This window comes from Sciurus vulgaris (genome assembly GCF_902686455.1).
Source record: "Sciurus vulgaris genome assembly, chromosome: 11".
Classification (NCBI taxonomy): domain Eukaryota; kingdom Metazoa; phylum Chordata; class Mammalia; order Rodentia; family Sciuridae; genus Sciurus; species Sciurus vulgaris.
In genome coordinates, this window is record NC_136472.1 from 17,833,803 (window position 1) to 17,905,891 (window position 72,089).

The window sequence follows — 72,089 nt, forward strand, 5'->3', positions numbered from 1 at the left end:
CTTTAGACACGCATCACTTATCCTTAGTTGTATAAATATAAAATTTCATCAAGATCATATTTATATGTATCAATGACTCAATTCCCAATTTGAATTAATTAAAAAGTGTATCATATTAACTAATGTAAAAATTTTGTCTAATGAGATAATTTAAATAAGCATCATACTGGCTAAAAGTAAAATGTCAACTTCCAATATTATGTGTCATAATAATACTTCATGAGCATTTAGTATATGTCAGACACTCCACTTATAGTTGTAAAGGTCTCCTCTCATTGAGCCTTCAAATAATCTTGTAAAGTAACTGTGATTATTCTGATTTACAAATGAGTTTTCTGAAACACAGAAGTAGTTGTATATGCCTTGTTCAAAGTGACAGTTGACAGTTGGCAAAGATGTGATTCAAAACCAGTTCTCCCAGGGGTCCTCATCGGTACCAGACCTGCATATCTGCCTAGAATTACTGTTTTCTAGACACTCTGTTAGAACTAAGACATATGGAAAGCAGTATGGAGATTCCTCAAAAAAACTAGGAACAGAACCACCATATGACCCAGCTATCCCACTCATCAGTTATAGATGCAAAAGAGTTAAAATTGGCAAATTTCAGTGATGCAGCCACATCAATGTTTGCAGCAGCACAATTCACAATAGCCAAGCTATGGATCAACCTAGGTGCCTTTCAACAGATGAACAGGATAAAGAAAATGTGACATATATACACAATGGAGTATTACTCCACCATAAAGAAGAATGAAATTATGGCATTTTCCAATAAATGGATGAAACTAGAGTCTATCATACTAAGTGAAATAAGCCAGTCTCAAAAAGTCAAAGGTTCAATGTTTTCTCTGGCAGAATGAATTATATTAGTCACGTATGACTAAAAAGAACCAATAGAATAAATATTTTTTTAAAAGAACTAAGGCATGTGACCGGATGTAAAGGGGTGTTTATTTTATGTGAGAAATCAAATGCTTGTACATAAGTACATGTGATAGAAAATGATGGAATCAACTACCATGATCTGATAGTGGGAGGCAGGGTCAAATCAGAGACCCTGCTCAGGGCAGTAAAGATAGCATTGTGTGTTCAATGAAGAGGAGGAGGATGTGGGCCTCTGCACACTATCTCTTCAAATCTTCCTACATGACTGCCAAGGAAAACTGTCCAGCACATTCCCCAGAAGAGGGAAATGTAATGTCAGCAATTTGGCAGATCCACCTGCTGTGTTTGAGGAATAACAGGAATGAAAAAACAAAAAAGGTGATGATTAGTTAACATGATACAATTAAGATCATAAGCTCACAATAGACTTTGAAGGCCACATGGAGGACATTTGAATTTTTAGAAATTTTCCTTATGATCCTTTAGCACCTTAGACTCCATTCTAATCCTCAAGACAATCACTCCCAGGACTAGTTAACTCCAAAATATGAAAATCAGACTTCTAGCAAGCATGTGAACACCTGTCATGCAAACCGTCTAAACTGATGCCCATGTCCCAACCCTCTCCTTTATCTCTCATTCATTTTGAGGCAGTATTTACCCTGTACTCATTACCCTAGGGCCTGATATATTCTCCCAAACAGAGCATTTAAGTGTTCCTTTTCCCCCTACATCCTCACCTACATTTTGTCTATCAAAAAGCAGAATGTATTTTTATAAAAGTCTCCAAGTTTCTGGAACCCATAAAAGTTGATTATCTATGCTAACATAAGAGCAAAAAACTTGAATGGATGTTTGAGGGAACAAAAAGGAAGAAACATCACCCTGGGCTCTGTGATGGTGGGGAGGTCACTGAGAGGACTAAGAGAATGCTGGTGAGAGAGAGGGGACTATCAAGAGGTCAGCAGCCCAGTACTAAGGTCAAAATTTTGATTATTCTCATATTTTACCTAAAAATGGAATACCACTATTTTCCAATCAGGCAACATTGCCACTTACATGTGAAATATTTTATATGAAAAAGAATTAAGCACTTTACATACATTATCTCTTTAAATCTACCTACAAACATATGAGGAGTTTAGCTATCTCCTTGAACGCATATGTAAAATCGGATTAGAGAAATTTAAATAAAATTACCAAGGGCCCAATTATAGAAATTTTAGCAATAGAATTGAGACATAGATCTAGTTTTAGATTGTCTTTTAATGTGTACAACATTTTGCAACATTGCTTTGCATTTGTAAAACTGTACATTCTTCACAATGTTGGAATGCAGACAAGATTCTTGAGAGGTGTAACAGTGCTACCAATAAAACTGATACTTAATTCAGTATTTTGCAGACATGATCTACAGAAAACCTGCCTTATAGGAAAGCAGTACTGCCTTCAGGAAAGCAGGCTCCTGATCCCCAATCACAACCTCCCAAGTTAGAAATACTGGGGTGGAACCAAGTGATTCTCATGCAAAAAGTTTGAGAGCCACTAGTTAATTGAGTGATTATCACAAGTCCGGCACTATACTTGGGTCTTACTTGAGTTCTCTACAAAAACCTAAAGAGAGAAATCATCCTTATTTTATACATGAAGAAGTCAAGGCTTTACACTGTTGAACACTGAGAGAAAACTTCCATCTTTATTAATTGCCTCAAATTCAAATGCTTTTTTTTTCTTTCTGTTTTTGCTTTGAGAAGTCAGCATTGATTCCTAAGGACTACTTCTTATCCTTCACAGCACATAAGGACAATCTGTTGCAGAAATCTTGGCAGACACAAGATATTTTAGAAACAACTATTTTGTGCACTGGTTTCTTATTTTTTTCCTACCACTGTCTGCAAAGAACACAAATGACCGGTGGTTTCTTGTGTCAAGAAGTGTATATGGAATATTAAATGAAATTCTGTAGTGGTTTGAGGGTAAAACACCACCATTAGAGTCCATCCAGAGAATCTGTCCTGTTGACTCCTTTCTTTCCTGATGCAGGGCTGCTCATTGATTCATATATAAGTAAAGATTTATTGTGTCCCTTATGTCCCAAGAACCGTCCTTAGCACTGGATATGGGAAAAAACAAAACAGACAACCCCCCTGACCTCCTGGCATTTATATCTTGGTGGGTTACTATCTCTGTTTAACCCTGGTGTCCAGTGAGCCGTGGAAAGCTGGATGGAGTGGCTTATCACCACAGGTAGTATGGCCAGTTGGGCCTATTCTCCAGTTGCTTTCTATTTCTATTTCCATTTCAATACCTAGAACAATCCTATGAAGAGTCACAAGGTAAAATGTAGACTGTGGGGTAAAGTTCCTTAACACAGGGCAACAACCTCAAGAGTTGGTATCACTTTTTAACTGTGTGGTTGTGTTTTTATTTTCATGAAGGTCCTGGATTACCTACTATTTCATATGTAGTAAAATAGGATGTAAATATCCTGCACCCATGGGAGAATTTTGTCTAACGAAAAATGTTCTCCCTAAATTCCCCTATATTGAGAAAGCTTTCTGTTTGATTTGGTTTGGTTATTGTTGCTGTTTTTGTTGTCATTGCTGGTGTGCAGAGTTGGGGATCAAACACAAGGCTTCCTACATGTTAGCTAAATGTCCTACCACTGAGTTACCAAGTAAGGCCTATGTGCAGAGTCTTATAGCCATTATACATTGAAAAGGATTCTTGAAATTATACCAATCATAATATTAATTTTTATTTTATATTTATAAATAAAAGTGAAATTATGTACTCCCTCTGCTTTAAATATTTGAATTATATGCCATAACTATTATATATCATATATAAATATGAATTTATATATTCTAAATTATTTCTTGGAAATTCTATTCTGCATTATAATCAAAATTTCTTCCTGTGAGGTCAACACTGTGATTACTCTGGCATGGTGGACACCACCATTGCCCTGTTTGGTTTGGTCCTATGGATTATTTGCTGTTCTCCACCCAGAGTTCCCTATGACTCACACTTTGCTTCTCTCCCTGGTGGTAAGACACAGGTGACAGATGACCCTGAAGAGCACCTGAGGGACACTTTCTATAACTATGGAAGAACCTTCGAACCCATGGGGACCTTACATTTTCTCATGTGTGCTGAACAACTTGGTCTTTCCTACCTTAGAAATGGAGCAGGGTTTTTATTCTCCGCTTCTAAATTTTTAATTTCATTTTTTTTGTTCTAATTAGTTATACATGACAGTAGAATGCATTTATACATTTTGATAAATCATACAGAAATAGCTCCTCTACCAACTTTAATTCTATCTCAATATCCAATTTTATTGTTAATAGATACTACAACTGCATAAATATCTAGCAGTATTTTTTTGTATTTCTCCCTTCTAGAATAAACCTTTGTAATATTTTGGTCATCCCTATCACTCTCACTGATAAATCTTCATGTCTAAAACAGACTTTGGGATCTGAGAATACTTAATAAAACATGAATAAACATCCTTGCAGCTTCATAATTTCTATTATCATATGGAATTAATAAAATAAATATATTGAACTCAGAAAACTCCTATCATTTGCAGAAGGGAGACAAGGTTCCTGTTAAGTGTTGATCAAAGCTCAGGGGCTTAGCACAGAGAATGCCCTTATTTGATTTTGGTGGTGGCAATTAAATCTTCTCTGTTCCTTGTGAAAGCTCTCTAAGCCATGGAGACGGGCAATCACACGGTGACTGAGTTCATCTTTCTGGGTTTCAGAGGAGAACCCTGTGATGCACCCGGCTGATCCTTTTTGGCAGGTTCCTTAGAGTATACTCTGTAACCTTGGTAGGAAACACCACTCTTATAGTTTTGTCCTGGAATAAACATTACTTTTATATTATATTACAAACTGATCACTATATTTTAGTACCAAAGTTCTTACATTTAAAATAGAAAGAGGGAAATTAAACCTCAACTGGTATATATGATATAGTACAAAAAATGAAATGGCCACAATCCTTTACTGATTTCCTAAATTCGAGAATGGATTCTGTTTTTTCCACCCGTTGGGTCTAGCGTGGCCTGTGATTCACTTTAATGAACAGGTGCAGTAGAGGCAGCCCCATGGGGGTTCAAAGCCTGGGTCTCAAGAGGCTTTTCACATTTCCCTTCTCACTTTTGGAATCCTGCCATCACCCTGTAAATCAGTCTAGGTAGCTGGCTGGATAATGAGAAAGCCAGGTGGATTCTCCCTGTTGCTCAGCTGGTGATAGGCTGCCCCAAAGATGTGGGCCCATTCTGTATGTTCAGCCCCCACCTGAGCTTGGAGCTAAACACAGACTGTCAGCAAGCCCAGCCAAGAGTAAACGGGTCAGGCACACACAGAATCAACAACTGAAATGCATTGTACTTCCAATGCTGGTTCTGTTACATGCAAGTTTTGTTATCTTGGGAAAAATCTCTTAACAAGCCCTCAACCTAAAACTTCACCTCTAAAAATGTTTAATTGCCAAGGTTTTATAGAAAAAAAAAATGCATAGGCTAGTTTCTGGAAAGAAAATATGTCTTTCAAGCAGGACTTTCTAAGAATAGGAGTCTCAGACCTATCATATTAAACAGTTTTCTTCATAACCTTTATCAAGTAAAATTACACAGTGTTAGTCATCAGAAAACTTGCCACAGAAAAGACCAGGCCCAGATGACTTTCCTGGTGAAATCTATGAAATGTTTAAGGGAGAAATAACATTCCTCCTTCACAAGTTCTCCAGAAAAAGTAATATAAGAGGGAATTCTTTCTAACTCATTCTATAAGACCAATATTATCTCAAAACCAAAATGAGACATAAGCATCATAAGAAAAATATAGATGAATATCCCTTATGAATATATACACAAAAAGTCCTCAACAACATACTAGCAATAGTCAGTTACTAAGTAGAATTTATTCTGGGGATGCAACTTTGGTCTGATATCCAAAAATCAATCCATTTAACACACTATGTTAACAGAATAATGGGAACTAGTTACATAACCATCCAGTAGATGCAGAAAAAGCTTTAGGCAAAAACTTATAAATACCCTTTCATAATAAAAAACACTCAACAAACTAGAGGTATAATGGAATTCCCTCAACCTGATAAACTCTCTGTGAAAAATTCACAGCTAGGCTGGGAGCCGTGACACATGCCTGTAATCCCCGCCGCTTGGGAGACTGAGGCAGGAGGATCGAGAGTTCAAAGCCAACCTCAACAAAAGTGAGTCACTGAGCAACTCAGTGAGATTCTGTTTCTAAATAAAATACAAAATAGGGCTGGGGATGTGACTCAATGGTCAAGTGCATTCCCCTGAGTTCCATCTCCAGTACCCAAAAAACAAACAAACAAAAAAAACCCTCACAGCTAACCTTGCATGTAGTAGTGAAAGATAGAATGCTTTGCCTCTTAGAGCAAAGCAAGACAAAGATGTCTGCTTTTGCCACATCTATACCACAAATGTACTGCAGGTATGCTGGCTACCAGAGGGTCATTTCTCACTTTTCCTGGGCTGTGTTAGGCCCCTAGGATTCTGGATATGACCCTCGCAGGAAAGGCATCCATAAGGATATTGAGCGTGTCAATATCCTGGCACTTAGGAACAAAAAAGAAAATAAATTTAACAAATTGTAGTTATTTTCATTTTATGTGAGAAGAATAATGCCCGTCTGGTTATAAAGTTGAGTTTTTTGGTGGGGAAAACAATTCTAAGCTTATGCAAAGAGACAGTTTAGGCTAGAGTGTTGGCGTCATTCAGAATCTTGCCAAAATCTAGAAGTTTAACACCTTTGTCACTATTCCCATGCAATTTTGGAAACATTAACACAGTTTGTTATTTTGATCATTTTCACAGTTAAAACAGGTTAAAATCTACTTTCTTACCAAATTTCAAGTATGCGGTACAAGATGATGTTATTCAGTATGATCACTCCAATTGATCTTCAAAACTTACTCAACTTTGATTTAAAGTGGGTACTCTTTTGCCCTCCCCAGTGTCTCCATTCCCCATCCCTTGGTAACACCCTTCTTCTCTGTATTTCTATGAATTCAATCTTCTCATGTCATTTATAGGGAGGCCACAAAGTATTTCTGTGACTGTGGTTGACTGGTTACACTTAGCACAATGCTCCCCCAGATGTACCCATGCTGCTACAAGGCATCATTCACAGAAATGGAAAAAAATGATTCCACATCTGTTAGAATGCAAAAGACCCTGAATGGCCAAAGTCACTTTGAGAAGGAAATAAACATGAGAACCCAGAACCCAGACTTTCTGATTTTGAACTATATCGGGAGGTGTGGCAATCAAACTAGTATGTCACTGGCATAAAAAACACACATAGACCAGTACCATAAAATCAGGAGTACTGACACAAATACAAGTAAGCAATCTTTGGAAGAAATACATAAAGGGGAAATGATAGTGTCTTCAGTGAATGGTGTCGGGAAATATGAACATCCCCATGAAAATTAAATTGGATCTTTTCTTCATACCACAATCAAAAATTAACTTGAAATGGATTACGACCTAAGACCTAAAACTATAAAACCCCTAGAATAAAACATTGATAGGGCTCCTTGACCTTTGTGTGGCAACGATTTTTTGGATAGGTCATCAAAATCACACACAATAAAAGCAAAAGTAAAGACCTAGTGGGTCTTCATCTCACCCTCCTGCAGTATGACAGGGGCCTTGGACCAAGGAATCCTGTAAATAGTTTATACCTCTAAAGCTACTTTTTATAATGAGAACACCTAAAATCTCCTCTTAATAATTTTCCAGAATATACTATACTGTTATTAACCATGGTCATCATATTATCCATTTCTCAAAATAACTCTCAAAGAATAATTGGAGATCTAAAAGATAATCTTTATATTTCTATCTCAATTTTAAGATAAAGCCTTAGCACAATGACCAAGTTTAAATTCATGTTTTTGCTTTTCCTAGCATGAGATGTTAAAGCCTTGGAAGTAGTAACAGAGATTTTACTTCTTCTGACAATCCAGAATCCTAACTAATTTAGCCCATCTTTAGTTGTCGCTGGTTGTAACATGGGCCTTTGATGTGTAATACGGACAAGCAGAAAGGGTGTTTGTCCTACTTTCTGACAACAGTTCAGTCTCTTCTTCCAAACTTTGAGGGAAAGAGGTCTCTGAGGTTGTGTTCCATGACTCCCTGTGTTAGTTTCCTTCTACACTTCTAACTAAATGTCATCAGCTTGGCGACTTAACCAGAAATTTAACCTGTTGAATTTCTGACAGTCAGACATCTTTTAAAGTTAGCATTGCTGAAACAAAACCAAGGAAGGCAGGGCCATCCTTCATCCAGAGGGTGGTAGAGAATTCATTTCTTCTTATTCTACTGTTTCTACATCTGCTTTCTTTCGTGACACCTGTACTATTTTACATTCCCCTCAAATACTGCCAACACTTGTGTTATTCATGATTTTGATAAGAACCATTTTAGCAGATGTACTATGACACCTCATTGTAGTTTTGATTTGCATTTTCCTATTTATTAATAATGCTAAGCATTTTTTCATAAATGTGTTGACCATTTATATGACTTATTTTGAAAAATATCAATTTAGATTGTGGTTAGTTTTTTTTTTTTTTTTTTTTTTTTTTTTTTTTTTTGTCATTGTGACCAATTTCCTGACAAAAATAATTTGGAGGAGGATAGTTTTATTTTAGCTCATGATTTCAGTACTTTGAGTTCTTCATCAGTGGCCTTCATTGCCCTGGACCTGAGAAGAGGCAGAACATCATGGCAGAAGTGTATGCTGGAGAAAAGATGCTCAGCTCATGGAAGACAGCAAGCAGAGAGACAGAGAAAGAAATGGTCAGGGACAAGATATAGTCCCCAAGAGCACACTATCCCACACTCCCTGTGACCTACTTCCCCAAACATTGTCCCACCTCCCAATAATCCATCCAAAACTTTAAACCACAAAATGGTTTAATCCTCTGACAAAGTTGGAGCCTTCATGATTTAATATCTCCTAAGAACCTCTCCTCTGAACGTGGATGCACTGGGGACCAAGCCTTTAAGTACATGAGCCTTTGAGGGACATTCCAGACCCAAACCACAATAAGGTCCTTTGCTTATTTTGTACTCAGATGAGTTATTATGACTGAGTAATTTGTTTTACTTTTGGTATTTTAGTGTGCTATTGAGTTGTTCCCATTCTTTACATTTTGGATTTCCCAAATATTTTCTTTCATTCCTTATCTGTTCATTAGCTGTGAACTACCTTAGAAGAACAGAGACTATAACATAACTGGGATTTTTTGAAACTTTAAAAATACACATAGTTACAATTTTCACTTGATTGTATATATGTTTCAGGTGTCCATACTATTTTAACCTATAAATGGGAATCATTGCCACAATTCAGTGAATTAAAAAAATTGTTCAAATTGTGTAATTTGTAGGTGAGGAAATAGCAATATAAGCCCAGAAATTTCAACTTTAAAAATGCTCATCTAATTCCATAGTTCAATTAAATCAACCAAATTCAGCTATGTGCATGTATGAATATACCACAATGAAGTTCAATTTACATAAAACTATTATGTGCAATAAAAAGAAATAAATGGAAGACCAGTAGAGTAGAGGACAGGGATCAGAGGAGTTGAAAAGAAGGGAAAAGGAAGTCCTGGGGATTGAAATGGAGTAAATAATACTACATATATACATATATGTGTATATATATACACACACACACGTATGTATATATTTATGAATATATTTAAATGAACTCCACTATTATTAATAACTACAACACTAATAAAAGAAAAGTTGCTACCAAGCCTACTTTGCTCAAACCACAATTAGCAGATTATTCTTTCCTATAATGTCCCTTTGAAGCTCTCTATTGAGAAAACTTAGCTTCAAAGGAGAAATGTTTAAAGGAATTCTCTCACTTATCACAGAGTATTTATTTTAGGATACGTTCAGAGCTGAGAGGTCATTGACAAAAGATAACAGGATTTTCAAGAAGAGCTCAACTCACTTGTAAATAGAGAATTATTAAGTCGAACACAAAATATGCATAGCATGACAAGACTGTTCTGAGGGTGGCATTGGGCCTCCCAAGCCCCCCAAGTTCTTCCCTTTACATTGCTTACAGTTCTTGAGGATGACTGTAGATAACTGTGCAATATAACATGCTAAGATAAGAAGGGCTGAACAAAACAGTCCAGGCTCTTCTGGTCACTAGCAAGATGTCCCTGAATATCAAACTGTCCCTCCCTGCTTTAGCCCAGTGGGTTGTGTAGGGATGAGGTATAAAACCCAAGATTGGCTGCTTTCAAGGGTTCTCTCATTTGCTGTGCAAGGGGTACATGCAATATTATCTCCATGGGCCCTGTGCAGATTTCCTGGGCCATGGGATATTGGCTTACAAGGAACTCTTGGTTTTTCTTGTCCCATTTGACCATGTGTAAGGAATAAGCCATTTCATGTAACCTGCAGAGTGTGTATGTGTGTGTGCGTTCTGTCTCACTGAACTCATACAAATTGGCAACAAGTTCATGGTGGACATGCTTCACAAAATTGGCCCTAGAAACAAGTGTATTTTTTCCTTTTTGGTCCTCATTTCTTTACTTGCTGTGATTCAAAAATAATAGATTTCCATGAAAATGGATGAAGAGTAGAGTACATATTTTTGCTCATAGTCACTGTGAGCTTCCAGAGAAAGAATATTTCTCCCAACAATTTAACAAGGGAAATAGAAATAGTTATATGAGTAGACAGTAGTGGAGACATAGACTGAAAGACAAGAGAACATAGAGATTTCAGAAATGCCTACTATCTAAGAGAAGATTCATTGTGAAAATTAGTGACTCATAAAAATTAAAGTTCTATGAATGTATTTTTGTGCTTGTTCAGTTTTATGCGTGAATTAATTAATTGGAGCCTGGCGTCATTACAGATCAGCACTATGAGGGTGGTGTTTCCTGCCACAGTCAAAACGTACACGATGAGGAAGGCCACAAAGAGGACCAGCTACATCACGGGGTCTGTTGTGAAGCTCAGCAGGATGAATTTGGTCACTGTGTGATTTCCCCTCGGCATGACTTTGAATATTTCACTTTAGAAGAGTGAAAAAGAGAGTTTAACCTGAAGCGTTTTGATGAAAAAAAAAAAAAAGAAAAGAAAAAAATATGCTAAAAGAGTGTGTTTATATATCTGGTAAATTTAGTCTAGAAGGCAATAATCTATGTGATCCTTTAGAACATTTTCATTTTATAGCTAAACAAAAATTTCAGTGACTATGATATTTGTTTGTATTATATCCTTCCACTTGGCCCCCAGGAAAATGCTTAGTTCGTATCCAGTTCTTAATACTGTTGTCAAAAAGTGTGAGTTTTCATAAATTGACTTATTTCTTAGTAAAATCTAAGATTGTTCCACTTTGACTGTAGCTTTTCTTCATCCATGACAGATGCCAGTGACCTCACTGGCTGAATCCAATAATTAAGTTTGATTCATATTTTGATCTGTACTATCTGCAGCATTCACTATATTTTTCTTGCTGGAAAATGCTTTCTTACTTGATTTCCAGATCATGTTCCTGTTTGGTTTTATTTTAGTTTCCTTGCTGCATTTCTCAGTGCCATTATACTAGATTTGAATTTTAGAATGCTTCCAGAATCAACTCTTGGAATTTCTTTTTTTTACCCCTGTAAACAGCCCCTTCTGATCTCATTCAGTCCAATAGCTTCAAATGTTCCTAAAACATGAATGAGTTTAAAAGTTTTAATTCTTCACCTTTTCTCTTCTCCATATTCTCCAGACATTTTGATTCAATTCCCCACTGCTATAGGGTGTCTACTACACATCACACACAAAAAAAATTTTATTGAGAATTCTTCCTAACCTTCCTCTCTTTCAGAGCAATAGCAGAAACAGGCTTTATTTCAACTCACAGAAAGTGATTTACTATGATTCTTGACTGAACGCCACTTTCAATCTGATTGATTGACAATATCTTCTGGTCTCTACCTTCAAAATATGTCTAGAAGCTGGCCAGCTTTCCCCAGCTCCGATGATGGAGGAAGCCACCATATTCCCACGGGCATTACTGCAAAAGCCTCCCGGCCACGTCCCTGCTCCTGTTCATACCCCACTTGAGTCTCTTAACTTGGCGGCCACAGGTCCCATCATGATGTATCTTGTCATTCTTCCATTCCAAACACTCCAGGGACTTCTCTACTTAATCAGAGCAAAAGCCTAAGTCCTTGCAAAGCCATCTAAGGTCCTGGGCTCTGGGCCCCTTCTCCCCTCTGCTCCCAGTGCCCACTGCTCTCTGAAAGCTTAAAGGGTTTGTGGTTGAAAAATTGAAGATCCTGGATTCAACCTGACTCTTAATATCTTTTGAATTGAATACGCTCTTAGTTTCATGATTCTGAAAATTTGATGATTTATAAAAATAGTAGCTAAAATTTTTCAACCCTTTATGCTGAATTAAGCTTTACACTTGGTCCTTTGCATGTAACATTTCACTCATTCCTTACAGCAAACTCCTCTATGTTCAAATTAGATAGATATAATTTTACACATGATCAGAATGACATTTAAAAATTGACAATTACTAAGTGGTGCTGCTTTCCCGGGAGACCATATACTTCCCTAGTAAGTCACCTTCTTTCCTCTTGATACCAGCAGAGCAGTTTCAAGTGGGTTCCAAAGTCCCTTTCATTTAGGATTTAACACCTTATCTCAAAGCCAACAGCATAAGGCTGAGAGGTTCAGATTTTGTCACAGACAAGTTCCTCTCTGATGTGGTCAATGAAAGTTTCCAGTCTCGGCCCAAACCATCTGCTGCAATATCTGTGTCTTTGTCATAGAGCCAAGCCTGATTGTGTGTCCAGAAACTTTCTTGTGTCCCCACCCAGGCCAGCACACTTACCTGACAGTCAGGGTCATGACCAACATAGGACTACTGCACAAATCCAGGTGTCTTATTCCTGCTGAGGCTCCCCAGTGTATTTAATTACTCAAGCACCTCAGGGGTTCATAGTTTAGAATGTCTTTGATTCAAAGCAATTAACTGAAGAGTGAATTGACATTATTAGCTTGTTTGGTGCACAAAATGAAAATTACTTTTTAAATGATGATTTTAATATGTTTAAAGCCTACTCCTTACAAAATGTCTACCTAGGAAGTGATTTTTTAAAGAATTTAACCTTTATTTTTTATTTATTTGTTTTTTACATGGTGCTGAGGATCAAATCCAGTCTCTCACTTGTGGCATGCAAATGCTTTACCACTGAGCTACAACCTAGCCCCCTAGGAAGTTTTAAATGAATAAAAAGGTCTATAAATACTGTCAAATAACTCTTCTAATATGTGTTGTAAATAATATCATAGTCCCACAAATATGTACAGAGCAATTAATTAGCCTGCACATGAACATTTAGAAGTATGCACAAATAAGATTTGAGTCTGGACAATTTGATCATAAAATTCACAATTTTTATGCCATATTGAGGGAAGTTCATCGAAGGATAGTCTTTGAATATCTGTCCATCTGTGACTCAATTGCTTCAGAGTTGAACTTCATTCATCTTAAGTATCTATAAAGGTAGAATTTTGTAACAAACACATTCATTCATGCTTCTAAAACCATTGCTCAATTTTATGGTATCAAAGCTGTCACAGTAGTTCATGTTACAGTGGCAATGTGAACATTTTAACTAACATATCATATTCCTAAAAGTAACTTGTCTACTTTCTCCATTATTGATCATAATATTTTTTGAGCACATAATATGTGACAAGTAGTCTGCTGAGTCCTTTAGAAGAGTCTTCTCATTTCAACAGTAATAAACTTGTAAAGCAGAAGTCCTTACATTCCTATTTTGAAGAAGAGGTTTCTGAGATACAAGAATGGGTCTATGCACACTGCTCAAGGTCACACCGTGTGGACCCTGGTAGAGCCAGGATTCAAAACCATTTCTCCCAGGGCTTCTCATCTTTCCAGAGTCTGCATATCTGTCTGGCATTTACTGTGTTCTGGATTCTCTGCTGGGTACTGAGGTCAAGAGGCATTATTAAGACTTGGGCCTGATGATGAGAAGATTGTAGTTTAATGGAAGAAATAAAAAATTTTAAACAAATAGATGTATTAATATGATAAATTTCATTCCTGATTGTGGGAGTATGGTCAGGGTATAGACTCTGCTGCTTCCCCTAAAGGACAATTCTCCACTCCAGAGGGAGGGATTTTGTGTGGGAGGTAGGAGGACATTCCCGCCAAAGGAAAATGAGCTGCACCTTGTGAAGACACAGAGGAAAAAACAGAATGGGGTGTAGGAAATGTCATATGTCTGTCAGATCTGTCTGAAGATTACACATTTTATGGGAACACTAGGAACGATGTGAGAGGAGATCACAGAGGCTTTCTAATGTCCTAGTCTGAGCATTCGTAGAGATCCTGGCTTAACCTGGACCAATATTAAACACTTGGAACTCCAGGCTCCTTGGCAGAAGGGCTGCTGGTGTTAGGGAAGCAAGTAGCACTGTCCAAGTGTAGACTGCCTGCCGGCCTGCGTGGTCAGTGCCTCCTCCTGCTGCTGCACCAGAGGTGGAGGACACCCAGGCCTCCAGAGAAGGAAGATGACTCCTGGGATCACAAAGCACCCAGGGGAGGACCTGAGGCTAAAGCTCAGTGCTCCAAGCTCTGCACTGGCTTCTTGTTCTCCACAGCCACTCCTTAAAATTTAATAAGGATGTTTTTGGGGTCAGTGATATTTTTGGAACCTCAATTCTGTAAATTTTCTCAGTAGAAAATGCTCATAATCGTAACATAAATACACACAAACACAGTAGTGCGATCTTTCCATCATGTTTCTCTTGAGCCTTAAACATGAACTCTAGCTTCCAGGTTGAAGTTGTGTTTTAAGAAAGGAGTTCTCTTCTGGCTGACCTCACCCAGCGGCGACCTGATGGCCATGGTAAGCTGTCAACTGACGTTCTTTGTAAATTACCTTGTGTTCTGCTTTCTTTGGAAAAACTAAAGTAAAATCATTTCAACTTTTAGCTTTATTTGGGCCTGAATATAGAAACAGTCATGCTGTGTGGTTCTTGTAACACAATTCATAAAAGTTCATCTGTTTAACAAACACCTCTCTTTGACTGCTTTCTCAGTTGTGTCAGTTGTATGATTTTATTTCCCATCTTTTTCTTTGACATAAATGGCTCCCTCTCAGCACAAACAATAGCATAAGCTCGCTATCCCTTTTTACCTTTAGTAGTTTCAGGAACTTGCATTGAATGATGGTGGTGAATGAAAAAGAGCTTTATAGCTCCTGCCATATAATAGAATGTAAAAGAATGCTGGATTATTATAAGACTAAAGCAGAGCTTCTACGCCATTAGTTATTCCTAAATCATGCAACCTAACAAACTTTCAGCAATACCTTATTCTGACTTTCCAATATCCAAATCAGTTATTTCCAGAATTATTTATAGTAATTATTAGATCCCAAGTGGTTTGTACTCATGGAATTCCTCATGGCTTTGTAGCTTGGTGGAATGGCAAAGAAGGCAATTTAAAAAAGTATGATCATATCAACCTCATTTAATAAGATGCAGAAAAGTTTGATTTAGAAAATATGATCCCCAGTGGTGGGTATATTCAGATATAATTTTCCCTTGACTTCTGTACTCTGTTTCATTGAACCCAAACAAACATAGGTAGAGGTGACATAGATTTAGAGGAACATTTAGATATACCCCACATGTCTATGCAGGCACCTTTGGAGGTTTATAAGTGCATACTTACTATAGTACAATAGGATGCTGGGTTTCTTCCCTTTTTACCTTTAGGTCAACTTCTGTTATTTTTCATTTTGTTCTCTGATTCATAAATCAACATCCACAAACTCTACCAATGAATTTGACCAAAATGTGGAGAAACTGAGGAGAGCAAAGTAACTGCAGTGAGTGTCTTCATTCCTGAGGGCTCTTTCCTTCAGAATCACAGACCCTCACACTCATCCTTGATTAGTGATCAATGCCGATGTCTCTGTGCGGTTGTCTTCACCATAGATTCAATTTCCTTCTTTTGGGATATGTGTGTGTGTGTGTGTGTGTGTCTGTGTCTGCTGATAACTGCCATTCACCCATCTCCCCTCTCACCTTCCTGTAGTAAGAATCTATAGCCTACGTCCAGCCTGTGCTTTGGACCTGTGCTTATGCCACACTCCTGTCACATCTTTCTGTAGTCTCTTTAAAAATTTCTCCTTACATTGCTGGTTTGAGTAGGACATCTATTTTTGGACTAGTCTCTCAGGTATTAGTCAATGGTATTAGGAGTTGCCTATGGATCAGATCTTCAGTTTTATGAGATTAGTTTGCTCATATATTTTTTGAGTAGGGAATTTTTTTTTAAATTTTTCAATTTGTTTTAATTAGTTGTGCATTAGTTGCCAGGGAAATGGGACAGTGTTCAGCCAGGCCTTGTGGTGACATCATGAGCATTCACATGCCCACCAGTGATGGTATGGCATTATGTAAGTGTGTAGGCAAAGCACTAATAGATCAATTGATCATAGCATTGATTACAATCATGACAATATTGTAGGATTATCTGTAATACTGTTATCAGGCCTTTGATTTAAAGTTATTAATATTTTACATAAATGTAAAACTTGGAAAAACTCAACTGCAGACTAAAAGTGGTTCCTTATGTATTTCTTTGGGGATGATTTGGTTGATGCACAAGTCAGGGTTTGATTATGATTATAGAAAAGCAGTTTCAATTAAGTGCTAAACTTTACTAGGATTCTCTGGTAAGTGAAAGAATGATGGGGAAGGATTGGGTGTACAGGTATCGGGCGGCCAAGGGCAGCCCTTGCCTACAGAAGTAACTCCTAATTCTCTGAAACACCCACCCCTGCAGGGGGACCAGCTTTCCTCTAAACAAACTTTTCCAATGACTGAATTACACAGGGAGCTGCCTCACAGCCCATGTGAATCTCCTCAGCTTCCCACCAGCTCACTTGCCTTTACCTCCATGGAGATTGTTAAATATCATTAACCCAGTGAAAGAAATTCAAGACTTGCTTTAGGAGGCAATGTGTGCTAAAAGAATTCTAGGATCTCACCAATATGTACTAGGAAGTGGGAGTCTTCAAAACATGTATGGTTCTGGTTTAGGGTTGTAAACAGAGAATGAAATGTGAGGATTCCTCAAGCCAAATCTGTCAACTCTGATGCACAGACAGGAAGAAGAAATCCGTTTTGCTTACTTCAGTACCAGAGAGGCCTCTAATGATCAACTCTGAGAGATTTCAATTTCAGTTCCATCAACAAAGGTAACAGAACCTTCTGGCCTTCACATAGCAGAGGCAAGAGTATACCCTGCTTTCTTTGATCAGGGTATGGTAATGGCCTATTCTGTCTCACAGTTCGTAGGGGCTTTGGTAGCCCTGACAGTTTACAGAACATTATGCTAAAATGCCAACAGATGTGTCCATTGTGCACATGCTGAGTAAAACTCCATTGTGTGTAATGTCACATTTTTTTCATTCATTCATCTCTTGATAGACATCTGGCCTGGTTCTGACTTCCTATTGTGATTCGTGCTGTAAGAAACATTGATGTGCCTGTATTACTGCATGCTGATTTTAGTTCTCTTGAATAAATACTAAGAACTGAGATAGCTTGGTGACATGATGGTACTATTCCCAGTTTTGTGAGGAATATCCGTACTGCTTTTCAAAATGATTCCACTAATTCACATACAATGTGTGAGTGTACCTTACTCACCTCATCCTCTCCTGCATTTATTATTATCTGTTTCCTAGATCACCATCATTCTAACAAGAATGAGATGAAATGTCAAGGTAGTTTTTTAATTTATTTTTTAATTTTGATTCATTGTACACAAATGTGGTACAACGGTTGTTTCTCTGGTTTTACATGAAGTAGAGTTGCACCATTTGTGCAATCATACATGTACGTAAGTGACCTTTGTCTCATTGTTACTTTTCCTTCCCCCGCCCCTGACCCACCCTTTTTTTTCCTGTATACAATCTGTCTTTCCTCCATTCTTACCTCTCTCCCACCCCGTGTTATGTGTCATCATTCACTTATCTGAGAGATCATTCAGTGTTTTGATTTGTGTTCTTCTGATTGTCATCCCCAAGAGGATGTGTTATCCTTCCAGTAGGCTACCATAACGCTTTGCCTATGATTCACTTTTAACACTTGTTTTTTTTTTTTTTTCTGTGACACAGGATAATTGCATTTATCTCAATCCCCTTATAAACATATGTGTATATATCATATTTTCATCAAGTATTATACATAAATTAACTGAAATATTGTCAATGGCATTATATTTTTCAAGAACAGGGAAAGTAGAATTGAATCTCAGCTCAATCTCTCTCTGACATTTTCACTATTAATCACTTTCACATCCATTTTGGCCTGTAGAGCTGCTAGTAATGCTAACATCTGTTCGTTGATTAAAAAAAAATCTCTTAATATGACTACTGAAAACTATTTTAGAAAATATGATTGACATATTTGTCCTTGTTCTGATCAAAGTTTTTAATGATTGAAAAAGAAGCAGATCATTTTAAACACAAATTTATTGATCTCTTATATGTGCAAACTGACTATGGATGCTGTATAAATGTTATTGATAAAGAAACAAGTTCAGAGATATTAAGTAATTTATGTAAGACAGTTATTGCTGGGATTAGTACTAAAACTAAGATGATTGAATTTGTATCCATTTTTCTCTTATCATTATAATTTTACAAAAGTATTTCTACCACCAATTCTATGGGAAACAAAACAGTGTTTATCATAGCACACTGATGGAATAATTACAGATATTCATAAATATGGATAGGTAACATATAAATAAAACAAAATACAAGAAATTAATATTTATTCAGCATTTCATGTGGCAGATACCTTATGGAGATTTCAGTATACTTTGGAAAGAGTGTTTTAAATTAAGAATTATTATTCCCATTTAGTGAAAGAAGAAACAGGGTCTTTGATCAGATAATTTACCCAAGGTTATACAGCTACAAACCGAATGTTTGCCTGTTGTCCACAGAAAGTATAACCTTTGTATGAGTTTTTATTCTATTTTTTGATTAGCTTGTTGACTTGTTGAGCTTAAGATTCATCATCATTAAAATGGGGTAATGTTCATCTCTCATGGTTGTTGTAATGATTTTTGGATTTAAGTTACTTTGTTAATCGAATGATTACAGTGAACACTAAGAAAAAAGAAGTAGTTCTTCAGCAACAATTTTTCTAAAGAATTAGAGAGGATTAAAAGACCTTTCTAATTCCAAAACAACTGCCCTTGCAATTTTAATATACACTTGACTTATACTAATTGGCTAGGGAAGCCCCATTTATTTCACATGGCATGCATGATTTACATATTTGATTGCAAAAGAATTCAAAGGCTAGGTCTTAGACTGTTTCTGGATTGCAAACGTCATGCCGGATATTTTCCACAGGCTGTTAGTCTACCACAGTGTAGTATCAAGGACATGATTGGAAATTCTTGATGACTGAATGTACCAAGTCTATTACCACAGGTATATGGTGGCACCATTAGAAAGTCTGCCAATTTTTTGAATTTGTTCTTTGTAGTTGTACGTGGCAGTAGAATTATTTTGATATATCATACATAGATGGAGTATAAGTTCCCATTTTTGCAGTTGTACATGATGTGAAGTTACACTGGTCATGGAATCATGCATGGACATAGGAATGCTATGTCTGATTCATTCAAGTGTCTTTCCAATTTCCTTCCCCTCTCCCATCCTCTCACTCCTCCAGTACCAAAATAGTAGAAAAGAAAGGGAATCAACCAAAACATTTCCCCCACATAGATGGAATACTAATCTCCATGCAAACACAAGATTTACTTTTAGTTAACAAATGCAGAAAGCCACCTACCTGCCAATATTGACTCCCAAAATGTTGTCCATACAATGTGGGAACATTTGTAAGGTTTCTCCTTGGTATAGTCCTTTGAGTTTTTTTTTAAAAATGATAACTATAAAACAATTAAAATATGTTTGATCCTCAAGGCATAAACTTAATTGATGCTTTCAGGAGCTGGATCAATTGTTGAGGTTTAATCCCTATCTACCATTCATATAAACAGTTTGATGTGAATGTTCAGAAGATCTTTAGCCCAGATTGAGAAATAAGCCATCACGTTAAATAATTAGAATGAAGAACAAAAGGGTAGATTAATTTTGTATATTTAGTGAAGAAATAACATTTCCCACGGGGAGTCTGCTAGGTTCCTCTCTAATCGCTGAGGTGAGGCCCTCTGATGAGACTGAGGACAAGAAAGTATGGTAGGTGGAGCTTTCAGGACAGGAAATGATGGGCAGAGCAGAAGAGTGCTCTCATCAGCAGCAGTGGAAGTTCTGATCAGGGCTGAGAGTCCTGTGGAGGGTGGAGCCTATGGATTTCTGCTGGAACTCTTCTGATTTATTGAGTTAATACCATCAACAGGCGAGGAACCACATACATTTGTAAGAAACTCATGCAGTTAATGATTCAGAAAGTTTGACAATAGCATAGACGCTAGTGGAACAGTGCTAGATGAGGCATTTGTTAGAGGAGAAAGAAGTTAGAGGTATGTTTTTGCACATACAGTACCAAGTGATTCCCAACAAATTTCTCAGTCTATTCTCACACCAACCCATATGAGGCAAGTCAATATTTTTACATACAAACAATATGTTATTCTGTGAGAAATTAGTCAGTCAGTCAATATTAAAATGTGGATTTTTAACACCATAAATTATGAAATGTGGATGTCTTTTCCTAGGAGGTGAGGCTCTCGAACATATCATATTGTTGAATATAATTTTTAACCCAATCTGCCAGTCTTGTCTTTTTATTTATGAGTTTAGGCCACTAACATTCAGGGTTATTATTGCCATATGATTTGTATTCCCAGTCACTTTGGTTTATTTCTCATTTTTAACTTGATTTAGTTTCTTCTTTGATTGACTTTTCCTTTAGTGTAGTTCTTTCCTTTGCTGGTATTCACTTTTTTTAAAAAAATTTTCTCCTGATAGAATATTTTGCTGACAGCATTCTGTAGTGCAGGATTTCTGGTTGTGAATTCTTCTAACTTTTGTTTATTAGATGAAGTTTTTATTTCTTTGTCAAGTATGAAGCTTACTTTTGCTGGATATACACTTCTTGGTTGGCATGCATTTTCCTTTAGAACTTGGTATATGTTGTTCCAGGACATCCGAGCTTTGAGGGTTGGATTGAGAAATTAGCTGAGATTCAAATTCATTTCCCCCTATATGTAATCTTATACTTCTCTCTCATGGCCTTTAAAATACTAACATTATTCTGTATGGTGGGCATTTGCATTATCCAACAATACACTGTCTCCAAGAGACTCAGCTCATAGGAAAAGACATCCACACAATGAAGGTCAAAGGATGGGAAAAAACATATCACTCACACGTTCTGTGAAAACAAGTGGGTTGTTCCATCCTTATATCACATAAAGTGGACTTTAAGCCAAAGTTAATCAGACGGGACAAAAAAGGACTTTCATTTTACTGTAAGGAATTATACATCAGCAAGACATAACAATTATAAATATTTATACCCCAAACAATAAAGCATCTACATACATCAAACAAACCCTTCTCAACTAAAAGATTCAGATAGACCACAACACAATAATACTGGGTGACTTTGACACATCTCTCTCACTACTGGATAAATCTTCCAAACAAAACTAAATTAAGACACTATAGAACAAAATAATGCAATCAATAATTTAGACTTAACAGATATATATAGAATATTTCATTCAAGTGAATAGGCTTTCTTCTCAGCAGCACATAGATCCTTCTGAAAAATAGACCATGTGTTGTGCCACAAAGCAACTCTTAGCAAGTACAAAAAAAGAGAGATACTACCCTGATTCTTTCAGATCATAATGGAGAGAAATTAGAAATCAATAATAAATTAAAATTAGAAACTCCAACACCAGGAGACTAAATTATATGCTATTGAATGATGAATGGGTAGCAGAAGAAATCAGAGATGAAATTAAAAATACTTAGTGGTAAATGAGAACACTGATACAACATAACAAAACCTCTGGGACACTATCAAGGCCCTTCTAAGAAGAAATTTCATTGCATTGTACTTATTTATTAAAATAATAGAAAGTCAATCAATAAATGATCTAATATTACACCAATAATCCTCGAATTATTCATGATATAGAAAATGAGGGAACCTTTCCAAACGCATTCTATCATGCTAGTGTAACCCTGATACCAAAACTGGACAAAGACATCAAGGAAAGAAAACTTCAGTCCAATATCCTTGATGAAAATAGATGCAAAAAATTCCCAATAAAGTTTTGGCAAATCGTACTACAAAAACATTTAATAGATAGTTCACCATGATCAAGTGGGCTTCATCCCCGGAATGCAAGATTGGTTCAACATATGGAAATCAATAAACGTAATTCATCATATCAACAGACTAAAAGACAAGAATCATGATCACCTCAATAGATGTAGAAAAAACATTTGACAAAATATAGCACCAAAACATCAGAAAAACTAGGAATAGTAGAAACATAATTCAACATTGTAAAAGTTACATATGCTACACCCAAGTCAATATCATTCTAAAAGGAGAAAAATTGAAGGCATTCCCCTTAAAAACCTTCTTTCATTATTTCTATTCAACATATTCCTAGAAAAATCTAGCCAGAGCAACTAAATAAATGTAAGAAATTAAAAGAATATGAACAGGAAAAGAAGAATTTAAAGTATTACTATTTGCGGAGGGCATGATTCTATATTTAGAAGATCCAAAAATTTCTACCAGAAAACTTCTAGAGCTAATAAATGAATTCAGCAAAGTAGCAGGATGTAAAATCAACACCCATAAATCAAATGCATTTTTATACATCAGTTATGAATCTTCTGAAAGAAAAATTAGAAAAACTATCCCATCAGAGTGGCCTCAAAAAACAAATAACATAAAATCCTTGGGAATCAATCTAACAAAAGAGGTGAAAGACTTCTACAGTGAAAACTACAGAACACTAAAGAAAGAAACTGAAGAAGACATTAGAAGTTGGAAAAATCTCCTGTGTTCTTGAATAGGCAGAATTAATATTGTCAAAATGACCCTATTACCAAAAGCATTATACAGGTTTAATGTAATTCCTGTTAAAATCTCAATGATCTTCATAGAAATAGAAAAAGCAATCATGAAACTCATTTGGAAAAATAAGAGACCCAGAATAGTGAAAACAATCTTTAGCAAGAAAAGTGAAGCAGTTGGCATCATAATACCAGACCTTAAATTATACTATAGAGCCATAGTAACAAAAATGGTATTGTCATTGCAACAGACATGTAGACCAATGTTACAGAATAGAAGACACAGAGAGAAGCACACATAAATAGAGTTATGTCATATTAGACAATCTAAGCAAAATAAGTCAATTCCCAAAACACCAAATGTTTTCTCTGATATGCAGAAGCTAATTCATAACAAGGGGGTGTGGCTAGAGAAGAATAGAGGTATATTGGATTAGTCAGAGTGGAGTGAAGGGAGGTGATAGGGTGTGTGGATAGGAAGGACAGTAGAATGAATTGGACGTTATTAACCTATATACATATATGATTATGTGACAGATGTGATTTCACATCATGTGCAACAAGATCAATGAGAAGTTATACTCCATATAATTATGCTGTGTCAAAGTGCATTCTACTGTCATGTATAACTAATTAGAACAAAAAAAGATGAAAAGTTCAAGAAAAAAATTAGAAAAAATAAAATTTGAATATTTTCCATTTATTTGCTTTTTCATATTTAAGTGGAAAGATTTATCTCAATTGTTTTCTCATTCTGATTCTTTGCATAAATAAAAATATGAAAATTTTAAAATAGAATCTTAGGTGTAAATATTTCTGTGGACTAAAAGACCAAATTGTTCATTAATATGTCTAATTTTCCAATCCCGAAATGAACATCACCTTTTTTGGAAAGCAGAATGGAAATGTAAATAACATTTGTTCTTAAATGTATATTTACTGTTGAAGTATTGAGCTTCTATTTATTCATTTTCTGATATGTACATATTACTATCAATCATCATAATAAATCATAAAGTTTACAAAAAGTTTCTTTTAGAAGCAAATATTACTGGCTCACCGTAACAGAATGGATATATAGGAATAGTTGTATATTTCAGATCTGGAAGGGCAATGCACCCATTTTTTGTAGGTATCACGCAATCAAAGATTCTTAGTAAGAAGACAATATTAATTCATTTCCATAGCAAAGTCTAAAACTCACATGGATATCAAATAGCAATTTGACATGACCAACCCTGATCTCCTTATGCCTTCTAATTTCCTCCAAGTATAGCACTTCCCATTTCAAATCATTGACAGCTCTGTATGTTCTTTTGCACTGACAAGTTTAAATAAACTGATAAATACATATCCAATAAAGTGTAAACTTTTCTCACTGTTAAATACCACATAAACAATCCATAAGGTAATTCTGTTGTTCCAACTTCTAAAGATTCATCTCTTTACACCAGCTACTTTTGATCACCTCCATTCTTTCCAAACACCTTCCTGAAGTCAGTTCATTGATTCTTGAATTTTCTCATGCTGGTCTACATGTACTTGTCTTTTTACTATTCCTTTAAAAAACAAAAACAAAAACAAACAAACAAACAAAAAAAAACATGTTGCCGCAGGGCCTTTGAATTTGCTATGTGTGTTCCAGGAAAGGTCTTCCATAAATACCCCTATGGTACTTTTCCTACTCATGCCTTGCTCAAAAGTTAGGTCCACAGAGAGCTCTTCCTTGACTCCACTTCTCCCTAAACATTGCCTACCATGTGTTTCTTCAAAGACAAGCTATATCCCTGTCAGACAGACAGGCAGACACACACACACACACACACACACACACACATAAACACACACACACATACACACACACACACAAAATACAGTGGTATAAACAGTAAAGTCTTCCTCACTTAAATAGAAGCTTCAGGAGAAAATAAAATTGTTTTCATACCTGCTCCTCCATGATATACATAGGATAGTTTTTCAATGAATAGGCTCTGGATGAATTGTGAATGAAGACGTACAAGATGCTATTTCCTTTAAGCACCAAGTGAAGGAATACAATAGAAAATTGTAATTTGCAACAATGTCCAGAAAATATTTTAAGCTTACTGATTTATGATTCTAAGGTATAGTTGCTCTTAGTAGTAGAAAGGTATGGTGATTTTACTGAACTCTGAGTACTTTAAGTAGGAAAACTAATTTCTTAACCATACCATGTCTGAGTTCCCTGATGCCAAGCTATAAAAATCCCTTGTCTGAGGTTCCTGTTGCTCAATATATTGATCTGGAATTTAGATGAGCAGTCAGTACTAGAGATAAATTTCTCAGAATCTGCAGACTTCCTAAATCACCTAAGAATTGTGTGCAGATAGCTAAACAAATATTAAGAAGGAGAAAGAGCTATGGAAGCCACCTGTGAAGAAGTAGCACAGAAGAAAAAGATGGCAAAAAACAAGAGTTATGCAAATCTGAAGCCTAGTTACCTCATTGAGGTAACTAGAGAAATTAATTGTGGCAAGTCCTCCTGAGATAACAAGAAATTAAGAGAGATAATAAATCTCTGGATGCAGTAGTACTGAGGACTCATGTTTCTCTGACAGAACAGGTTCAATGGAGCAGTGTTACCAAAATTGGAAATGATATGGAGCAAATGGACTATGAGCAAGTAGGGAAAACCAGGAGATTACTGGTGAGCTTCATTGTCAATGGGATAGGAAAGTACGTTGATGACTGGTGGCATTTCCAGTCAAGAGAATTATTAAGAAGAGTGATACTAGGTAATGTTTGCAAACAATCAAGGATATTAAAATAGAATTTGAGATATTAATGCTCAGGGAGAAAAGAGATATAATTTCAGAAATTAAGACCATGAAAGATCCCAAAGATGTGAAAAAGTTGGTTTGAGAGAGAAGAGGCACATTATCCACCATGACTGGAGAGCAGGGAGAGCAAAGGTCTAAGATTTAGAGGTGCGGGATGAAATATAAGGTGAGAGAAGGGAGTGCTGAAGGGTTTCCCCTAGCTGAAGAAGGCAGATTCAGTAGAGGTCACAGTAAAAAAAAAAAAAAAAAAATTGAAACTTTCCTGGGTTGGTATTTATTAAGATGAGTAGAAAAGAGGGAAAGTAGAACCTTGGAACTGGGAGTGATTGAAAGCAAGTCCTTCCATGATGGATCATGGAATCTCAAAAGCTTGATGAGGAAATTGAGATTGAGCATTAAATGTGATAATGGATAGTAATGAAGTGTGAATTACCTTAGAATGATGAACAAAAATAAGTCAAAAGATGGATGTTATGGCCTATTAACCAGAATAGAGGAGAAAGTAAGGATGCTGAGAATCATGAGAACATTTAAGATATGTTTAAGAGAAGCCTTGGTTAAATTGTGGAGAAATGAGAGGACTGCTCATGGCGGTCAGGATGAGATGATAGCTCTTTTGTGGACTCCAGCAAATTTTTCAGGGGTGAATTTTCATGAGATGTTTCCAAATCATTACTTGTATCTTCTTTGACTTGCCATCTCAACTTATTATGTAGAAGATACATATTTTTATTTTAATTTTATTTGCTCATTAGTTTTGTTCTTTCTCTGTGTTCATATACATGATATAGTGTGGTCTCATTGCTCCAGGAATGATTCTCACCCACCCAACTAAAATAAGTAACAGGCCATTTAATTTTGCTGATATTTATTGAAAACTACACAAAACTTTAGAAGGAGTAGAAGCAAAAAGTTCAAGTGCATTGATATCCACCCTTCCAAATATTCTATTTAATTCACAAGATTAGTAGATTAATCCCCTCTAATTATTAGGATTCTGGTATGCTTATAATACATGACAAGACTCTTGTGTACCTTATTTGGTATCTTCCCACATGAGTTATGATTTGTAGTAAAGACTCTAGCACTTCCCAGGAGTACCTTTCATGGTTCAAGCATTTACTATTATAACTTCCAGATGTTTTGTCAGCTGGACAGTTCACATCTGACTTCCGCTGTTAGAATTTCCTCTGCAGAAAGGAATTGTCTTTCCCAAGATTATATACCTTCCTTCTCGATAACTCGCATCCCAAACAGGGCAAGTTTCACACGGCTGTGACGGACCAACTCAGCTCCAGCACTCCTTATGAGAGTGACTGAGCCTCTTCTGCAGGATATCATAATTCGCCTTCTTTAGGTCAGTCCTGCTTCCCTCCCAATACAGGTATTGTTCCTGAGAATGCTGTCCAGTAAACTTTCTGCATATTAATACCTCACTTAGGGACTGTTTGTCTTTCAAGTCAACCAATTCCAAGTGTTTTGATACTTTTGCCAGTCACCACATTCATCCAATGAGTTGATACATCTGATGGGCCCATGTGGACACACTTAAGTCACTAGAAGATTAAGAAGTATACCGCATTTTATATCATCTATTTGAACACAGAGAAAGAGCATAAATATTTAGCCAATAAAATTAATATGAATATATATTTTTTCTACATAAAGTGAGCATCAGTAACATGAACTTACAGTATGTGTTTCTCTAAGATCTTTTTCATGGCCTCCTTCACATCTCTATTTTTCAAACTGTAGATGAGGGGATTTAGCATGGGAATGATTACTGTATAAAACACGGAGACAACCTTGTCCTGCCCATTGAGTAGCTAGATGTGGGTCGCAAATACATGAAGAGGATGGTCCCAAAGAAAATGGTGACAGCCACAAGGTGGGAGGCACAGGTGGAAAAGGCTTTGTGCCTTCCCTCTCCTGAACGCATCTTCAGTATGGCAATGAGGATGCACAGGTAGGAAATGAGAACAATCACAACACAGCTGACGACATTAAAACTGGAGAAAGCCATGATCACAATGCCATTGATGTGGGTGTCCGAGCAAGAGAGCTTGAGCAGGGGTGGGGTGTCACAGTAGAAGTGGTTGATCCTGTTAGAGCCACAAAAGGACAACCTGAAAGTCATCCCTGTGTGGATGGCTGCATTTCCAAAACCTGCAAGGAAGCAAGTACCCACTAACGAGAAACAAATTCTCTCAGACATGAGAACTGGGTAGAGCAGGGGGTTCCAAATGGCTGCATAGCGATCATATGCCATCATGGCCAGCAGGAAGCACTCAGTCCCCAGGAAGGAGCCAAAGAAGTAGAACTGGGCAGCACACCCATTAAAAGAAATGGACTTGTCCGCAGACACGAGGTTCACCAGCATCTTCGGAGTGACAGAAGAAGAGTAAGAGGCATCAACAAAGGACAGGCTGCTGAGAAAGAAGTACATGGGGGTGTGGAGGTGAGGATCCATCTTGATCAATGCAATCATGCCCAGATTACCCACCATGGTTGCCACGTAGATGGACAGAAACAATGCAAAGAGGACACCTTGCAGGTGGGGATTGTCTGAGAGTCCCAAGAGGACAAATTCTCTCACTTCTGTTAGATTTCTTCTCTGGATCTCTTTCATGAGTATGATCATTTCAACTGCAATAAGAGAGAAGATGGGACACTGCATTTGGTCAGATGACTACATGACAGATCTATAAAAGTATTTCAGTGCCTCATATAGATTCTAAAGGAAGAGGGGGAAAGTAAAGAGCACAGTAAAGCAGTATGTTCTACCTGTTGTCAAGTAAATATCCTGGATCTTGATACTAGGTGTGTGGCCTACTAACCACCCTGAGACAAGTAGCTAGTACTCAGTAATTATGATTGTATTTTGGCTTTAAGTATTTTTTTAGTGATAAAGCAATCTTTTTTTTTTTTTTTTTTTGCACCAGGGGTGGAATTCAGAGGTACTTAACCACTGAACCACATCCCTAGCATATTGTATTATTTTTATTTTGAGGTAAGATTTCCCTAAATTGCTTGGAGCCTCACTAAGTTGGTGAGGCTGATATTGAACTTGCAGTATTCCTGCTTCACCCTCCAGAGCTGCTGGGATTACAGGCACGTACCTGGGCATGGGCCCAGTTGATTAAGCACTCTTAAGAGATAACTGTACTTATTATTTATGGTAATTTAATTAAATTTAATGATAAATCGATACATTCTCTATGTACAACTTCTGGAGAAAGAGCATAGAATAAATTTAGAACACTGAATGTTCCTTTTCATTACAAAGAGAATTAATTAAATATGTTGAAATTTAGCAATGTTAATCAATGGTTACAAGGAAGGCAAATAGCTTGATCTCAAGGAAGGAGGTGCTTTAAAATTGTATGGCCATAAAGAAATAAAGGATATCTCATATAGCCAATATGATTCCAATCTCACCGTAACTTTCCAGAGTAAGCATGTGCAAATCAAAAAGGAGTCAGTTAAAATTTTAGGATTTTAAGAATTCACTTCGGTAATTTGAAAAGCAGATTATAAGAATGAATAGAAATCCATAATGAAAATTATTATAGTAACCAAAACAAGGAAACCTCCTAACAATCAATTTCACAGGATCCTAACAGAACCTGTGGCAGGGTAAGGTGAGTGTAGATAATGATCAGCTATTATACATCTCAAAAATATAGAAAACAATATTTTAATCATATTAAAGTACAATATTTTAATCATATTAAAGTACATGTTTGAAGAGCTAGATGCGTTTAACTTGATTTAAGCATTATAAAATAGGATCATTTGAAAATGTCATGATATCAAATTAAACAATCTTTTGTGTGTGTGTGTGTGTGTGTGTGTGTGTGTGTGTGGTGCTGGCAATTGAACCCAGGGGCCTCATACATACTAGGCAAGTACTCTACCACTGAACCAAATCCTTAGCATGATACCCAATTAATATGCATATTCTTTTGTTTTTATCTATTAGTTAAAATGAATTTAATTAAAAGTAATTTTAACAAGCCAGCAGAATTAGAAAACTCCAGAAGTCATACACAAAACTTTCTGGTCACTATATTAAATTTGGGGAATAATCAGACACCAGGTTATTCTAATGGAAATTAGACTGATTTCTTGCAAATTATAATGAAACCAGATATTGGACAAAAATAAAAGCTTAACAGCAAAATCCAGCATAGATCTTCTAAGTATAATTTTGGATAATGTCTATTGATGAAACTTTTCTGCAGTTCTTTGAATCAAACCTGCGCCTCTTTAATGACCTCAGAGTTTTAAACAATAGATATAACTGTGCCAGGAGAGTTATACAAGATATGGCTCAGAAAGTAAGATGAAGTACTAAATCATATATCAGCTAGAGAAAGAGACTGGTTACTACTGTCTAAAATTAATACATGGGCCCAATAATACTCAATACTTTTCTCATATTGGAGACAAAGAGTTCTCGGAACCCAGGTGGGGGAAAGAGCGGGCAGAAGCTGACACCCCAAGTGTGGAGACGGCCATACAAGAAGTGGCTCCTGATGCTTTACTCAACCTATTTTCCACTGAGATGTGCTCAATAGGATGAGCCACACAAAACCTCGTCTTTCCACAGGGTAACATTTTCAGTGTCCTTGCACCTTTTATTTTAACTGACCTTGACCACAAATCAGTGAAAGAGGTAAGTAATATCCCAAAGTATTAAGACAGATGGTCTGTTTAAATGAGGTCAGCAAGTTAAGGAGTTCTCGGCTACTCAGGAGTGAATCCTGAGCGGCCACACAGGTCTCTTAATGCCAACATATTTGCTTTGGGTCTGGGGATGCATTTCAAAAATGGAGAACTTGCATAGCATACACAAGACCCTAGGTTCTATCCTCAACACCAAAAATGAAATAAGGTAAAATATTTGTTCTTTGTCAACATTACGTTGCTTATTTCTGAATTTCTTTGGCAGCAATGTCCAGACCAGATGTTCTTCCTTGGAGTGATCTTTTTTATTTTTTTATTTTTTGGGTAGTGGGGATTAAACTAAGGAGTCGTCAGCCACTGAGCCACATCCCCGGCTCTGTATTTTTTTTTTTTTTTTTTGTATTTTATTTAGAGAGGGCCTCCCTGAGTTACTTGGTGCCTCTCTGTTGCTAAGGCTGGTTTTGAACTCTCAATGCTCTTGCCAAAGACTGACAAGCTGCTGGAATTATACTGGTCCTTGGACTGATCTTGGTATTTGAACTTCAAGAGCAGCACCTCCAGAATTAAATCAAAAACAAAACAAACAAACCAAAAAAATCAGATTTTTCCCCCCTTTTATTCCCCAAACAGGAAGTTTCTGTGAGGATATAAATCTAACAAAAATAGTAAAAAAATAAAATACTTAAAATGTCTTAGCCATACTAATAAAGTAATGATGGCTGCAAATAACTAGTATTAAACTTGTTAAAGGTTTTTGTTTGATGATTTCTTGTGCTATTTTTCTTGTATTATTTTATTTAAATTCTGTAGAACAGGCAATGTTGTTTTCTCCTTTTACAGAATGGAAAGTAAAGTGTGAAAGATTAACTTGTGGAGAATCATGAAGTTAGACTAATGGAGACTAAATTTATACTTAGCCAGTGTAAATCTCAGGTCCTTAATATTAGAGATCATTTATAATTGTTGTAAGATACTTGATGGTGTAATTTTCAGTGTCAACAATAGACCAAAATACACTTAATCACATTAAAAAGTCACATCTTCTGGTGAGAAATTATAAATATATTTGCTAAAAATTGTCTTTCTTAGAACTCACGTTTATTAATATGCATTATTAGCAAAATATGATTTGTTTTACATTCATGGTGTGAATTACATGCTTCCATCTGCTCATAATTCTGACAAATATATTTCTTATTTGTCTGTGATATTTTCCCTCATGCTGTTGAGATTTTTAACCAATCTTCTAGCCCACAGAGAATTACTCTGGGTTTTACATTTCTAAGATTTTCTGAAAATAAGATTTTCTGAGATATTTCTAGTGGGTAAAAATCCATATCCATTATACTATTTGCTCCTGCTCATATTTATCCTAACGACCTACAAATCTCTTATCAATAAAAATGGATGTAACATTATTAAGCATACTTTCTGAGACACTCAGTGCTTTAGGAACTTTGGGCCAAACGATGACTAAGAAAATGATCAGCATAATGAATTTTTCTCAAGATGAATAAGTTAAATGATTAGGACTCTTAATATCTTTGCTTACCTTTTGAAACTGCTTGACTGTTATTTTATTTCTTTGCTTGTTCCTCTTCTATGCCTAAATTCACTAAAAGAAAACAAACAAAGAAACAAACACATGAGTCCTTCTTGGAGAAGATGCTCACCCTTAAGGTCCCAAAGTAACCAGGAGGAAAAGAAAATGGACTTACAGACTGTGCATTACATATGTCGAAAAACCTGAAACTACTTTGCATTCAGCAGTGGTGGAGTCTATTCTTTAATTTTCACTTCTTTGTAAATATAAATACCCCAAATAATTATATCAGGTTAAAGTACCTTTCAAAATATAAAGTTTATCTCTGCAGTGCAGCTGCAATTCAGTTATTTCCAGTTACAGAGTCTTAGGAAGAGACTCCAGAGTACACATCCTAACGTTGAAGAAGGATATATTTCTTGTTCTTTGGTCTCTGGGGACTTTGTCCCTTAGGTTTCCTCATTGAAATCTTCTCACTCTTCCCCTCTGAAATTAAGGAAATCACATCCCCTTCAAATTTCTCTTCTCTACCCTCGGGATATGTGAACCCAGAGGAGAATGAATTTCGAGTTCCAAGTTCCTAACCACCATTATGCAACCACCTTTGTCTCCCCTGAGAAGCTCCCTTGGGAAGAATTGACAGAGTGCTCAAAATTGCAGTTTCACTGTACCTCTGGGCCTGCTCTTTATGGGGGCTGTCTACACATGAGACCTTAGGCTACCTGGGAAATATCCAGGGAGCTAAGTGGAAGAGACGCAAGGGGAAGGATGAGAGAACAGGCCTGTTTTGAGCTTGGAATCCTAGGTCTGTGGAATCAAGATTATGAGACTTTGCCTATTTCACTAATTCTCTCTGTACCTAAGCATTTTCATTTCTAATGACTCAGGTGAATCTAGAGACAGAATAATGAATGTGAATTGCTGCATCAAGTATATGTAGATAGTCAGCCATTTCCTTTACCCTAACAAACTCTTGCCCGCTCTCCAGAGTAAGAAATAGTTCTCAGTTCCCACAACCAAGACTGAGATGCGCAAGAAACTCCATCCTTCAAATACATCTTCTGTATAAGGGACTCATGAATTGATCAATGTCTAATAATGATTCATTTTATTTAGGCTACTTTGAGAAGATTAATTTCTTTCAGTTTCATTTGATTAATGAATTTTGCAATAAATGAAGCACTGAAATACTCAAAACGTGACTTTATCTCCAGCAATTCAGAAGAGATATATTTGCACGATTTTGGTTAAATCTCAACTTCCAGTGTTTGTTTGCTTTATTGATCCCTTTCAGTGAAAGTACGATAAACTATCAATACCAAGTTTGAAACATAATTGACAAAAAAATGAAGAGTTACTAAAACAGCAACAAACAAACAAACAAAAAAAACAACAACAACAAAAAAAAACAAGTAATTCCCATTGTAAGGCCCCAATGAGTTAACCTAAAATGTTGCCAAAGCTGCTGATGCTAAAAAGGGGTTAAAAATGAAAAGCTGCAGATGAGCTGAAGTCAGTCTAGCTAGATAACATGATGAACTTGGCAGCTAATTTAGGCTGTTGCTAGGGGTCACGGGGGATCCCCGACTGTGGTCAAGCTGACCTCATATAGACCAGTGGTTACTATGACGACTAAAACTTGGCAGCCAAAAGTATCCTGATATGCAAACAAGGACACAAACCCTCCAATTGAGAAATTGAGTCCCTTTGTCTGAAGTGTATAAAACAGCTTGTAAATTTGTTCTTGGGGTACTTGGCATTGACTGCTAAGCTGGTCTGTGTCGAGTGTCCGAGCAGCTGCTTGAATAAACTGGTCCTTCTGTGCTTGAGTCGGACTCTGGCTCCCTGGTGGTCTTTGGGGAACTTGTCAACTTGGGCATTATATCTGGGGGCTCGTCCGGGATCCTAGACCCCATGGACCCTAGCCCGGAGGATCCTCTACCAGTCAGTAAGTGTTTTATGTGTATTCCTTTCCTTTCGTTTCCTGGGCACCCAACTGTGATCTGTAATCTGTGTGACCCTAAAGGGTTAGAGCGGACGTGCTGGAAAACCATGGTCACAGGGAACTGGAAGACGTTCCAGTCCCCACCAGTGAGGACCGAGGGCCTCACATCTGTTTGAGTGAGGACGTGGAGCCTCAACTCCGGTCTTTTCTGTCATATGGCGGGGCACTCCTGCATGGCGGCCCCAAGCCGTCATTTTGGTTTTCATTCATTCTTACGTCTAAGAGAGGCAAGTTTGCTGCCTGTGTTCGAAGTGTCCTCTGTTGTCTTTGTTTATTAGAATCTGTGTGTGTGTGACCGGGACGGACGCTATGGGACAGTCAGCCTCTTCTCCGTTGGACTTAATATCTCATGATAAGGATGTGGAAACCAGAGTATGTAACCTTTCTCTTGTGGTTGAAATGTCTAAACTCATTACCTTTTGCAGGACAGAATGGTCAACTTTCAATGTCAGGTGGCCTCCAGAAGGCACCTTCGACCTGACCATCGTCAAGGCCACTGAAGACATCATTTTTAAACCCCGCATGGGTCACTTGAACCAAGTGCCTTACATGTGGTTTGGAGGGACCTCATTGAAAACCCTCCTCCCTGGCTTAAATCTTTCTTACTAAACAGGTTAGGGTCCTGGAAGTCACCAAGACAGACCCTTCCATCAGAACCCCTTCTGCTCCTAAGCCTGAAATTTTCCAAGGAGGCACTCCAGAGGAAGACATCTTCCCCCCTCCCCCTTATGTTCCTAGACCCTTACCGCCACCAGCAGCCTCCTCCGCCCCCTAAACCCCCCTCCCGCAGTTCCACCAATCAATTCCAGAGGGGGCCAGCCCTCGGGATCTGCAGTCGTGGGGGAGAGACTCCCCGAGACAGGGCCAACAATCCTCCCCCTGCAGGCAGCAGGACCGAGTTTTTAAGCAGCCGGAAGCCACCCCATCAGGTACTTTATATTTTAACTTGGAAGGATCTGGTGGTCAGTCTACCCTCTTGACTAAGATCTTGGTTTTTTTACAATAAGATAAGTAAATTAGAGTTAACCTGTATGGGATTACTCAAATGTGTTTGTTAGAGACATCTGATTAATTTGCAAAGTTAAAATGCTAATTGTTAAATAACATTGAGTACTCTTAATTCCTTAAATTCCATTAAACATTATTGGTGTTTTCATAGGTCGGTAAATTAAAATTTAATTTAATTTTAAATTAAATTTAAAATTGCTTTGTGTCATTACTAAAAACAAGGTTACTAAGAATTATATTCTAACAGGTAAAACCCCAACCTGGAGGGTGAGTGCTCCATCTGCTCCCTTACCGCTTCCTCCTCCTCCCCCTCTGATTCTGCAAAGCTCCCAGAAGCTCTTAGATTTGGATTTAGAGTTACCACCTCCCCTTTCACTGTGTTTCAATTAGAGTATTATAAATAACAAAGTATTTTATCTTATTAAAATGGAGTAATTTATCTAAATTCAGAAATTTCATAAAAGTTGTTTCAGAATGTGGACAAAAAAAGGTCAACAGATAGGAAAGAGAAAATAAAAGGTTCTGGGAATGGAAATACATTTAGTAGAAGGAAAAAGGAAATGTTTCTGGGTAAGAAAGTGCTTATGTGATGAAATATATGAGGGTCAAAGGAAGTGCTAAGAAAGTCTGTGTAAGTAACAAGGTTGTGTGTAACTAAGTTGGTTATATGTATGTGAAACAATCAGTTAAAGCTGTTTAAGGTTTTTCCTAAAGTCAAGTACTAATGTACTGATATAAACCAAAGTTTAATCTATATGTTAAAATGACAATGATTTCTTAGAAACAATAATTTACTCTTAACATTATGTCTGTTAAGTTTCATTCTTTAGGACAATTAGTCTTGAAAATTGAGGTTTATACAATTATGGTTAAACAACTGCCAAGTATTGTACTTTAAACAACTGCCAAAGTATTGTACTACATTACAGGGTCTGAATTTTTCTTTTAAAACTAAATTTGGTTAATATAAAGATATCAAGGTAATTGTGAAATGGTCACTCTTTGTATATTAAATGTGTTCATATTTTCCAGGTTTACAAATCTTTAAAGCAGGAAATTTATGAAGCTGCTATTCTCCAGACTAAACTTGTCTGTAATGGTAATTTTAAACTTAAAGAGTAAATTTTATTGGGAATTTATTTCTATTGTTTAATGTTCTGGTATAGGACATGTTATCAATAGATATATGTAAAATTTGTTACTTTTTACACTAAGATAAAATTTTTAAATGTAAATGTATTTCTAAAAGTTAGTGAGAGCCTGATTTGTTTAAAGGTTCATATCGTGAAACATGAAAGCATTTTGCCACACATGCAAAAACGTTAAAAGCTCTCTCAGTCTTTCTTCGATTCCTGTTTTGGATATAATGTTAGATTGTGTTAACTAATGTTCATATAGACTCAGTAATTAATATATGTAAACTTCCTAAACTAACATTTAAGAAAGAAAGATCAACATCAGAATTAGAACACTTAAGATTTGTAAAGAGCCAAGCCTTACCTCAGATAAGGCTCTGCCTCCCACCTTAGGGCATGTTAGAGTGGCTCCAAAATAAGCCAGGCTTCAGCTTATTTAAAGTTATAGTCAAAGGACTGGTTCTTGATATAAAATTACTGTGATCTCAAACAGGGAATATAATGTAGAACTCAGTCAAAATTTAAGACAGCTATTATACAAGCTTAATATGATTTTACTCTTGCTAATTTCATTTTGTAAAACTATCGCCTGTTACTGTTTTGCAGAGATAGCTGCTTCCAGAACATACAACCTAGGTAACTTGTGATAATAAGACATCACCTACATCACCTACAAAACAGATAATATGTGGTGGTACTTAAATAAAAGGGTAAATAACTGTAAGTTATAGACATTGATGTTAAAGCCCAGTACTCTTACTTTATGACTGGTGAGACTGGCTTGCTGGATAGTTAAGTTCAAACTTAGAGATTGAGATTAAATACGGAGGCCAAGAAAAACCAGTATTTGGGTCTTGCCCTCAGTCAACCTGAATACAGGAAACAAGAGAACTTCTCTAAGGAGCTTTGCAACTCTGGGTCACACAACCTCCCAATCAGGGAGATTGATGAGACCACTGGAGGATGAAAAGTCAATCAGTGTACCTGCTGCAGAGGAGGGTCATTGGAAAAGGGAGACATCCCTGATGCTTCCAAGGGAAGCCACCTCACCCTGCCTAATGAACGGCACTAATGGAGCTAAGAAGCTGCTCTTAAGTTCTCTACGCGTGAGCCCTGTGGAAACTCGGCTGACTCTTAACAGACAGAAGTCAAATCAATATGACCAGCTTGATCTTAAACACCTAGCAAAATAGTTAAAACCAAAATATAGCCATGCTTGGGCATTAAAGAAATAATGGTTAAATGCAGCTTAAGAAATACACTTGTGTTAGCCCACTAGAAGAAAGATTGGAAGCTACAAAAGAGAGATTCTTAGGCTACTGTGCCTGATAACTATCAAGAGAAACTGCTAGAGTCAGAAATTCTTAGTCAGTTTAAGGCCTACAGATCTTCCTAAGCTACACAGGTAGGGTTAATGTATGTTTGCTAGTATGATTATCTAGAAATATAGAGATCTCCACTAAACACAGGTTATACCAATAAAAGGATGTTTTACAAAAATCAGATGACATTAAGTAGTTTAGCTATATTTTCTGGGGACATCAATGACATTAAAGGTTAAATGTTGTGTTTACATTCCTGATAAACCTGGACAGTGTTGAGGTTCCCACACAAATGCCTTGTCCTCTCTGACCTTTGTTAGGCCTTATTATGGGAACAATTTCTCAGTTCTTCCACCTCCCGGTGAGGGGTTATTGACTTCTGTCATCTTCATGATACTCATGACATGTTCCAGATTCTGCAACATTTATCTTGTACTAATCTCATTTCAGTACTCATGTCTTTCTGTTCTTCTCTCATAGAAGCACCCACCCCCAGATGCCTTTACAACCTGCTCTTCCCCAGTCAAACTTCTACCTTGGACCCCTTGATTGATCCAGTTTTTAAAAGAGAACACCAAACTGCTTGCACCATGCTGCCCGCTTCCTGCTCGAAGCAGCCAGAGCAGTCATTGCCCCCTGTCCTTATGCAGTAAGGAGTTCCTAAAGCAAAAGGGGAAAAGAAAGCCAGAATTGGGGACAGGCAGTTAGTGTAGAAATAGGGAATCAGTCAAATTGAGGAAATGGAGGCCATGAAAGCCTTCTAACTCTGGAAGTTGGAGTCCCTGCTGGCTCCCACAAGACAAGAGGGGGAATAATTGGAGAACAAAAGAGACTTTAACCTATAAAAGATGTAGGGTGCGCTCACTTCTTGGGACTTTAGAACATCAACCATAGCCCCCTTCTGCCTCCTGGGAGAAGTCTGTATTATCACCTTTAAATGAAACCTGCTTAATATGCTATATTAGTCAATCCCCAGCACTGCAAAAAAATATATATATGCTATATTATATGTTACCAGCTGCCCCCGCCCCAACTCCCCCTTTTCTCCCTACTCCTTTGCCCCTGGAGATAACCTCTACTAATACATTAGCTTCTATCAATATCCTTCCTATTACTTATAATCCCATTGCAACCACAGAAGGCCTAAACTTACTTTTCCTTCAACAGGGTAGATTATGTGTAACACTTAATGAACAATGCTGTTTTTATGTTAATCATTCTGGTGTATTAAAGACAAAATAAGTGCTGTAGAGCTAATGGTCCTCTGGGCCCAGTATTCTGCCATCCCTGATGTTCCCGATGGTCCATAGTCTTTAGGTATTCTAATGGTTGCTTATTTCCTTCTGTATACTCGCTTTCATTGATAGGGATAAAGATTTACCCCTACGCACAAGACAAGGGAGGAATTAAAGGCCCCAATGACTTAACTTAAAAAGGTGCCAGAGCTGCTGATGCTATAAAAGGGTTAAAAACAAAAAGCTGCAGATGAGTTGAAGTCAGTCTAGCTAGATAAGAGGATGACCTTGGCAGCTAATTTAGGCTGTTGCTAGGGGTAATGGGGGATCCCCTGACTGTGGTCAAGCTGACCTCACAGCTGACCTCATATAGACCAGTGGTTATTATGATGACTAAAACTTGGCAGCCAAAACATATCCTGATATGCAAACAAGGACACAACACCCTCCAATTGTAAAAGAGAAACTGAATCCCTTTGTCTGAAGTGTATAAAACAGCTTGTAAATTTGTGCTCGGGGTACTCGGCATTGACTGCTAAGCTGGTCTGTGTCGAGTCCCCGAGAAGCTGCTTAAATAAACTGGTCCTTTTGCGCTTGCATCGGACTCTGGGTCCCTGGTGGTCTTTGGGGGACTCGTCAATTTGGGCATTACACCATCATACTAGGTCTGGGTTTTATTTGGTTCCCAGGGCAGAAAGTCATTCACCTTGTCTTATGAATGCATACGGGGACACCAAATATTCTAGACTGACTCCACTTTACTTGGTGGCATGAGGAAGAATGTAGCAGGTGAAATATCATGTAACCATAAAAAACAGCATGCAAGCAACCAACAAGAAAGGGTAGAAGTGGAGGTTTTCCATGGTGAAAGCACAGAGTTCTGAGGATCTACACCATTTCTAAAGGTGAGGAGAAGAAGAAATGGCTATTATAAAGAAAAAAATGTAATTTACGATCCTACAAAGGAGTTTGAACCAAGTTTCCATAGTGATCTGAGGTAAGGATGATCAGAAGGTGATTTATATAATACTGTCACTATGAAGTAACAACAAAATGTACTTTTTCCAAGTCAATTTGTGTTAACATAAGGAAAAACAAATGAGCTTTCATTTCTTCACACTGTTTTCAGGCTTTCCTCCATCATGGAAAATTTACTCATATGTAGAAAATACAGCCAGTGTAACAATCCTTGGTCCCTGTTTGTGTATTTCTCAGAAGTGTCTTCTGGGCCCTGTTCCTTGACACTTCTCTGGGCATTGCCAACTTCCCTCATTGCTTGTGTGGTCCTTAGCAATCCCAGATGCTCTGTGCTACTCTTCTACTTTATGATAGTCCTCCCTCCTTCTGATCCTGCTTGGGTGGATGAGCACATGGTGTCTAAATGATTAGATGCCCTTTAATACTGCATTGGTGGTGGAACAATCTTTTTCAATCACAATTCAGAGGATAAGACTTTACAAAAACTCAAAGATAAATTTTGTCTGACACAGTATTTTTCATTCCTTTCATCCCACAACTTGAATACAAATCCTTTAGGATTCCAAATAAAAACAACCTTAATGACATAAACACTCTAAAAACCATCACTGCATCCTTGCCCTTGCAGCAAATCTACACAATTAAATCAATTAAATTCCCTTTCCCCAAGGACAAGTGCTCTCCCAGGAGACTCCTTCACCCTCTGTGTAAGTGTGTAGTCATGGGACCACACTTGGGACTCTCTTCATATTCCCTGAGGTAGTTTAAATTAGAATAACTACTCAGCTTAAACTCAATTATATATATTATATATATATATATAATATATATAATTATATACAATTATAATTAAATTGTATAATTAAATACAATTATATATATATAATATATAATTATATATATATATATATATTCCTGCTTCAATCCTGCAAAAATAAAGTACCAAAAATACTTTTAAAAAAGACAAGATTGACTGATATTAGATAGTATGTTGGGAAGATCATCAGAACAGTTGCATAAAGGATAGAAAATAAACAGAAGTCATAAACAGAAGTCAGTGTCATAATAGTTCATGAACCAAGCATTATATAATTCTATACTTACAAATGGTGGCAAGAAAAAATGGATAGTTGAACTAAATTAATACTAGAAAAGATCATTATTTCTGGGAGCAAGTCATTGCCCCCGAAAAGCTGAGTAAGAAGTGGTCTAATCTAATCTTTGTGGTACCCAAGTGATCCTCCAGTCCTCCCAGAAAGTGATAGTGATTATGAGGCACAACACTTGTTTCTGTCTCTGGTATTTTGGACCCTTACCTGTACAAGCAGCCAAATTGGCCCAGATGAATGGAGGAAAATTATGTTGATTTAATATCAGTCACTATGGCCATGATATACAAGGGTCCCCTGGGCATGAACTGGGGTATGTGGTGAAACAAGTTGACTAACATTCATAGTGCATGTCACCTCATCCACCTGACCAGTGGCATTTGCCAGTGCACAAAAGCAATTAGTATTTTAGCCATTCTTTGAAAACCATGAAGATAGTAACTTATCATCATACCAGTGAAAAACAGGAGTCCATCAATGTAGGAGATAAAGAAGATTTGTAGGTCTATGAGGTCAGTCTCCAATTGACTGAGGACAAACCTATGACTCTAGAGTCCTTTGTGATCCTTATTAGGCAGTCTCACATAAGACCCTTTCTTTATAGTTTCTTTTTTTTTTTCCCTTCCCCCCACCCCTCCCACCCCTCTTTTCCTTCTATACAGAGCTTCCTTCCTCCATACTTGCCCCCCTCCCTAACCCTAACTCTAACCCTAACACTAACCCTTCCCTCCCCCCATTTTGTGTCATCATCCACTTATTAGCAATATCATTCTTCCTTTGGCTTTTTGAGATTGACTTATCTCACTTAGCATGATATTCTCCAATTTCATCCATTTGCCTGCAAATGCCATAATTTTATCATTCTTTATGGCTGAGTAATATTCCATTGTATATATATACCACAGCTTCTTTATCCACTCATCAATTGAAGGGCATCTAGGTTGGTTCCACAGTCTGGCTATTGTGAATTGAGCAGCTATGAACATTGATGTGGCTGTGTCTCTGTAGTATGCTGATTTTAAGTCCTTTGGGTATAGGCCAAGGAGTGGGATAGCTGGGTCAAATGGAGGGTCCATTCCAAGTTTTCTAAGGAATCTCCACACTGCTTTCCAGAGTGGCTGCACTAATTTGCAGTCCCACCAGCAATGTATGAGTGTACCTTTCTCCCCACATCCTCGCCAACACCTGTTGTTGCTCGTATTCTTGATAATCGCCATTCTAATAGTTTCTAACTTTACGTACTTGTGGAAGGGCTGACACAGTATACATCTTGTTACATAAAAAAAAATTGTTTTTCCTTTTAAATGTTCATGTAGAACTTTGCTTTGGCTATACTCTCCTGCCTGGTGTTTAAGATCAATTTGGTCAAAACCAACCTTTGTTGTCTTATCTACAGTTCAAACAAGTTATAACTTCAGTATCTATTTTTACCATTACCCCTTTTCTTTAATTGGGGTCAGTATCAGTAGTGGAAATCAGCATTATATCCTATCTGTCCTATAGTTGATGACTTATTGTCTCAAATTAATTCTTTAGAAGTAGTATATCTACAAAGCACTGACAGGAAACAGTTATAAAGTTTTATAAGGAAAATATAAAATTAACACTAATGTATCTTTGGTGTCTATTTAGCCTCTACAAAGAGCCATATATTTATCAACTCTATTACATACACGTTTTACTTTTTAAAAACTTTTTTACAATCCTAAATACCTTTTACAATTTACCGAAACCTGTACTGAAGTTTTTTTTATTATATACCCTATTTACTTTGAGATCACAGTAATCTATATAACAAAAAATCTATTTTTTGAACATGACTTTAAGTAAGATTAATTCTAACCTGTTTTGGAGCCATTCTGACATGGAGAAGGAAGGGAGGCAGAGACTTAACTCAGGTGAGACTGGTCAGTTGAGGCATTTTTTGATACTGCTACTGTTATATGTTAGGAAGAAACCAATTTTTAATGTGAAGTCACTGAGAGATCATGAATTCTTGAAGTTCATCTGCTGAAGCTCCCAGATCACAAAGAAACCCACTTGAACATAGCACTCATTTTCTGAGTACATGATTTTTTAATAAATGCTTTTAAAATGACTGTTGGACCATTGACCCAGTAGTCTTTTGATTCCCTGCCTAATTATTAAAGCAGAGGAAGAGAGTTAAAACAGATGGTTACTATGCATTTCAATGTTATAAAAATTTACCTTTGAGCTAAGCAAAGCAAGCATTATAACTAGTTTGCAAACCTAAGACCTGCACCTCTAGATATCATGTTCTTACCTTTCAAGTGTGGTTGATGGTAGTCAGAGAGGACATAATTTAATTGATGAATTTGTAGGAAAATGAAGACTCCTCAATTTTTTCTATTATTTCGTAGCATATCTTTTCTCATTAACTTCAAAAAATAATCTGCTCATCCCCTGCGTCAGTTACTGAAATTGTGATGTTCTGTTTGTCAAGACAAAAATTGAGACTCAATCTAATCTCTTGGTCCCCAATCTGTTTTTCAGTAATCCTGGATATCCTGTGTCCTCACCTGTCCTGAGCTTGGCCTTTCTAACCACCTACACTGTTACCACCCTGCTCTAAACCACCAGCATTTTTTACAAAAAAATATCAAAATAGCTGCTAACTGGTCTCTTCCTTTGTTCCTCCTAGTTTATTTCAGTAGAACATCCACTATCATACTTAAAATCCAAGGAAGGGATCAGGTAGCATCATTGTTTTGTTTAAACTCTGTAAAACTCCAAATTTAAAAAGTAAAAATCAAATTTATTACAATGGCCAAAAAATCATTCTTGGCTTAGTCTACAACAGCATCCTAAAACTCACTCCTCCTTGATTTCTACCAACGACCATTCATTTTCTTGTATTCAATAATACAGTGTACAATATAGTTGATGCCTGCTGTTTGATGTTAGATCTAGTTCACAGCTGCTTATTGTTGGTGTTGATGTTAAATACTGACCCTGCCATTTCTCTTAATATGGCAATGATGTCATAGTATGTACTGGACATTTATTTAAGGTTGTATATTGATACTAATTTTACTGCTGTTCTCTATGCCACCCTTTTCTAAGAGAGGCTAGGAAATGATTGGGACACTACAAGTTCATGGGGTACAGTTAATACTGCTGAACTACACTCATAATTCAGCCAACTGAGAGGAATCCTCACTTCACTCACAAACTAGCCCAACTTGAGATCCAACAATACTCCAGTATAAGCAATATGAAACACAAAAGCTCAAAACCTATGAGTGTGCTCCAAGTAGGAACCATTAGAGGGGAATTTCAGGCCCCACTCCTAGACATCCATTCATACATAAACAAAAACAGCACTACACAAGAAAGGTGATGTATACAAAAAAGGAAGAGAAATACATATGCATAGATGTACAAGTACAAGACATTTAAGATCAAAAGGAAACAGGTACACATGTCTCCCATTCAAAATTTACAATCTCCCATCAAAGGAACCCACAGAAATGGAAAAAGTTAAAATTCCAGAGAAAGAATGTTAAAAAACTGATATTAAAAATGTTCAATGAGCCAAAAGAAGACTTAAGGAATGAATTAAGAGAGCAAATGTAGGAAGTGAAGAATCATTTTAATAAAAAAATGGAGATACTGAATCAATTAGACATCTGAAAAACTCAAGAATCAAATAAAAAATTTACTTGAAAGTATCACCAACAGATTAGATTACATATAAAATGGAACATCAGGCCTCAAATACACAGCATCAGGCCTTGAGGACAGAGTGTATACACTTGAAAACTCAGTGTGTAATAAAAGAAAAAAAAATAGATCATGATTAGAATATATAAGAATCCTAGGACATCAAGAGACCAAATTTGAGGATCATTTGGATAGAGAACATGGAGTTCTAGACTAAAGACATTAAGAATCTTCTCACTGTGTATATCAACCACAGTTTCTTTATTCATTCATTTTTTGAAGGGCATTTAGATTGGTTCCACAACCTAGCTATTGTTAATTGAGTTGCTATAAACGTTGATGTGGCTGTGTTGTTGTCGTATGCTGATTTTAAGTCCATTGGGTATAAGCCAAGAAGTGGGATAGCTGGGTCAAATGGTGGGTCCATTCCAAGTTTTCTGAGGAATCTCCAAACTGCTTTCCAGAGTGGCTGCACTAATTTGCAACCCCACCAGCAATGTATGAGTGTACCTTTTTCCCCACATCCTCACCAATACCTACTGTTGCTTGTATTCTTGATAATAGCCATTTTAATTGGGGTGAGATAAAATCTTAGGATAGTTTTGATTTGCATTTCTCTTATTAGTAAAGATGTTGAACACTTTTCATATATCTGTTGATTGCAGATCTTCTTCTGTGAAGTGTCTGCTCATTTCCTTAGCCCATTTATTGATTGGGTCATTTGTATTCTTGATGTAAAGTTTTTTGAGTTTTTTAAAATAAATTCTGGAGATTAGTGCTTTATTTAAATTGCATGTGGCAAAGATTTTTATTCCACTCTGTAGGTTCTCTCTTCACATTGTTGTTTCCTTTGCTGAGAAAAATATTTTTAGTTTGAATCCATCTCATTTATTGATTCCTGCTTTTATTTCTTGTGCTTTGGGCATCATATTAAGGAAGTCTGGTCCTAAGTCGACATTATGAAGATTTTGTTATTCAGCCATAAGGAAGAATAGAATTATGGCATTTGCACTTAAATGGATAATGGAGTTGGAGAATATCATGCTAAGTGAAATAAACCAATCCCCAAAAACCAAAGGTCGAATGATTTCTCTGATAAGTGGATGATGATACATATTGGAGGGGTCTAGGCAAGAATGGGGGAAGGATGGATTTTATAGAGGAAAATGAGGCGTGGGGTGGGGATGGGGCAAGAAAAGATAATAGAATGAGACAAACATCATTACCCTAGGTACATGTAGATTACACAAAAGGTATGACACTATTTAGTGTACAACCAGAGAAATGAAAGTCGTACCCCATTTGTGCATAATGAATCAAAATAAAAATTTTAACAAGAGAATCTTTTCAGTAAAATAATAGGAAAAACTTTCCCAAATCTTAGAAATGAAAAGGACATCCACATCCAGAATGCTTATAGAACACCAAATGGACAAAATCAAAGAAGAAGTTCTCTGACACATTACATTCAGAATACATAATAAAAATAATAAGGAATGAATGCTAAAATAGTCAAGAAAAAAACATCAGGTCACATTTAGAGTCAAATAAATAAGGTTCACTTCAGATTCTTCGACTCAGACCCTAAAATCAAGGGGGACATAGGATGAGATATTCCAAGAATACAATTGCTTGATAAGATTGTTATATCTAGAAAAGCTACCATTCAGAGTTGGAGAAGAAATAAAAACTTTCCATGATAGGATGAACTAAAAGAATTCATGACCACTAAATCAGCACTGCCAAAAATATAGATGCACTAGACACAGAAGAATTAAAAAACAAACCACAATGCTCCCTAATGAATGAAGCTCTCTACAAGAGCCATTACAATTAAAGTCTTCCAACAAAGAAAAAAAAATCCAACAAAAACAAACAAACCCCCCCCAAAAAAGAACTCTGCCATAAGGCTCATAGAACTGAAAAATTAATTCAGCAATGTAGAAAGATACAAGATCAATATAAATCTATAGCTTTCCTATGCTGCAATAATTAATTTTCTGAGAAAGAAATCAGGAAAACTCTCCCATTTATAATAACTTCAAAGAAATAAGCTGAGGAATAAATCCAATCAAGCAGGTAAAATAACTCTACGATGCAAACTACAGAATATGATAAAAAAAAAAGTAAGTCCATAGGAACCTACCATGTTCTTGAATAGAAAGACTTGATATTGTCAAAATGGTCATATAACCAAGAGCATCATATATCTTCTGTGCAATTTCCATCAAAACCAGTGACCATATATAACAAGCAGGGGCAGCGGGGGAAGAGAAGAATGAAGGAAATTTGGATGGTGTATAGGAAAATGGGGTGGGAGGGGTGGGGAACAGAAAGATAGTAGAATGAGACAGACATCATGTATATGTATGATTACATGAATGGTGTGAATCTACATTGTGTACAACCACAAAAATGAAAAGTTGTACCCCATTTGTGTACAATGAATCAAAATGGAGTCTGTAAGAACAAAACAAACAAACAAAAAAAAAAAAAAATGGAAAAAAAGAAGCCCAGTGACGTTCTTCACAGAGTTAGAAAAAAAAATCTGTAAAATTTATTTTAAAAAATAAAGGACTTGGAATAACCAAAGCAATTCTGAACAAGAGGAGCGAAACTGGAAGCATCACAATACCTGATCTTAAATTATAGTACAGAGCTATAGTAACAAAAACAGCAAGGTATTGACATCAAAATAGGCATGAAGACTAACGGAATAGAAGACACAGAGACAAACCCACAGAGTCTTAGTCATCCCATACTTGACAAAGGTGCCAGAAACAAACACTGGAGAAAAGACAGCCTTTTAAAAAAATAGTACTGTGAAAACTGGATATCTGTGTATAGAAGAATGAAACTACATCCCTATCTCTTACTCTGCAACAAGTCAAATCAAAGTGAATCAATGACCTAGGAACGAGATCAAAATTTGCAACTGCTAAAAATATATAAAAGTTCAACTTCACTCCAACATATTGGCATAAGGATTCGCTTGCTTAACAAGACTCCTAAATCTCAAGAAATAAAACAAAAAAATCAAAAAATGGGATGGCTTCAAATTAAAAACTTCTTCATAACAATAGAAACAAGAGTGTGAATAAAGAGCCTTATAATGGAGAAAATCTTTGCCAGCTACTCATTCTACAGGGGATTAATATTCAGAATATATAAATAACTGAAATGCTTAACAACCAAAAATAAATTCTAATCAGTAAATATGTTCAATAACAGACATTTCTCAAACGCAAAAATACAATTGGCAAACAAACATAAGAAAATCATGAACAACATCTCTATCAATCAGGGAAATCCAAAATAAATCTAGATTAGATGTCATGTCACTCCATAAGAATGATAATCCCCATGAGTACAAATAAAATGTTTTCTCTGATAAGTGCATGACAATATATAACGATGGGGGGTTGCGGGGGGAAGAGAAGAATGAAGGAGATTTGGATGATGTAGAGGAAAAAGGGGTGGGAGGGGGTGGGGATGTAAAAACAGTAGCATGAAACAGACAGTATTACCCTATATATATATGTATGATTGCATGAATGGCATGAATCTACATTATGCACAACCATAGAAATAAAAAGTTGTACCCCATTTGTGTACAATGAATCAAAATGTGCCTGTAAAAATAAAAAAAAATATTTTAAAAACTAAATAAATATATACTGGTGAGAATGTGGGAGGGAAAGTTACATTCATACATTGTTGGTGGAACTGCAAATTTGTGCAACCACTTTGGAAAGCGGTAGAGAGATTTTTCAATAGAAATGGACAACCATACAACCCAGTTATCCCTCTCCTTATTTTTTATCCAATAGATCCCAAATCAGCATGCCTTAGTGAAATAAGCACACTGATGTTTATAGCAGCACAAATCACACTAGTCAAGTTATGGAATCAGCAATCAATTGAGTAATGGATGAAGAATATGTGGTACATATACACAATGGAGTTTTATTCAGTCATAAAGAAAAATGACATCGTGGAATTTGCTGATAAATGGTGAAAATGGAGGGCATCATGTTAAGTGAAATACTCAGAAAGCCAAGGGTGAAGTGTTTTCTCTCCTACGCAAAAGCTAGAACAAAGTAAAAGGAGAAAGAAGAGTGGGTAGATTCCATCAAAACGGAGGGAAGATCAATGGGGTAGAGGAAGGAGATTGAGGCAGTGGGAAGAGAGACAGGAAAAAAAAGGAAATATGAAATGAAATTGATAAAATTATGCCGTGTACTTGTATAAATAACCACAGTGAATTCTATCTTAATGTATATTTTCAAAGTACCAATGAATAAAGTTAATAATAAAAAGAAGGAAGACCAGTGAACCAGAGGAGGGGGAGCAGGCATGGGGAGGAGGGTAGGGAAAGAGGAAGTTCGGGTACTGATTTGGAGTCATTATACTCCATGCACGTATGACTGTGTCAAAATGAACCTCCCTATTATGTATAACTATAATGCACTAGTAAAAAGCATTTTAAAATAAACAATCAAATACATTGATGTAAACTTAAGAAAGAATGAGACTCAGTTTTCTGCATCACAAAACAATTTTTACCTATTTTAAAGGCTTATAACAATGACATGGATATAATTTGTTTGTTAAAGCCATTCTTCATGAATGGTTTTATGAAGGAAAATGTTGTGCTACTTAACATTTTCATCAGTGCTTCTGTGGCATCTTTATTTCTTACACTACACATCAAAAGGTTCCACGCTGGAATCCCCACAACTCCAAACACAGCACGACTTCTTCCCACTGTCCCAGGTCACAGCAAAGAGATGGTAGGAAGTAAATGAATAGGAATAAACCACAACACAGGTGACAGTTGGCAGGTGAGACCCACATGTGGAGAATGCCCTGGGGTGCCCCCAGTGGAGCAGATATGCAAGATGATTGTGGTGATGAAGAAGTAGGAATGGTGAAACGGGGACAGATGCCAGAAGACAGCTGTGCTATTGCTGCCTCACAAGCTTAGAGTGAATGCCTCACTGGTGGTGATTCTCGAGTTACCACAACACGAAGACACCCTTGAACATGGGGACATAATGGCTATACCTGGGAATAATGTAAGGGGTTGGAGATGGCCACATAGTGGTCGTAAGCCATGGAGGTCAACAGGTAACATTCACTATAGGCCAGTCCAGCAGAGAAGAATTGAGCCAGGCAGCCAGCAAAGGAGATGCTTTTGTCTTCAGAGATGCAGGTCATCAGGATTGGGGGAGCAGACACAGAAGAATAGAGTTCTCCTGTAAAAAAATTACCTGGATGTGTAGAGCCAAGAATGAGCACAGATCAGAGAAATCAGGGTGATGATCCCTGAGACATTGGTGGCATGATAGATAAGATAAAGAACATTTTTTAACAGACATGATGATAAGATAAACAACTTTATATAACAGAACTGAGTTGTCTAAAATTTTACAGTATGTGATTTTCTCCACCATACTCTTAGATTTTTTTTTAAAAAATTCTTTCTTTATGGGAAGTCTTGGTAAAAAGAAAGAAAATGTATCATATGGTTTGCTTTCATAGTGTTTAACTATGAAGTTTGATGAGCAAACTTAATTTGATGAAGAAATGATGAAAGATGGTTACTAGAAGCTCAAGATATAAAAATCTGTATTTCTAGTAAGGTGCCCTCTGGGGGTGCTCTCTGCCACATCCTGCATTAGGGGGAAAAGACGCAAAAGCAAATTGAGGCAAACAACCCCAAACCCCATGATATTCTACACAGGATTCTTTTATTTTACAAGACTTTACAAAGAAACTTACGACTCAATATTCAGCACATTGTAGGTTCACTGAGATCTTCTACAGTACTTTTTACCACACAGCAATTTAAGGATTACAAATTATGCTTTACAAATGATGACATTTCTGCTCATAGTTCAAAGCTTTGTTCTGAAAATTATAGCTATTACTGGAACTGCATTGTAGAAAAATGCACTGAAGTTAAAAGTTTGGACAAATTGTTTTATTTGCTTCATCTTTTGCATTAGCTTGGATGTTTTGGGTGCTTCCTTTTACCTGCATTTATTTGTTAGCACATCACTTCTCCTCTATCTTCTATTAAAAAATTAATCATGTTTAATCTATGAGCAAAATGATTGATGATATTATCACCACAGAAATTCAATATGTCTATCTTGCTGGTTAATATTACTGTACTGACAAAACTCAGGAATATGGAAGCAAACAGAGATCCACACTGCTGCAAAGAACCTATAGAACTTCTAATATGCCCTTAAGCTGACCAGGCCCTAGGTAAGGGACTTCATAAAAGCTTTACTATAATAACTTTAAATCCTTATAGGATACAGTATGTTATTTTGGTACAGGAATTCATTGCCTGTTGTTCAACTCAGGATGCCTAAGTCATCGACCCTCTAAAAAATTTACCATTTCTTTTTTATGAAAACATGGAACGTAACAGTATTTTAAGACTTTTATTTATATATATGCATGACTATAATATAAATACATATGACCTAATATGACTACACATTAAGGAATTTTGCTGTTCATAAGAGAATGTTTTCTAGTGGCTCAGGAAATTAGAGATGGAGGGTTTCTGAAGAGTGGTATAAAAGCTGGTTCATAAAGAAAGAGTTTGGACATCCTGAGTCAAGGAGCTGAGATAATCAAGGAATCACGATGTGTGGAAGGAAGAAAATGGACAAGGAGAGAGAGCAGGAAGAGGTAAGTGCCATCTCTGAAATAGTTTTATAGGAGAGCCTGATGGATGATTGGGAGTAGGGAGAAGTATCACAGAGAGATGGTTTAGGGAAGAGAAATGTAAAGACAAGCAAAGGAGTTTGGTAGTTGTTGGCTCTGATGTGGAGAATAGGGGTAACTGTGGGATACATCAGCAACCTCAGACCCTTATGATTCCAGGAATTCTCTACAATGCATAGAGCAAAGGCATGGACTTTAGCTTAAATACTCCCCTTGGGAGAAGATAAGACCTGGAGCTAAGTGTAAGAACTTTATGCAAGCCCCATTAAGAAAATTGCCTGACCTATTCCATTAAACTTGATTCAATAGCCAGTGGCTGCACAGATTTACTAGCCCAATGACTATGTTGCTCTGCTGGTTTCACCAAAGGTTGCTGACTGATTGACTGATTTAATGACAGCATATGTGACAGCATTCCAGAGCCCAAGGAGGGATGCTCCCTGGAATCCAGAAGAGATGTTACCCTGATCTCCAGGGCGTATATTCCATGACTTCACATTGGTGCCTGATGATTGAGCTGTGGTCCAGCTTACTACCAAACCCTCCCACTGGGAACCCAGCACAAATGGCCCATAGGTGTGCATCTCAGATTTTCACTACTTTGCTTCTGTTCTGCTCTATTTCCTCACTGTTTTATGTAACCTCTACCTTATCTGCCTCCCTCTTTAATTTTTGGTCCATGTTTTAAAGACAGTTCACATCCTCATCCTCCACAGACCCTTCCTCAGCCACCAAAAGGACATGCTATTCTTCCAGTGAGCTACCATAACAATTTGCCTATGATTCTCTTTTAACACCTATTACTTTTACCCTGAGACAAAAGGCAATTGCATTTATCTTTTCTCCATACAAATATAAATTCCATAATATTATATATATATATATATATATATCCCATATTTTTAACAAATATTAAGCGTAGATTGATTGAAAAATTATCACCTGGTTTTAGGTTATGTAGTTCAAAAATAGGGAAAGTATTATTGAATCTCAGCTTCATCTCACTCTGACATGTTCACAGTTAACCTCTTCCACATCCAATTTTTGCCTTCAGAACTGCTAGTTATGCTACCAACTCTTTGTTAACTGAAAAAACCCAAATTAATATGACTTTTGGAAACTATTACAGAGAATATGATTGACATTTGTCCCTGTTATGTTATTATTTTTGTGAAAAGTTTGTAGTTTGTAATTCATGAAAAAGAAGCAGATCTTTTTAAACTCAAACCATTTATTGATCTTGTAATTGTGCAAACTATTAGTATGGACACAGTGTAAATAACTCTCATTTTATTGATGAGGAAACTAAAGTGCAAAGATATTAAGGAATTTCTGTAAGTTACTTATTGATGGGCTCAGTACTAAAACAAAGATGATTGAATTCATATCCATTTTTCTTTTACCTTTAAAGCTTATGTAAATACTTCTACCAAATCTATGGGAAATAAAATGACTAGTTTTTATTAAATCACATGGATGAAATAATTACATATATCCATAAGATGGATAGGAAACATATAAATAAAGGAAAATACAAGAAGTAATGTTTATTCAGCATTTTCTATGTGGCAGATACCTTATGGAGATTTCAGTATATCTTTTGAAAAATGTTCAAAATTAAGTCTTATGATTTCCACTTAATGAAATAAGAATCTGGGTCTTAGAGAGATCAAATAGCTTACCCAAGTTCATGCAGCTACAACCTGCACCTTTGCCAGTTGTTCGTAGAAAGTACAACCTTTGAATGAGTTTTCAATTCTATATTTTGGTTAGTTCGTTGGCCTGTCTGAGCTTATGGTTTATTACCTTTAAAGTGGAATAACAATTATCTCTCATGGTGTTGTAATAATTGTATGAGATTTAAGGTATTTGGTTTGTTGAATAATTACCACAAACACTAATAAAAAAGAAAAGTGTTCTTCAGCAACAATCTTTCTAAAGATATAGAAAGAGGATTCAATGACCTTTCTAATCCCAAAGCAACTGCTCTTTCAATTCTAATATATACTTTGCTTATAGTTAATTGGATAGGAAAGTCCCATTATATTTCACACGGCATGTATGATTTACATATCTGATTGCAAAAGAGACTGAAGGCTAGACCTCTAGACTGTGTCTGGATTGCAAACTTCATATCTGCCCATCAGCCACAGGCTGTTCTACCTCCACAGTGTGGTATCAAGGACATGGTTGGAAATTCATGATATGACTGAGTAAACCAAGTCAATTTCCACAGTGGCACCATTAGAAAACTTTGCAAGTCTCAGTAGTTTTAGCTTTAAAACTCTTTGGTCCCTTTCATGATGAATATGACTGGTCTACCTGTTAAGGAAAGGCTTTTAATTCCCTGACCTTTAATTACATCACACTGGAGGAAGAATTGAGAGAGAATTATCAATCGCAAATATATTTGAAACTGATGGTATGGTGAAATTGTGGCATACACCCTGCCCCCCAAACATAGTGAGCTTTCTCCATCTCTGTCTGCTGCCTTACGTATTGCTGTTACCTGACATTTTGTTTTATTTGAAGATTTGCAGCCTTAAATCCATGCAAGTAGGATCTATAGTCACATTTCTGGTCACTCATTGGCACATCAGATTATTAAGACTTCTTTGAACATTGCCTGGGCATGATGTGGAATCCATGGAGAGCTGCAGAAAGTGCCAGGGACTAACTAAGATTGAAGAGAGAAAAAATTAAAGCTGGGAGCATATAAATGAATCTGATAGACATAGCAATCTTGAAAAAAAAAAAGAATAAGGCCTTTAAATGGCTCCAAACTCACTCCTTCTTATGGCATCAGAGTCCCAGGGCCCTGAGGACTGAAAGCATGTCAGTATGTGAAGTTGAAAAGACTTCCTATGTCCACCTCTTTCAGACAGAGGAGATCAAAGAGATCTGGTGAAACCAACCACTTGATTAAAGGAAAAATCGAGAACAAAAATACTAATACACAGCTTGCAAACCTGAACTGCCTTAGATTACAGCTCTTTTTGTTAGACTGAGCAATCCCTAATTTTGTGTTGGGGAGCCAATTTAAAGCAGTAATACTGCAACTCTATGTACAACACACTCCATGTTGGCAATGCATGTTTTCTAATTCTATCTCTAAGAACCTGGCACTCACCCAGCACTTGTAAGTTTTGCTGACATGAGAGGATGGAACCCAGACCAAGCCAAATCATCTTTGGCACCAAGCCCATTCACCATGATTTTGTCTATATTTTTTCTGACTTTGAAAGCAGGCACATTTTCAACTTTTTGACCTGGTATCCCTCATGACACTTTAAAAAAAGCTATGCTTTTGTGTGGCTAGCTGATTTTTCCCCATAAAGTTCCACCTCGATTTCTAAAAATATGAGAATCAAATTTAAGTCAGAACTAATGCATCTTGCTCCAAAGTCTTTAAAGATATTAATTTAATTTATATTTCTTTTGGATTGTAGGGTGATAGAAAACTTCAGAATTTTAGATTCACTCAGCAAGGAGAGGGGAACGTGGGTGATGTTTATTGAAGAGTCATTTGCATTTTCTCTCCCCTGCCACCACCTTTCTTTCACAATTGTTTACGTCTGACAAAAACAGAATTTTTGTTTTTTTTTTTTTGGTATTATTGAGGTTTTTTCCCAAACAGCTTTTTGAAAGCAGCTTTCACATCCTTGTTGCGCAAGCTGTAGATCAAGGGGTTCAACATGGGGATGATGATGGTGTAGAACACAGAGGCCCACTTGTCTTGGTCCAGGGAGTAACTGGACGTTGGCCTCAGGTACATAAACATGACTGTGCCGTAGAAGAGGGTGACCCCAGTAAGGTGAGACCCACAGGTGGAGAAAGCCTTAAGGCGTCCTTCAGCGGAGCGCATTCTGATGATGGCAATGAGGATGAACAAGTAAGAGACGAAAATGATGAGGATGGTGCTGAACTCGATGAAGCCACACAGACTGAACAGCAGAATCTCACTGATGTAGGTGTCTGAGCAGGAGAGGGCCAGGAGCGGTGGGATTTCACAGAAGAAATGGTTGATGATGTTGGAACCGCAGTAATTGAGGCTGAACGTGAGTGAAGTGTGGGCTACTAAGCTCACTAGTCCAGCCAGGTAAGAGCCCAGCATGAGAGCCAAGCAGACCCGCTTGGACATGAGCGTGCTGTAGTGGAGGGGTCGACAGATGGCCACAAAGCGGTCATAGGCCATGGCAGCCAGGACATAGCACTCGGCATCCACAAAACCTACAAAGAAAGCAAACTGCGTGGCACAACTGGAGAAGGAGATGACTTTGTGCTTTGTCAGGAAGTCAGCCAGCATCCTGGGGGCAATGGCTGAAGAGTAGCCCAGGTCAACAAAGGAGAGGTTGCAGAGGAAAAAATACATGGGTGTGTGAAGCTGAGCATCTGATATGATCAGGAAAATCATACCAACATTCCCCACCACGTTGACCAGGTAGACAATGAGAAAGACCACGAAGAAGGTGATCTGGAGCTGAGGGTCTTGAGTGATGCCCATAAAGATAAACTCTGTCACTGTTGAGTGGTTTCCTTTATCCATTACACTGATTGTATGTGTATCTGGATTTGATTTTATTGGTGAGTGTGGTAAATTTCCTGTCTCTAGCAATATTCAAACTAAAGAAGAGCAATCATCTGCTTCAGATGTTATATATATTCCCTGTAATAAATGCAGGCTTTGTTTGGGGTGAATCTCAAAAACTCCTTCCACTAATCAGATTCCGTGACTGGTGGAGTGACCAAAATGACTTGGGTGAAGGTGATGGTTCTGTCTTCTCCTGGTGCCCTCACAAGACGGGAAAAGATGTTAGCTTCTTGGGAATGGTGAGTTCTGCTTCTCCAGTGACCTTGGTGCTTCTGACACCAGACGTTTGATGTGGCCAGGGCAATTATCCATCTTACTAACTAGTAAGGAAGGTCAGTATTGGGTGTCACTTCCATCTTTCTAAAACAAAGCAAACATAAATGTAGACAATATGTGCACATTAATTGTCCTCGCAGGTAAGGATGGAGAGGGAAATGGAAGATCCAGGGTTCTCAAAGTATAACATATCATAAGCACGAACAAGAAGGGTAAATACTTAGTGAAGAGGTTCAGGTATAGAGGATAAGGTGGTGAAAAAGAATGATTTTTAAAATGCTAGGACTTACTGAGGATTCACTATGGGCCCAAATTTACTGAGTGCTTTATAAGTGTGATGTAATTTCATTCTAACAACTACTGTATGAGAAGAACAAGGCTCTATATTAAGCAATTTAAACAAAGCGAACAACAATCAGATAGAAGTAGAACTGCACCTGTCTCACTCTAGAGTCCATTATTCCCTTCTGGGCATATGTGATTTCATGAAAGGTAACTCTATTTCTGTGCCTGACTTTCCTTTTCTTGTTCTTCTTGTCATGCATGGGAACAAACATAATCCTTTTGCTTTTCTGATCTGTAGATGTCCTCAGGAGTAAGCAATGGAACTTAACCAGGTGAAAGCACAGCTGAGTCTCTGGATAATTCTATTGCTTGATCAATAGTCATTGCATAACTAATCTCAAGAGTGAAGGGTCCATACTCAGGGGAATACTGTGGTCACACAGGAAAATACATTTGTGATTTTTTTTTTACCTGTTGGTTGGATGAGTATCTATTCAATTGAAACATTGAGGACCGTGTGCAAAACTAAACCAACCAGTTAACCAAACAAACAAAAAGACGAACACAGATAATTTAAAAATAAGTAGCATCCATTAGCTAAAAATGGAGAAGACAGATTGTACTGGCTCTAATTGGTTTACTGATCAGGAAAGAAAAGAAGGCAGAGCAGTACAATGTGTCATGCATGGTCTATGGACATTCATAAGTTATTCTAAATCCTAGGATTTAGAAATGATGAAAGCTCTTAACCTTAGCTTTCACTCTATCCATAGAATATAAGGAATCACAACAAAGGAAAGGAAGGGAAAATGGTGAAGAAAGATGAAGAAAGATCTTTCTTCACCATTTTATGTCATATGATGGCAGACACTTTTACAAGTTTCTCTTAAAATTAAACATATATATATGCCAACTTGATATTCAGATATTAAAAAAATAAAACTAGAAATAGCCTAAATGCTTGTGTTCATAAAATGGAACACACTGCTCAACAATTAAAAGGAACCAGGTATTGATACATGTGTCATGGTATATGAATCTCAATATAATTAGGCTGAGAGAAAAAAAAAAAGAAAGAAAGAAAAAAATAAAAAGGGAACACTGGGTCCATTCATAAAAATCTAGAAAATGCAAAACAGTCAATAGTGGCAGAGGAAAGCAGATCAATGATTATGCTTATAAGAGGTGTGTGAGAGGTATCTGGGGGCAGGAAAGGAAAAGGCCCAAGAAAACTTTTAGGTGTGATGAATTAGCGTACAGTATTGTTTGTGATGATATTTCATGCATACATACATATACTAAAACATATTGTATTTTATTTTTTCAATACATTCAATTTATTCTGTCAGTTATACCTTGATACAGATATCTGAAAAGACAGTACTCATCCTACTCCAGTTCAAATCATTACTACTACATGTTAACAAGTACTTCATTCACAGGTTAGATTCACTGAGAAACAGAAACATATACTGAGAGGACTTTACATTGTGAGCTATTGTAGGGCCAGAATTGAATCTGGGACTGCGAGTTTCCCATAGGATGCTGTGTTCATTTTTTTCTCTGATGCTTCACATAGGAAATTAAGAGTAACCCACCAGGAACAATGACAATGTGTCCATCACTTGTTAGCATGCCCATCCACTTCAACAAGAGGAAAACAATCCTATTGAACACGGAAGCCAGCTACATAGTTTTATAGATGAGAAAGCAGTCATACCTCAGTCTCTACAATACATGCTTATACCAGACTGCAGAAGTTAGAGTAAGAGATACCTTGTAAGAGCACAGCAACAACAATCAGGAGTCTTCCCCACAGCTGGGTAAGCACCACTCAATTCATTTCAATCATTTGGAAAATGTGATTAGAAAATCACTCTTATCTTATGGAGCCAAGATTCTGGGTAAGTGAGGCAGGCAGGAGAATTTTCACCAACTGAAGATCACTTGCCTGTTGCCTTCTGTAGTGGTCTGATGAATGTATTGTATGCTATTCTCTGCTACTATTGCTTCCCACTGCACTGCTTATCTACTTGGAGTATCTTGGGTTTTCATTGGTTATTTGGGGTTAATACACTCAACTTAATAATTTTCTGCACAAATTGGTTAAACTATGTATAAAGTGCTGGATTTAGTAGCTGTCATGTGGCAAGTGCTTAATGCACTTGACTATGGTGTGTAAATATTGATGTTTTAATTTGGTAGATGAGTGCACTCATAACTCTAAAACATTGCTTATTTCATAATCTATAAAACAGTGCTTATTTCATAGAGCCGATGCATCATGGACTGGTTATCCTTTAGGAAGACATAATTTTAAATCTATAGCTCTTCTATTATATGAAAAAAAAAAGTATAAACTAGGCTATAATAACCAAACTCAGCACTTAATAAGGAAAAAGAAAAACTTCATTTTTTCTTTTTAATCTCACATATTATTCAGCCCATCTGATCCTTGAAGAAACGGTAAGATATTAAGAAAATGAATATATTTCTTTTTTAATAACTCACTGAAATATTTAACAAGAGACCAGCAAAAGTAATTTTTATAGAAGTGACTTCAGAGCAAATATATTTTAGATTTCAATGTATCACCTGAGTTTGCGGATTTTTATGAAAACAATACTAAGGGAAGAGAAATCTGGAGACTCTAGTTGTAGCCCTACATTTCAGTAATTAATTGATTTTGGTGAATTGCTGCACTGGATACAGATTCTGGATATGTTAATTAGATAAGATGGAGAACATAAATAACCCCGGACCCTCCATTCCATTTTATGAATTCCGACTTATGAGATAACTAAAAGCCAAGCCCATGGTCTATGTCTCTTTCTGAAATCTTAAAATGTCAGGGACCTGGTGTCAAGCAGAACCTGTGCTGAGAAGAAGCATCAGGCAGTGTAATACTGCATCCCAAATAGATCCCAACTCTTTCCGCTTCTGTCCCAAGTGTGATCTGACCTGTTTCCCACTTGTTGGGAGAGGATGAATGTCTCCTCTTCTTTGAGGGGCAGCACTGAAAAAAATATTCTGAGAATAATCCCAAAATATGAATCACCCTGGTAGCTGGTTCAGAGCTTCTTACTCATCCCATCCTTGATCCTGAGTGCAGGTGGCATTTATGTCTCTGAGTCACAAGTAATTTCCCAGAAGAAATATGATGAAATCATTGTCTGCATTCACAGGAGACTCAAAGATCTGATGAACTATCGTTCCCTGAGGAACCTCACTTTCTTTTCCTTCAGTCTTAATGATAAACACAGGGATACATTTTTCAAGACTCTTGAACGATGATTTAATCTAATGTAAGCACGACCTGGGTAAGCACTACCTGGGCTTTTTGCAGTCTAAAGATGCCTACAGGGATGATTTGGGGATGACTGAGAAAGGTCTTTCTGCAGATGGTAAAAGTCCTTTGAAAGACGATGGTACTTTTCATGTCCTACAGGGTGACATTAATGTACTATTATAATGGTTAAAGAAAAATAACTAAAGAGTGAATTTTACTTGGAATAAATAAAAGAGGGACACAAGGAATCTCTGGGAGGTGTTGAATGTGTCCATTGACTCTGTGATACTGATGGTGCCATGGGTGTTTGCATATATCTAAGCCCATCAAATTGTGCATACTGACTTGTGCAGTTGTTATTTGCAGTATATTAATTATGAATTGATGTTTTAAAATCACTTCAAGTGGCACACAGTCTAATAGAAGTTCTCTGGAAAACCCAACATTTACCTATGAAGAAAATGAAGGATACATTAAAAAAACATTCCTTCAGAGTTCAGTATACCTGTCACTGTGGATGTGCCTTTGCTCACTTTCAGGGAAAGAGTTTCCATTTCCTTTCCTTTCTTTACATGAATGAAACTGGATGCTTCCTTTGGCAAAAAGAACTTTAAGATCCCAGGTATGAGCAGATTGAAGAGCTTCCTTCCTTTTATTTTTATATTTATATTTTTTCAATTAAAAATAATGCTTATTTTAATACATAATTAATCAGACCCAGTTACAAAGGGGATAAAAGGGGCAGATGACGGCACAAGTTTGAAAAATCTCCATAAATCTAACCGCTAAATATTTAGGCTGATGTAAGTTTACCCTATGAGCATCCAAGGTAGTCTTGCAACATTCTAGCTCAGGATACAAATTTCTAAAATGATGAAGGCAGGTAAAGCTCTAAGCCATTTTCTTCCTTGAGTTATGCAGTAAATGACCAATGACAAGATTGTTTTATATAATGTCCATTCAATAATACACCAATTTAATATTTGGAATGTTTGTACATGTAAAAACAGAGGAAGCTGTACATGTAAAAATGGAGGAAGCTTTAAGGCTGACATTCAATAATTCTATCAAGTACATATGTAACTAGTGGGATATTTGGCACATGGGTGTGAGTGAATCTTTGTGGTTGAAGATTGTCCTGTACCTTGCAGGCCTCTCATCCACTTGGTTCTGTGGTGCACTGATTGCCCTATCACTATGGGAATCATAAATTTCCATAGTGTTTCTGCAGGATAAGCACTTCCTCCACTGATTCCTCCTTTAGATTCTAGGCACCTGATGTCAAATAGCTCCTTTCAACCAAGAGGAGATGAAGTGCACTAAATGGGACATTGAGCCATTACCCCCTATAACACCTTCCATTCACTCTTTCTCCCAGCAACCAGCCTCATCCAGACTCTCAACAGGTTGCTCCAGTCAGCCAGTTTTCCCCAGAGGAAATTGAATAATTTTTTTTTAATTTGTTCTCATTTGTTATACATGATAGTAGAATGCATTTTGACACATTGTACACAAATAGAGCACCTTTTCTCATCCTCTGGCTGAATATGGTGCAGCTATACCAGTAATGTAATCATACAGGTACAAAGGGTAATAATATCCATTTCATTCCACATTCCTTCCCATCCCCATACCTCTTCCTCTCCCCTCACTCCCCTCTGCACAATCCAAAGTTCCTTCATTCTTCCTTACCCCACATGCCATTATGGAATAGCATTCATTTATCAGAGAAAATATTCAGCCTTTGGTTTTTTGGGTTTGGCTTATCTTGCTTAGCATGATGTTCTCCAGCTCCATTCATTTACTGGCAAATGTAATAATTTCATTCTTCTTAAAGGCTAATATTCCATTGTGTATATACAGCACATTTTCTTTATGCATTCATCTGTTGAAGGTTGTCTAGGTTGGTACCATACTTTAGCTATTGTGAATTCAGCTTTTATAAACATTGATGTGGCCACATCACTATACTATGTTGATTTTAAGTCTTTTGGTTATAAACTGAGGAGTGGGATATCTGGGTCAAAAGGTGATTCCATTCAATGTTTTCTGAGGAATCTCCATATTGCTTTACTGGTGGTTGCACCAATTTGCAGTCCCACTAGCAAATATATGAGTGTACCTTTTCCCCCACATCCTCGCCAACAATTATTGTTCCTTGTATGATTGCCATTCTGACAAGACTGAGGTGGGATTTTAGAATAGTTTTGATTTGCATTTCTCTAATTGCTAAAGATGATGAACATTTTTTCATGTATTGTTGGGGGCTGTGCCATGTTGACAGCGCCAGAAGGGCGCTTGATCACATTGGCAGCGAGGAGGTTAATTGACATAAGCACACTCAGGTGATTTATCGTCCACACACACAATATATGCGCATGTGTTCTCAAGCACTCCTAATTGTGCCTGCTCGGACATCTAGCGTCTTGCTAATCTTTGTGTAAGAGGCGTGGCCCTGCTCTCTGCCACCTAGAGGTGATATAAGCGTAGGCAGAGCGAGACAGCACAACACGGCAGCTAGTAGAAAGAAGAACACAGCAGCTAGCAGGAATAGGGCAAGAAGAAAGAAAAGACAGCAGAAACAGCAGCTAGTAGAAAGAAGCGGCACAGCAGCTAGCAGAAAGCGGCGTAAGGCAGATCACAGAGCGGAGAACTGAGATGCATCACTAAAGCACCTTAGGTAGATGCACCCTTAGTTCACAGGATGCAGGACGCACCAGCAAGAAGCAGCAGAAAACTAAGAAGACATAGATATCTCTGAAAGCAAAGTCTCTCTCTCTCTCTCTCTCTCTCTCTCTCTCTCTCTCCTCTCAAAGCAAGTAAATCTCATTTCCTCTATCCTCTATAAACAAGCAAGCAAGGAAGCAGCCCAGAGATAGAAGTGGCTCAGTTTCCAGTCCACCACCCATAAGACCCACGCAAGTTGTTGCTGCAAGCAGTGTCAAATATCTGCAGATTTGGTACCGCAAAGAGCCAGCGACAATGTATTTGTTGATTGATTGTATTTCTTCTGTAAACTGTCTGTTCAGTTCCTTAGCACATTTATTGATTATGTTATTTGGGTTTTTTTTTTTTGTGCTAAGTTTTTAAAGTTATTTTTATATCCTGGAGATTAGTGCTCTATCTGAGGTGTGGGTGGTAAAGATTTTCTCCCATTCTGAAGGTTCTCTCTTCAGGTTATTGATTGTTTCCTTTGCTAAGTAGCAGTGTTTAGTTTGAATCCATCCCATTTACTGATTCTTGATTTTACTTCTTGTGCTTTAGGAGTCTTGTTAAAGAAGTCAGATCCTAAGCCAACATGGTGAATATTTGAGACTTTTTTTCTGCTATTAGATGAAGGGCCTCTATTCCAGTGCCTATGTTTTTGATCCACTTTGAGTTGATTTTTGTGCAGGATGAGAAATAGAGTTTGAAATTCATTTTGCTATGGATTTCCAGTTTTCCCAGCACCTTTTGTTGAAGAGGCTATCTTTTCTCCAATGTATGTTTCCAGTGCCTTTGTCTAGTGTGAGATAACTGAGGGCTGGGGATATAGCTCAGTGGTTCAGTGCCCCTGAGTTCAATCCCAGTACCAAGAACAAACGAAGAAAGAAAACCCCCTGTATTTATGTGGGTTTGTCTATGTGTCTTCTATTCTGTACCATGGGCCTACAAATCTATTTTGGTGCAAATACCATGCTGTTTTTGTTACTATTGCTCTATAGTATAGGTTAAGGTCTGGTATTGTGATGCCTCCTGCTTTATTCTTCTTGCTAAGGATTGCTTGGGTTATTCTGGGTCTCTTATTTTTCCAAATGTATTTCATTATTGCTTTTTCTAGCTCCATGAAGAATGTCATTGAGGCCCATCCTTTTTCTCAGCAAAGGATACAATCAATAATGTGCAAAGAGAGCCAACAGAATGGGAGAAAATCTTTTCCATATGCACTTCAGATAGAGCACTAATCTCCACAATTTATAATGAACTTACAAAACTTTACATGAATAATTCAAAGAACCCATTCAATAAATGGGCCAAGGAACTGGACAGACACTTTACAGAAGAAGACATATAGGCAATTAATAAACATATGTAAAAGTGTTCAACATCTCTAGTAATTAGAGAAATGCAAATTAAAACAACTCTAAGATTTCATCTTACTCCAATTAGAATGACTATTATCAAGAACACAAACAATAATAGATGTTGGCATGGATGTGGGGAAAAAGGCACACTTTTGCATTGCTGGTGGAGTTGCAAATTCATGTAACCACTGTGGAAAGTAGTGTGGAAAATCCTTAGAAAACTTGGAATGGACCCACCTTTTGACTCAGTTATCCCACTCCTTGGTTTATACACAAAGGACTTTAAAAATAGCATACTACAGTAATGCAGCCACATCAATATTTGTAGCAGCTCAATTCAGAATAGCTAGATTGTGGAACCTACCTAGATGCCCTTCAACAGATGAATGGCTAAAGAAAATGTGGTATATATAAACAATGGAATATTATTCAGTCATAAGGAAGAATATTATTATGACATTTGCAAATAAATGGATGGAATTGGAGAATATCATGCTAAGTGAAATAAGACAATCCCAAAAAACCAAAGGCCGAATGTTTTCCCTGATAAGTGGAGAATGATATATAATGGTGGTGAGGGGTGGGGAGTGAGAGAAGAATGGAGTAACTTTAGATTATGTAGAAGGAAATGAGAGGGAGGGGGTATGAAAAATGGTGGAATGAGACAGACATCCTTACCCTATGTACATGTATGATTATACAAATTGTATGAATATACATCGTGTACAAGCATAGCAATGAAATAATGTACCCCATTTGTGTACAATGAATCAAAATGCAGTGTGTAAAAAATCTAAAAATAAATAAATAATTAAAAAGAAAAGAATGTCTTTGGGATTTTAATAGAAATTGCATTAAAACTGTATAACCCTTTGGGAAGTATGGCTATTTTGTCAATATTAATTCTACCTATCCAAGAGCATGGGGGATCTTTCCGTCTTCTAGGATCTTCTTCAATTTCTTTCTTTAGTGTTCTGTAGTCTTAATTGTAGAACTCAGGACCAAACAGATTCTCAGCTGAGTTATACAAGACCTTCAAAGAAGAATTAATGCCAATACTCCTCAAATTATTCCATGAAATAGAAAAGGAGGGAACCCTTCCAAACTTATTTTGTGAGTCTAGTATCACCCTGATACTAAAACCAGACAAAGACACATCAATGAAAGAAAACTTCAGACCAATATCCCTGATAAATATAGAAGCAAAAATTCTCAATAAAATTTTGTCAAATCACATACAAAAAACATATTTAATAAATAGTGCACCTCTATAAAGTGGGTTTCATCCCAGGGATACAAGGTTGCTTCAACCTTGTATAAAATCAATGTAATTCATCATATCAATGGACTTAAAGACAAAAATCATATGATCACCTCAATAGATACAGAAAAATCATTTAACTAAATACAATACCCCTTCATGTTCCAAACACTAGAAAAACTAGGGATAGTAGGAGCATACCTCAACATTGTAAAAGCTATATATGCTGAGCCCAAAGCCAACCTCATTCTAAATGGAGAGAAATTGAAAACATTCCCTCTAAAAACTGGAACAAGACAGAGATGCCCTCTTTCACCACTTCTCTGCAGCATGGTACTGGAAAATCTAGCCAGAGCAATAAGAGAGATGAAAGAAATTAAAGGGATAAAATAGGAAAAGAAGAACTCAAACTATCACTATTTGTTGATGATACGATTCTATATTTAAAAGATCCAAAAAATTCTACCAGAAAACTTCTAGAACTAATAAGTGAATTCAGCAAAGTAGCAGGATATAAAATCAATACTCACAAATCAAATGCATTTCTACACATCAGTGAGAAATCCACTGCAAGAGAAATTAGGAAAACGACCCCATTTACAATAGCCTCAAAAAATACATAAAATACTTTGGAATCAATCTAACAAAAGAGGTGAATAAGTTGTTAGCGATTATAGCTTAATTGTTATTCATATTTAAGGGAGAAGGTATATTTAGTATCCTTTTTTGGTATTTTGGGGCTGCAGCAACCCAAATGGTTAGCAATGCATATTCTGGAGTAAGAATGAAACTGTGCCTGAATCCCCACTCTGATTTGAATCTACTACTTGAACAAGTTTCTTTACAAAGTGCTGGTTGACTTTACCTAGGCTTGGGGTGACACAACTCTCATGTTCAGGAGGATACTCTGCAAGTAGCACCTGTATAGTAAATATTAGTTGTTATTATCATTTGGCTCAGGTCTCTCCTACTGATGACTGGGTAGAGGACTGGATGAACAAGTTCTCACCTTCATTAATAATTCATATGAATGCCTAATCTCCTCTAGAGTGGAGATCCCATCTTTATTAATCAGCATTATCTCTGTTAGTTGCTGAGTAAGTTCTCATTGCTTGGTGGCTGGATTTAAGGGTCCCATGGTTTTTATTTTTTCCCCATTGATTCTTTTTATTTATTCAAAACATTGTGATTCATTTTGACATAATTGTAAATATATGGAGTATAATTTGCTCCATTTCAACCTCAGTTTTCTCTTCTCCCTACCCTTCCCCTCTACCTCCTCCCTTGCTTCCTCCCTACACTCTACTGATATTTCTGCTAATTACTTTTAGATTTTTTTTTTAAAGTTAGTTAGCGTCTTGGGAATGAACATGATGGTGAGATTCATTGTGGAATATTCATGCATGTGCGTAGGAAAGCTAGGTCAGATTTATTCCACTGTTCTCTTATTCTTTCTTTCTGACATGTGAAATTTGGTCAAAATAAAGGGGAGGAGAGACAGAGAGAGAGAAAGAGAGAGAGAGAGAGAGAGAGAGAGGGAGAGAAAGAAAAGGAAGAGGATCTCATGGTTGGCTCTTAGTACAAATTAATTGTGACTAACTGTCAGTAATCTATTCCTATAGATCCATTCCTTGTAAAATCTTGTATCCAGTGTGAATTCTTCCTAAGTTCCAAGGAGATAACATTTCATGCTAATTTTTTATTGGTCCCCATCCATGTCAGGGAGATGTAGCATCACCTGGTGCTTCTTTGATAATACTCAAGGTAAAATAGAAATGAGCTATCATCTTATTCCGTTATTTTGGATGTCCTGATTTATAGCCTGGGACTAACTGGGTTCCATCGCTTATCCCGTCTTTGACCCAGTTCCTCCTGTGTAGTCCATGGTCTCATTTCCCTACTCTCATCTCTGATGTTACCTAATCTTCTCATTTCCTGTGTCTCTTACACTCATTTCTTAGTGTTATGCAATGACTTCCAACCCCACACATACACCAACTCCACAAACTTTAATCTCAATTTATCATAGTTGGTTTCCAAGGAACGACTAATCCACACTTAGATGGGAATTATTTGGTATTTTTAGTAACTCCTCATTTTTTGCCTGTTATGTTTCATGCTCGGCATTGATAGGAGCTTAATTTACTTTCACTACCATGCATCAATAAAACAAATAAACAAACACTGGAGATTAAGATTTAACCAAAGTCATGCAAATATTTCTCCTCCAAATTGCAGAGATAAACAGTACATCTTTTTAGTATTTGAGTTCTTCATTTATTGCAAATTTTATTAATTAAATGAAACTGAAATAAATTTTATCAAAGTAACCTAAATAAAGTAAATGATTATTAGATATTGATCAATTGGTGTCAGACCTGGAGTCCCTTACACAGAAGATGTATTTGGAGGATGGAGTTTCTTGCGCATCTCAGTCTTGGTTGTGGAACTGAGAACTATTTCTTACTCTGGAGAGCGGGCAAGAGTTTGTTAGGGTAAAGGAAATGGCTGATTATCTACATATACTTGATGCAGCAATTCACATTCATTATTCTGTCTCTAGACTCACCTGAGTCATTAGAAATGAAAATGCTTAGGTACAGAGAGAATTAGTGAAATAGGCAAAGTCTCATAATCTTGATTCCACAGACCTAGGATTCCAAGCTCAAAACAGGCCTGTTCTCTCATCCTTCCCCTTGCGTCTCCTCCACTTAGCTCCCCGGATATTTCCCAGGTAGCCTAAGGTCTCATGTGTAGACAGCCCCCATAAAGAGCAGGCCCAGAGGTACAGTGAAACTGCAATTTTGAGCACTCTGTCAATTCTTCCCAAGGGAGCTTCTCAGGGGAGACAAAGGTGGTTGCATAATGGTGCTTAGGAACTTGGGACTTGAAATTCATTCTCCTCTGGGTTCACGTACCCCGAGGGTAGAGGAGAGAAATATGAAGGGGATGTGATTTCCTTAATTTCAGAGGGGAAGAGTGAGAAGATTACAATGAGGAAACTTAAGGGACAAAGTCCCCAGAGACCAAAGAACAAGAAATATATCCTACTTCAACATTAAGATGTGTACTCTGGAGTCTCTTCCTAAGACTCCGTAACTGGAAATAACTGAATTGTAGCTGCACTGCAGAGATAAACTTTATATTTCGGAAGGTATTTTATCCTGATATAATTATTTGGAGTATTTGTATTTACAAAGAAGTGAAAGAAAGGAAAGACTGCTGAATGCAGAGTAGTTTTGGCATCCTACATATGCGATGTGTGTTCTCTAAATCCACTCTGGTTGTGCTTACCTTGGGATATTGACAATGAATGTCTTCTCTAAGAAGGAATCATGTGTTTTTTCCTGATTGTTTTTTAGTGAATTTAGGTATGGAAGAGGGACAAGCAAAGGAATAAAATAACAGTCAAGCAGTTGTAGAAGGTAAGGAAAAGATATTATGAATTCTGTTCATTTAACTTACTCACTAGAAGAAAACTCCATTTTACTCTTCATTTCCTTAATTGTCCTTGGATCCAAAGTTCCAGAAGCACCAAGTGGCTAAGAAATTATGTTAAATAAGTGTTACATCCATCTTATTAATAAGATATCTGTACATCTTTAGGATAAATATAAGCAGCAGCAACTATTATGATTGATATGAACTTTTTACCCACCAGAAATATCTCAGGAAATCTTACAGTTATTTTCAGAAATTCTTTGAAATGTAAAACTCAAGTAATTCTCACTGGGCTAGAAGTTTGGTTGCAAAATCTCAACAGTATGAGGGAGAATATCATAGAGAAACAGGAAATATATTTGTCAAAATTGTGAGGAAATGGAAGCATGTAATTCACACTGTATGTAAAACAAATCATATTTTGCTAATAATGCATATTAATAAATGTGAATTCTAAGAAAGACAATTTCAGCAATAATACTCATAGTTTTTAGCCGAAGATATGACTTATTAAAGTAATTGAGTGTATTCTGAACTATTAAGCTTCGAAAATAACCCCATCACATGTCATATGTATTAATAACTAATCTATTATTGACAAGAAGTTTAAATGGTTTCACATTTAATGACATGAGATTTACATTGGCTGAGTATAAATTAGTCAAACTTTGTAATTTTCCACAAGCTCATCTTTTGTACTTTTCATTTCTACTCTGCAAAAGGAGAGAATTTCATTGCTTATTCTATAAGACTTAACTAAAATAATACAGAAAGAAATAGCACAGTGCTTGTAGAGCACAAGAAATCATCAAACGAAAAACTTTAAGAATTTTATTTCTAGTTACTTTTCACTGATCATTTCTTTATTAGTATGCCAGGTTTTTAATTTTTTCATATACTTTTTACTATTTTTGTTAGATTTATATTCTCAGGGACACTTCCTCTTTTGGGCATTACAGAAAGAAAATCTGTGTCTTTTTTTTTTCCATTATTTTTCTCCTTACTTCTGGAGACGCTGCTTTTGAAGGTCAAATATCAAGGTCAGTCGAAAGAAAAGCATCTAGGCTGGCCAATGGTACCAGTGAAATGCAGAAATAAGTGATGTGATATTGACAAAGAACAAATATTTTACTTTATTTTATTTTTGTTGTTGTGTGGAGATAGAATCCAGAACCTTCTGTATGCTAGGCAAGTTCTCCACCATTGAACTGCATCCCCAGCCCCAAAGCAAGTATGTTGGCATTAAGGAACCTGTTTTGTAGCTCAGGATTCACTCCTGAGTAGCCAAGAACCCCTTAATTTGTTGGCATCATGTAACACAGATCACCTTTTGAATACTCTTGGGATATTAATTATCTTCTTTACTGATTTATGGTCAAGCTCAGTTAAGACAAAAAGTGCAACAACACTTTGAAAATGTTACTCTGTGAAAAGATGATGTTTTATCATGACTTATGCTATTGAGCTCATCTCAGTGGAAACTAGGTTGAGCAGAACATTAGGAGACACTTCTTGTATGGCAGTGTGGGTACCTGTGGTGTCAGCTCCTGCCCACTCTTCCCCCCACCTGGCTTCCGTGGACTCTTTATCTCTTATTTGAGCAGAGTATTGAGTAATGTTGAGTTCATGTATTAATTTTAGACAGCAGTAAATAACTACTTTCTCTGGCTGATACACGATTTAGAATTTCATTTTAACTTCTTAGCTATATCTTCGTGGCTAGCCTGGCACAGTTGAATCTACTATTTATAAATCTGAGGTCATGAAAGGGGTGCAGGATTTGAGTGAAAGAATTGAAGAATAATTTCACTGATAGGTGTTATCCAAAATTTTACTTGGAAGATCTAGGCTGGGTATTGCTGTTGAGATTTCTTTTTCATCCTATATCTGGCTTTATTAGAACTTTGAAGGAAAAATCTTATTTCCCCTTAAATAACCTGATGTTAAATTATTCCCCTAATTTAATATGGTTATTATAAGTTTGATGTATGACTTCTGATATTTTCTAATTCTGGTGGTTTGTTAAAATTACTATTAATTATATTCATTTTAACTGATAGATAAAATATAAAAATTGTATATCTAAACTGGGTATCATGTGATATATTCATATGTGTTTCCATTGTATAATACTGAAGCCAGTTTAAATATATCTAGTTCTTTGAAAATGTACTGCAATATGGTTAAAATATTCAAAATATTTTTTCTATCTTTTTGAGATTTATATTAGATTATCCTAATCTACCCTCACCGTAACCTGCTGTAGTTTCTGTTATGATCCTGTGAATCTAAATGTTAGGAGATTTCATTGTCTCAGCTACTTAAATAATTTCCACCAGGAATTTCTACTTATTCTCACAAACTGCTATTCTAAATACTGAAGTGAGTCATTAAGAATTCTAAAATTTAACTGACATTTTTCTGCTTTGCACTTGCTGATTCTGGAAAGTTGGGGGTGACATTGAAACCATATTGACCACATGGAATATTCTCTATTTCTGACCATAAAATTTCAAATACCCACCTCCTTGGGATCAAGCTATTTGCCTTGCCTGGCACTGTTGACTAATATTGCTACTTTTAATGTATTTAATTAATTCATTTAATTTTATTTTTTTTTACTGAAAATGGATATTCGATGGTCTAAATTTATTCTGTCCTCTTTCCAGAACGTGTACAGAGTATATTAATTTATCAATTAATTAAATTTAATTACCATAAATAATAAATACATTAATCTCTTAAGATAGTATAATCAGATAGGCATGTGGCAAGTGCCCGTAGTCCTCACAGTACTGGAGACTGAGGCAAGAGAATTGAATATTCATAGCCAGTCCCAGCAACATATCAAGGCCCTAAGAAACTTAGAGTATAGCCAATCATCTCAGGTTGATTAGTAGGCCTCACCCCTACTGTCAGGATCCAGGATTTTTACTAGACAACAGGTAGAACATACTACTTTACTGTGCTCTTTACTTTTCCCTCTTCCTTTAGAATCTATATTCTAAAGACACTGAAATACTTTTATAGATCTGTCATGTAATCATCTGACCAAATGCAGTATCCCATCTTCTCTCTTATTGCAGTTGAGATGATCATACTCATGAAAGAGATCCAGAGAAGCAATCTAACAGAAGTGAGAGAATTTGTCCTCTTGGGACTCTCAGACAATCCCCACCTGCAAGGTGTCCTCTTTGCATTGTTTCTGTCCATCTACGTGGCAACCATGGTGGGTAATCTGGGCATGATTGCATTGATCAAGATGGATCCTCACCTCCACACCCCCATGTACTTCTTTCTCAGCAGCCTGTCCTTTGTTGATGCCTCTTACTCTTCTTCCATCACTCCTAAGATGCTGGTGAACCTCGTGTCTGCGGACAAGTCCATTTCTTTTAATGGGTGTGCTGCCCAGTTCTACTTCTTTGGCTCCTTCCTGGGGACTGAGTGCTTCCTGCTGGCCATGATGGCATATGATCGCTATGCAGCCATTTGGAACCCCCTGCTCTACCCAGTTCTCATGTC

The 72,089-nt window shown here is 36.8% G+C and overlaps 2 protein-coding genes across 2 annotated transcripts in view; one reads left to right on the forward strand and one right to left on the reverse strand.

The window, feature by feature from the left end:
* Nucleotides 1–27,592: 27,592 nt before the first annotated feature.
* Nucleotides 27,593–55,906, reverse strand: LOC306639687 (olfactory receptor 5AU1-like; the record flags this gene model as incomplete). Its single annotated transcript, XM_079103465.1, is given in 3 exon segments — nt 27,593–27,720; nt 27,723–28,550; nt 54,976–55,906. Coding segments are annotated over 3 exon segments (1,887 nt in total).
* A 15,752-nt stretch (nt 55,907–71,658) lies between these two features.
* The window catches only part of LOC306638925 (olfactory receptor 5AP2), a gene marked incomplete at both ends in the record, with an annotated part of 954 nt that continues 523 nt past the window's right edge, over nt 71,659–72,089 (forward strand). Inside the window, one exon of the mRNA XM_079102379.1 lies at nt 71,659–72,089. This exon is cut by the window's right edge and continues 523 nt beyond it. Within this exon, the coding sequence (XP_078958505.1) occupies nt 71,659–72,089 (431 nt within the window).